The sequence below is a fragment of the Glycine soja genome, chromosome 16 (genome assembly GCF_004193775.1).
Source record: "Glycine soja cultivar W05 chromosome 16, ASM419377v2, whole genome shotgun sequence".
Lineage (NCBI taxonomy): Eukaryota > Viridiplantae > Streptophyta > Magnoliopsida > Fabales > Fabaceae > Glycine > Glycine soja.
Window position 1 is genome coordinate 646,761 of NC_041017.1, and position 72,089 is coordinate 718,849.

The following is a 72,089-nucleotide window of genomic DNA, read 5'->3' on the forward strand; positions in this document are numbered from 1 at the left end:
TGTTAATTTTTGTTTTATTTTATTATATAGTACATAAGTGAATATTTTTTATTGGTTAACTTTATATATTATTGTTTTTATTTGTATATATTGATAGTATTTGGTTGGTCCTTTTTTAACTTTGTAGGAAAAAAACTATAGTTGTAGAAAATAATTTGTAGGAAAAGCATAAAGTTGTACAATAAAAATTAATAGAAAATTATTGTTTTCATTTTGTAGATTTGTAGAAAAAAAATTATTTAATAATTTAATAAGAAAAGTATAGTTGTAGAAAAAAAATTAATATTAGTGTTCTTGATTTGTTATAGTGTTAATTTTACTCTATAATTTTTTAGTTGATATTTTTGTAGGAAAATATAGTAGGAAAGACTTTGATGTACTTTTGAAGTTTTTAGAAAAAAAATTGATGTACTAAATTTTTTAGGTTGTAGATAAAAAATTATTTTTTAGGTTTTAGATAAAAAATTAATTTTTTAGGTTGTAGAAAAAAAAACTTTTTTAGGATTTAAACAAGAGAAGCCTTTTAGGATGACACCTCCTAGGTGGAGTCTACTAAGATGATGTCTCTTGTTGAATTTATTTAAAAAAGTAATTTAACTAGTGGCATTTCTTGAAGGAATATTTTTGACTTATGGCACAGGTGTCTTATGAGGCCAAAATCACTCAAATTGATAAATATTTTTTTATAATGATAAATCATAATCAACGGCTTTATTTTCCTTCAATTTTTTTTATTATTTACAAACCAATGGTCAAATAATTAAAAACCATAGAATTATTTTTAGCTCCATCAATGGATTTAATTAATATTTGGAAGAGTAATGTTACTGAATTGTGTCTATTCGACCCCAAACTTCACAATTACGTGAGCAACCTGATTGATGTTGATAGTTTAGAATTTCACACGTGGGGTATCATGGGTATCTTGGGCCCATAGCTAGCGTTTTTTTTAATTTCTCTTTTCTCTATGACTTTCGGTTCTTCAGTGTACCAAAAACAAGGGTAAAGATATATACCTGCTTGCATTGATATTTTTTGCATAATGTATAAATATTATTTGAGATTTGATTTAGCCACGCATCCCAATGTGTTTGTGTGGTTTCATCGGGGGGAAATCATGATAAGGTAACATTACCCACAAAAATCATCGTACAAATGAATATTTTTTATGTTGCAAACTAAACTAACGTGATAACTTTTATTGTAATTTAATTTGTGATTATTTCTTTAAATATCTTATTTATCACTTTTATACAATTTTTTCATTAAAATTAAAATACATAAAGTTCATGGAGAAAAAGATATAGAAAAATAAGTTTTTAAATAATTCAAAAACAAAAACATACTAACAACATTAAAATGATAATTCAAAAAATAAATTGGAGAGTAAGTTTTAAAAAAAATCAATATAACACCTTTATTATATATATACTTATAAACATGAATAGCATAAAAATGTAAAAATAAAATCATAATAATATAAATCCAGTTTTAAATAAAATCAAATTACTTTTAGTATATAAATTCAAAAAACAATTAAATTCCATAAAAGAAATTCAAATTTATTCTGCTTTTGAACCATCAATGCATTCTTCAACCTTCAATTATTGATTCGCCTAAAAAATCAGACGACCAACCCAGCTCCTGCCATGCTAGTCATATTTACCATTTTGACAAAATCATTTCACTTGGAATATATCCCAAATGACGTAAAAGTCAGGGCAGGATAGAACTGTAATTTGCAAATAAGTAAATACCCCTATGGGAAGGGAATAATACGTTAGTACAATTTGGCACATAGTACTCTTTTGTAGTTTTGCTGTGACTTGCTTTTCCTTGTTAAAGAACTTTGAATTGAAGAACTCCAAGATTGCAAAAAGCTTTACTCCCTAGATTGCAGAGTGTTGAATGAGATCTTATAAACATCCAAGTGTTTAATAGTGTGTTTGAATATTTATGGTGAAAAATAACCAATTATCAAGTTATGAATAATGAGGTTAGATTAAGGTATATACCCAGCTACCCCATGTTGATTGCTGAAGGCATATCTAAATATTCAATGAAACTAGCAATGAGCTTATGAGGAGATATAAAATTGCCATAATGGTTGGGAAAAGATGAAGGGAGAAAATAGGGATAAAGATAAGGGATTTAAATTTGATATTTCTAATAAAACTAACAAATTAATATTTTGCATATTAAAAAATCAAGTGTTAATGAAAATTTTGAAACCTGGTTATATAAATTTGCATGTCTACCCTAGTCTATTTAGATAAGAGAGGATTTTTTTTTGTTGTTGAAAAGTATTCCTCCCTACTAATCCTAATTAATAGTGGTGGTGGTAATATATGCAAATATTCATTGCACATGTACCCTGCTGGGAACATGCACATAACAAGGTTCAGAACAAACACAAACATCAGAGAACTTATTTGCATTGTCCTTGCTACCACCCATTATAAAGCAGACTGCAGAGCAACTTAATATGCTTTCCAGTCAAACAAACATAGTGTGCAAATCTGAGACATGTTTTTTTTTTTTTTTTTGTTGAACATTTCTTCAAGGGGAAGAAAGAAAAGAAACATATATATAATAAATATATAAATATAAATATCTAGAAAAGCAAAGGCACAAATCCTACTGTGGTCCCCTACATAACGCAATAACATCACACCTTTTGCAAAAGAAAATCACCCCAGCCACAAAACACTGATGATCTTTATCAACAACAAGTCTCTCTCTCTCTCTCTCTTGGCCGTATGCACCAGCTCATAATAATAACTAGAAAAAAAACATCATTCATCTGCCAAGGATAAAGGAGACTACATAAGTACAAATATAATTTTTTTTATAGGTAAGCATGAAATGGAATATATTAAAAAGGGTGTGATAATGAGAGTAGGGAAGAAGAAGCAGGATCATCACCGGTTTGGATTCTGGAGTTGGAAGCAAGATCTAGCCAGGAATCTGTTGTTGTGTTCTTTGGTGGCCACTCCCCAAAGAAACGGTGAAGGGGTCTCTGACCTGTTGTTGTCTCAGCTTCTTTCTCTTTGCTTGGCCTTGTTGATTTGAAGTCTGTCCCTAAAACAAAACAGTGTTGTTGTTGTTGTAGTTGCTGCTCTTGCTGTCTTGGGTTGGTGGTGGCATCATTATTAATGTTCTGAAAGTTGGAGTTTGAATAGGACTTGTAGGAGCTCATTGATAGTTGTTGGTACGAGTCTGTATAGCTCCTAGCTGATCCTGATGCTTCTGGGAAGAAAGCTCTCTCATCCACATCTTCCCTTATTCCATGAACATGCCTGCTATCAAGAATCAACAAGTAGAGAACATCATAACAATTAGCTACAACAATAATAACAAAGTCTTGTGAACATATGAAATTAATCCAATAATTAAAAAAATGATAAAAGGAGACTCTATCTGATATTTATAACAAAACTAATAAAATAACGTTTGGCCGCCGATAAAAAAACAAAGCCTTGTTCTATTAAGTAAAGTCAACTACATGAATCGTACAATGCTATTACCTCGGTTCAAAACTAAACTAGTTTTTAAAAATTAAAACAAGAACACAATAAAAAAAAGTAATACTTTTTATTCTACAACATACCTATAATTCTTTTCATCATGAGAATAAGAGCCAGCAGAGTCCATGAATAGGTGGTGGGTGGTGGCATCTTGGGGTGGAAAATCAGCATCTGGGGGTCTAGAGGAGGTTGATTGGGAGTAGAAGAAGGGATTGAGAGAAGAGTTTTGGTAGGATTGGGAAAAGGGTTGGGACTGATCAATAGGCATAGAAGAGGGCAAATGAGAGAAAGGGAAAGAAGAGGGTGGTGGTGGTGGTGTTATGTTGGGGTTACTGTTATTGGTCAAGGAAAGGTTTCTGGTATAAGATGATGGGATTGTTTGGGAGGTGTTTGTGGCGGTGCTTGTTGCTGAAGAAACTTCCACAGGCTTTCTTGAACGGTTTCTGCCTCTGTGCATGTGTCTTTCACAGTACTTTGAGTCTGGATATGCCTCCTTTGAACATCTCCATTTCTTGCCATCTGTTCTTCTGCACCTCCCTGGCTCTGGGTCTACTTTTCTGCCAAATCCCATTTCAAAACATCCCCACCCAACTGCAGCCAGAGAGAGTTATGACAACAAACCAGGCTCTAAATTTTATTTGTCCCTCATAAAAAAGTAAGACATATATAATAATAACCACTAGAGTATTTTATTAAAAAAAACAGAAAAGTATCCATGGCCTTAGAAAAAAAAATATTAGTAATATGCTAGCTAAACTGAAAAAGCACTTACTTGGATGATGTGGGAAGAGCCTTGAAGAAATTGAAGTGTCTAGACTTCTTTTAATAGAGTAGATGAGATCTGGTGGGATAGGTGTTCCTGTAACCATGTACTTAAAAACAAGAGCTTGTTGCTCAAGCTCTTGCCACTGAGTTTGTGTGAACGGAGACCTATTTCTTGCACCTGCACTTGCACTCATCATTTTGAGACAACAAAAAGAAGAAAGGGTTTGTGTTTGTGTTTTCTCTCTAAAATAGTGGTGAAATGAAGAACAACAAAGATATAAGATTTCAAAGAGTGGAATAAAAGACTAAAAGAGAGTTTAATTTTTTTCTCTAGATGGGGTGATAGTAATTTGGACTTCGGAGGGTCATTTTTTGATATTTTCTTTAATATTTTTTTTTCAAGGGTAGCAGATTCTTTCTCCTGTGCATGGATAATACTAATGGGTCTGAAGAGTCTGATGATGCTTTCTGGCTTTGCTGCCACCTCCTCTCTATTTCTCTAATGTGCTGGATGATGGGTGAGTGAGTGAGTCTGCTCTTATAATGACTGCACCTCTGTTGCTTCTGTTTTTTTCTCTGCAGCTGCCTTTGTTGCTGCCCTTGTCTCTGACATCTTTACAGAAATCCATAAACAAATGTACAAAGGAAAAGGAGGAAAAATTAAATTAAAATGCATGTTAGTTCATGCACCTTGGATTTTGCTCTCTCCACATCACTTCATGGAAAACAGTGCCATGCCATCCGGTTATGTGAAGTGTAAGCTGCCCAGGAATACTACTGGTTGCTATTAGTATATCAATCTCGTCCAATATGATTTACATGTTTAATTAAGTGATTCAAAATATTAATTCTAATTAATTTTTAAATATAAAATAAATTATGTTAAAAAAATATATCTACAATGTGTGTTTATAATTTCTGACAAAAATTAATCCAACTACAAAAACTAGTTCCTACCAATTTCATGATCAATCTCTCTTTTGCAATGGTAAACTTTTTGAATAAGAGAAAGTCTCGTACGTGTTATTTTTAATCTTTTTTTTTTTGGCTTGAAGCATGCGTGGCGTTATGTCATTGATAGATTTGGAGGCCAAGGCTAGAGCTGAATCCTGCTTTTTTTGGCCACGGATTGATGCTTTCTCCTTTTTTCATTTCACCCCCCCAAGCATCTCACTTTCATCAGTGGAATTTGGGTTACAGTCAATTTGGCCTTTAACTCTCTATTGGCCACCGTCTTGTCAATAGGCCATCATAACCCTTTACAGTTTTCTTCCTTATTCATTTCCATAACCACAAAACGTCAAAACCAATATTCATCAAACTTTGTGGTAATTCAAAAAACACAAAACTTCAATGTATTTTTTCATGCTTGAGTTAGAGTTTTAATCAATAATCGGTCAAATGAATGTTTTCTGAGATGAAGCTCCAATAAAGTATTTGAATTGACAGTGAGAAATTCAAAGTCAAGTAACATCATAAAAAGTGAGATTAACTATTTTTTTTTCATGTATCCTATGCAACAATCTTATTTGAATTGAGTAAAATTATTATGAATTATAAAATTTTTCTACTCAGTATTTGATATAATTATATATTAAATATTTAAACTCAAAATATCTGTTACGTGGATTGATTCGCATACTTGACACTAAAATTGGAATTGATTATAAGAAAATTGAATCTTATTCAAACACTCTATATTTTACTTTTTCTCTAATGCAAAAAAATTGAATTTATCTCGACAAAAATAAAGTCATATTAAGCATGTCATAATTATAATTTAGAAAGCAAGAATCAAAATATTTAAGATACTGCATCTGAATTTTTCCTAATTAAAAATCCTCATCAAAAGGATTAAGTGCAATGATTATATAGTAGTTTAGACTTCACACTCCCAACTTTGTGGTAACTAAGCAAACCATATGAAAGTATATATGACAAATTTCCAATCTCAAAAAATATCAGGATGGCAGCAAGGGAAAGGATCAAAGGACTTTTTTTTTTCTTTCACTTTATTAGATTACTATTGAAAATTATATTAACCTTTTGAAGTTCACTAGATACACTTGAGATGAATGATGCTGGTTGGGACAGTGCAAGTAAAAGACTATCGGGTAGAAGGAAGTTCGGAGTTGTTTGCTTGCAATTGAAAGCACTTGACTTTCTCCCTAGGGGTTGGCAGAAGGTGTCAGGAAAGTGCACTCTGAGGGGTTAAAACTGTTCACACTCTGTTGCTCTGCCCCAAAACACATGCTCTCTCCCCCTCCTTTATTTTGACACACCTAACTGAGCCTTTCATTCATTAACCCAAAAATTTCCTGAATTACATTTCCATTGAGCTCATCTCTTTCCATTTTTGTGATTTGTGGAGTGTTTGCTGGCTGACTGGGTGCAGGCTTCAAAATAATCGCCTCTTTCCCTTTGACTGGATATGGATTCAGACTAGTCTATCTATCTATATGCACTTCAACCTTACATGTGTAATTTTATTTGTTTAGCATCATCATGTATTTTGTATCAACTTCTTTCTGAGGAAAATGACTCCTCTTCCCAACACAACTCCCATTGCTCATGATTATCCCTATAACTCCTTAGTGAATGTTTGGTTCAGCCTCACAAACAAAAAACATGAATCCATTACGTGAAAATCTGAAGCTATATAGACTAGCTTTTATATTAACATGAAATTTCAAATGGATTTTGTCAGACTTGATATCAAACCAACCATGCTGTTAATATTAGCTCATGGTGGTTTTTTTTCAGAGCTACCTGAAATTTATGTGATAAAGCTTGGATCTTTCTTACAATAGTAAACCTAATATATCATTTGCATACTTATATTTTATAATTTAAATAGAAAAGTAAAATTGTTTTTAAAATATAATATAATTATATTTTGATAACATTATTTTAAACTGTGTTTTATAACCACAATTGAACTTGTAACATCAATTTTCTTTATGATCTACTTAATTGCATCACAATTACATTAGCTGTTAGGGATATAAGTGGGTCAGATTTGATCTATTTTGCAACCCAACCTAATAAAATAAAATTGGGTTGGATTGAGTCACTTTTATTTTTTTGTAAACAACCCAAATCGAATCAAGTGATTAAGGTTGAGTTAAATAGTTGGATCGACCAATTAAAATATCAAAATATTCTGGAAATTAAAAAAATATGAAAATCTAAAAAAACAAACAAATAATATAACAGGAAAGATGAAATAAAAATACATTTCATCATTCATAGTTAAAACTAAAAAGAAATTAAAATTAAAATGAGACTAGCACTATATTAATTATAGTAATTTCATAACTTGTATTTAGAACCCAACAAGTACATGTAGTATTTTATCACAATTAAAAATTAAGTACTGAATCAGTTCAAGACATTTGAAGTAAAGGCATTCGACTATTGTGAAAACTAGTTAAACATGTACAATCTGACCACAATCAAAATGACAATGTACACTTTATAAGAAGTTTAGAATGAACTACAAATAGACCGCTTCAACTCAAGCATAATGATAAATTAGTCGTGTAAGCAAAGGCTCTAATGCATGCCCAAATTAGAAACCATACTTTTAAATTATCATAATTCATATTAATAGTAATATCTACATTGGTTGCATAAAAAAAATATCTGCATTGGGTTGAGTTAGAATAATTGAATTTGAAACTCATTAAATCAATACTTAACTTAATTATAATTGAATAAGTTAAAATCAACCCAGCTCATGTTGTTCATCCAACTTAAGTTATTTTTTATTTGTCAATGAAGAGTTTCAAACTCACTTTGAAGAGTAAACTTGTAGTGGTGTGATGTTTGGTTGGTTAATGTTGTATCAATATTGAATTCTTTTCAATGAGAAAAATAAACATTTAGCAGATCCTTTGGTGGTGAGACCCATTATAGCCGGCATTTGAGGAAAGAAAAAGTATCCTCCATTCTTTGACCTTATCTTCAAAGCCCAAAGGTGCAACTTTCAGATTTCGCAAAGAGATTTTTTTTTAAAAAAAAAAAATCATAGAAATATGTATCTGAAACAAAGAATTCATGTTTCTCTCAAAATCAATTATATTTTTGAAATCCAAAGTGTAACAAACATTTCCAGTTCATTTTAATTACCACAACAGGAAACGTGAGTCATTCAATTAGTCGCCCCACGTGGCATAAATACATACAAATATATTGAACATACGAGTCTTTGACGCTGGACAGTTATAGCAAAAAATCTAATATGAGAAAGGGGAAAACTAAGTACGTGGTATAAAACTCTTACCATATTTTAAGGCAAAATGAAATAAAAATCTTACCAATGACAATCAAAAAAGGGGAAAATAATATTTTGTAAATTTCCCTTGAAACTCTATCTTTTATTTGGTACTGTCACTAATTTGGAATTTTTCTAAAAGGCAAAAATGTATCAGATCATCATATGGCCATGATCTCATTCTTAATTTTCTTTTTTTTTCTTTCTTGCTATCCGGTTTTTATTATAAAAGTTATGTTGTACAACATATTTCACTTACTTTTTAATTTTTTTACTACTTAAAACTTATTTGATTGTTTGGTAAATAGATTTTTAAAAATAATTTTTCATTAATTTGTAGTATTTTTTTAAAAGGTTTCTTGAAGTAGTATTTTTAAAAATGGTAATTTCTAACTTTTTATATTTTCTTTTATTTTTATCATGGATATATTTATTCATTTTTCTTGTTATATTTTTTGAATAAATCATGATATTATTATTTTTATGTTATTTTATATTTTTTAACTATTTCAACAGATAATTTTATCGAATACTTTTAATTTAATAAACTAGTTAGAAGCTAGAAAGTTAACAGAAAGTTGAAAGTTGAAAAACTAACTCATTAAATTAGAAATATTCAATAAAACTGACTGTTGAAATAGTTAAAAAATGTAAAATGACATATAAATAATAAAGTCATGATTTATTTTTAAAAAAATATAACAAAAAAAAATGAATAAATATATCAATCATAAAAGTGAAAGAAAATAAATAAAAAAAAAAAGCCGCATGCTAGAAGCTAATCTTTTAAAAAACTACTTCAATTAATGTTTTAAAAAAATATTAAAAGCTATTGAGAAATTACTAAAAAAGTTTGTTTATCCAACAATCAAATGAATTTTTCAATTAATAAAAAAATTAAAAGTTAGATGAAATATTTTATCAAACATAATCTAAATTTATCTTAAATTAATATTTTTTAAACTATTCTGGTGAACAAACTAATTAATATTAATGATTTATATTTTTCTCACCGTAAATATTTTAAGAAACAACTTTGCTATAATTCATCAACAGTCTTAAGTTATCAATATTTATGTGGTGCCAGTAAACCATAACTAAATGAATATCAATGTAAGCTACCAATATGGAAGAGTTACTTGTCTGTATAAACTCAACAAATTCATTTATGACCTAATTAACTACGATTTTGAAAACGGTGTACGATGGATAGGGTATTAATCCTCGCTCAGCCATCTTATTAGATAAAAATCTGTTAATCTTTGAGACAAGTACAAATCTGTTTTATGCTTTTTTAAGCTTATATTTTAACAAACATGCATATAGAGAGTGAGAAAAATGGATATGTAAAAAGTTTTTACAAAATCATTTAATTATAATTTATTATGTATCATAAATTTTTTGTTAATTTTTAAAATTAATTCACATGTGTAAAATATGTTTGTATGGTCATTGTATAAATGGTAAAACTTTGAAAAAGTATTTATACCAAAAATAAATTTGTTGATACTTTCAGTTTTTGAAATAGAAAAATCATAGGAAAAAAATTATACATTAAAAGTGTAAAAAGTTTTATATCCTATTCAATCACAATCCAATCATATATAATAAAATTATTAATTTTTATAAAAATCATATTAATGATAATTTATAATTAAATAATAATATAAAATCATTTTACATGATTAATATATAAACATTAAACTCAGAAGCATTAAATATGAAATTACGGGTACTCATCATATGAACACAATAACCTTGCTATATGGCCAGGTTTAAAGCCAAACCTGCAGAGCAGAACTGAACTATAACGGAGGTGGGGATAAACTGCACCTGACTCAATTCTGACTTTTACCCAAGCTCGGTCATGGAGTACGCCGTAGTGATGGTATTTTATATTTCGTAAAAATATAAATTCCAAAATGAGATGCGCAGGAGGAGGAATAATAATAATAATATGAAAAAATAAGGTAAAAATCAGATGAAGTAAAAAATAAATAAACATTTATAATTACTACATTGACATCACAAAATCTATTCCAAAACAGTAATTAATAAGAATTGCAGTAATTGATTTTACACAAATTCGATGCTGCTGCTTACTCCATTTTTTCATTTTTTCTTCATCCACCGCCCACTTTCATTTGGTTTGTAGTGTGTATGCTAGTGGTTTTGAGTAACAGGAAAAGATCATAAACGTGATCGATTCTAAAAATATCATTACATCACATAGCCCTAAATAATCTCGTTGTGTTTCCTATTTCCATAATAAATTCATATTTTTACTTTTCTGTAGCTCAGCGATGTACCTAGGACATTATATTTAGGTGTGTCAGAAGTCATCCTCAAAATATTACTACTTTACTAGTATTATTTATATATTTAGATTACATGACCGTAACCTTCATATTAGAGTTAATTCCAAATTTGGAACTCTTTTTAAGGACGGAACTCTTTATATTACTAAAGTTTTAATACATTGGTACTAAAAACCATATATATGAATCATAAAAGAAATATCAATCATATTGATCTTTAAATATGAAATATATTAATATTACGTAGCTACATTTTTTTATTTCTAAGGTTTATTAGTGATCAGATTTTTATATGACGAGTACACTATCAAAATTTCCACGACTACTCGACTAGGGTAGGAGTTAGTTTACCTTTTTCAATCAAAACCAGGAGATGTATCATAGTATATTGAAGATTGTAGTTCCAATTAGGTTCACACCGTAATCATCAAATGTCAAAACAACATATTCCTCTATATTATATTTTAAAAAGAAAATAAGGAACCATGAGGGATCAAAATTAAAACACATGCATGTAAAATCATTTGAACCTATAACAAAACAGATCACATCTATTCCTAAAAACGCTTCTCGAATTAAAAAAAGAAAGAGAGTCTCACCAAACTAAACCATTTATCGTAATATCATGTGATATAAGTTGATTCACAAAAATTATCCTCATGAATCATGATAAACTTGAGATATAAAAAAAGACATAGAATGACTAATATTTAATTATATATATGATTTGCCCATCTATTTCTAAGTCTTCAAGGCACCACTTTAACCAACTTAAAAGCTTGGATAGCAAGCATGGAGTCACACTCGATTCAAAGTTTTTTCCACCCTCTAGCAAAAGCTATCTCTATAGCTATCATCACCCCCAACCGATTCAGCATGAAGTGCGAAAGAGATACCCATGTTGGAAGATAAATCATCCATAAAAATGCCTCCACATCCAGCTCGATCTAGACTTGTTACTATTGTATTTGTAACGATGTTATTACTTCTTCCCAGCTCTAGGAATATAATTCTACTTAAATTTACTGTTGTGACGATAAGATGATGAACTATTGAAATCTATTTATTTATAATTTAAACAAGTTAAAATGCGTTATATGTAGTGTTGAAATTTTAAATTTTTTTAGTATGAAACATTTTGTCTTTCATTTTTTTTAATGGACAAATATTTGTTATTAGTTTTTATTAATAGAAAGGATTAAATTCGTAATTTTTTTCTTTCATTTTTTCTTATCTACTCAACCGATCTTATATCTCCACATTTTGTTTATTTTACGCTTAACTTTGGTCATATCTGGATCTCCAATCTATGTTTTCTTCTGTTTTTAACCGTATCTCTATTTAGTTTCCTGATTCACAATACTTCAACTACCAAATTAATGAATATCCATAACCTAATTCTTAGTTTTTTAGTAATATAAATATACTAATAATAAATCAACTACTCTTTTATCACTTTCTTCTTCTCCTATATACCTTGTGGATCACCATTTTTGAATAAACAATATTTTTTTAAAAATAAAAAGGATAAACAATATATTGACTACATCATTTAATGCAATATTTTTACTAACGAAATGTAATTTTTTATTTATGAAAAGTTGAGTTTTTGTTGCTTGTATAATAATATTAACCATCCATATTACATTTCATTGTTACCCCTTATCTAATTCTTTTCATTTTTTAACCTATTTTTTTATTTGTTTTTCCTCAATCACAATAGTTTAATTACCAAATAAATAAGTGTCTCTGCACAATAGTTTAATTACCAAATAAATAAGTGTCTCTGTGTAACTTCATTCTTTTTTATAAATGAGTTAATTAATATATAAGTACCAATTAATTATACACCATTGAGTACCTATTTTTATAAGTTGATCAAGCTACTTATTTTTTTCTTCTTCCCCAGCCACTCAATTCAAATTTGGATTAAATTGATTGAGATAAAATACATTTTTTAATCTGATATTTTTAATTATATTTATTTTGATCTTTTCTTAAAAAATAATTTTAATCCTTTATATTTTAAATTGAGACAATAGTTGTTCCAATATAATAATATTTTGTATTTTATTTTATTTTAAGATACAATCGAGTCTCAAAATCCAAAAATGACTATTATAATTGAAAACATAGAGATTAAAAGTTTACTTTAGCTAATTAATTGAATCTCACCATCAAATGAAAGTTATATTTTTTTGGAAATTTCATTACTATCTAAGCGCATATTATTTGTTAATAAAATGAAAATTTTACATAAAAATAGGGAACCCAAAACTTATATAAGTTGTTGACATGACGTTTATCTAAAAAAATTAAATGAAGTAAAAAAATAAAAGTGTATTAATATGAATTGGATTCATAATTATTTATTGGTATACAAGACAATAAACCACTAACATATTTGCTTTGTTTAGTTAATTATATTAACATTATTTTCTATGTATTAATATGAATTGGATTTATAATCTTTAAAAATATTTATTTATCAGTTATTTTTAACTTAAATATTAGAAATTGATATTTTTCTTATTTATGACTTGCAGATATGAAAATGAGGGATTAAAAGAAAAAAAAATTAGAAAATATTAAGAATATAAGAAAGGAAGATTTTTTGGCATCAGACCCAAGTCCATTCTAGCAACGATAGAAAAGGGAGTCAAGTCCAAGTCCACTCCAGCAGCTATAAAAAGGGAGTCAAGCAAGGCAGAAAAGACACACCGAGTCTCAGAACACTCTAATACACACCTAAAGTCTCATAACTCTTCTTTAGGGAATTCTTTATTCTCTTTCATCATTTTCTATTCCTTTTTTCCATTTCTTCTCCTCCATCAGTTTCTATATCCCTTTTCTAGTGTAAGACCCCTTATGACTATGAGAGACTAAACCCTTAGTTAGGGTCTGACAGGCCTAAAAAGTTAAAAAATGTATTATACCCTGCATATTTACCAATGCAAACAAGTGTTTTTTTTTTCTACTATCCTTTCTTATTTTTAATTTCATGCATTATTCATCCTTACATCATCTTTGGGGGTTAGCATGTCTTATTTTTAGAAATTAGTCGCTCAACAGAGGGTAATTTCTAATAGAACTAAAAAGAAGGGATATCTTAATAAAATCATTACTAGACATAGAGTGATTGCATTATGCTCATGCATCAAAGCAAACATCTAGAATTAGAACTTCATGCATTTTATCTATTGACTCTTTGCAAAGACATTTGGCAGATAAATAGGTAAAATAGACTTATCATCGTGAGACATCAGGGGCAAGTATTCTAATAGATGTGGATAGGATAAGTTCACTTGATTGAAGAAAAATAACAAATAATACATCTTAGATAAATAAAACATGCTAGGTCCTTATATTCTCATCCCATTGAATTTCCTATTCTTTTATTTTTTATTAATAGTTATTATTTTATACTCGGTTCTTTTAAATTTATCTTTTATACCTCATCTTATCTTTTTCTCTTATAAATTGGAAATTATTCAACACAATGTACAAAATAAAGTCTATGTGAAAATTGACACTCGGACTTCCGAGTCTTTATTACTTAGACATTTGGTACACTTGTCAACGAGTTAACAGTATCATTAGTAAAGACTTATTTTTTTCTCCAAATTATCAAAATTTATAAATATTTAATATATAAATCTTTTTAATTTTTTTTATCATTTAATATGTTTTTATTTTGAATAGGTTACATATTTTTTTTTAATTACCCATTTCATAAATTAATATGTAAATTATTTACATAATATTTTTGTAAATTGATTTTTATATACAAATTATTTTTACTCTAATGAAAAAGATTTTTATATTAAATATTTTTTAATTTATAAATTTTGATAATTTGAAAAAATTTAATAACCCTTGAGTAATAATATATTGAAAATAATGTTAATTTAGTAAACTAAATGAAATAAATGTGCTAGTGATTTATTGTATTTATGAATAAAAGGTCATGAATTTAATTTTTATTAAGATATTTTTATTTTTTTACTTTATTTAATCTTTTTTTCATATAAGTGTCATGTGTACAATTTACAAGTTTCATGCAAATATCAATATGTCACATAAGAAATCAATTTTTTTTTATATTACAATTGCAGGAGAATCAAAATTAATATTTAACTAAAAAAAAGCAGCTATCGACCGTAATTTCGATACTTAATCAGTTAACCACAATCAACTTCCAGGTTGCCAAATCAACTTTTTTTTTTTTTTAACTAAGCTGCCATCTTTTCTTAACCGCATTAAGTTTTTTTCTTTTTCTTTTTACACTGCATTAAGTTGGCATCTTGTAAATCAGTTTTTTCATTTCAATTTTTTTAATGTCTTTAATTCGTGTCTTCTAAGTATCTATTACTAGGAAGAAATTAGATATTTAAAATTATAAGTTTGGGCCAGGAACCCGAGATGAATATTAGTTGTCCATTGTAAGTTACAGCCGAAATCCCTCCCTCTTACCCTCTACATGCAAACAGCATATGAAAAATATTCAGCATGTATTTTTCAAACGTACCGTATCATTGATTCATGGTAAAAAGTTCGACTTATTTTTACGGTAAAATAACTTAATGTGCTTTAGACTGTTAGTCTGTTACGATAAAAAGAATGATGATTGAATTAAGCTTTTAGTGCTTTGAAAATTTGTGATTTTATCTTTTTTAATTTTCTTTTAAATGAGTTTTCCATGAAATAGTTTTGTTTTTCTGTTTTTTTATACCAAATCGTTTAATTTCTTTAGTTAATCCCTCCACCCCCCTCGCCCATATTGGTGCATCTAATTACAATCCTGACAGGGATGATGACCTTCAAAAGTCCAAACTCAAACCAGCGTTTTCTTCTACAAACATTAGGCTTGTTTCATGCTTATCTAGAAAAGCCTAGACTGACAAAAAAGGACTAATCATTCGATAGTCATTTAGTAGAATTGTCTTTCTGCCCATATAGTTTTGGTTTCTATAGGAAGTCAACTTTTCCGTCCCTATTTTTTTAAGCAATAGGAACAATGTATGCATGGTAACTTGTTTGCGGTTTCACTGTCTTCCAATTTTCACCATAGCTTTTGTACTTTTTCATAGTCCATATTTGCGTTCCAGTGAAATACCACACTGTTCTTTCCTCTTTCGTTTACCCTTTTGATAAGAATTCGAGGGACAGCAAGGAAAACTGTTAGAAACAGTGTAACCTCGGAATCTGTTGGAAGACAGATAGATAATATACGCTTCAGTGTGAGGCAGATCATCCATCATTTATTTTGCTTTGTTAGATTTATGGCCAAGTCATTGTCCAATAAAAGTCCAAAGGAATCAAAGGGAAAAAAATCTCGTTCACAGTGGCAGATTGGAGTGAATAGTGAAAAAGAAACTTCAGTAAACATCTGAGATTCTTCATTCCATGTATCAGAAGAAGATCTTAATCTTGCAGTGCTTTGTTAACTTCTACCTTGTCTTCAAGTTACCCTTCATATCAAATTAATAACAATTTTTGGACCTTATTAACAATTGAAAAAAAAAACTTAGGTAATGCAAGAAAGTTTAAAATAATTTTATACTATCATCTAATAATAAATTATTTTATAATAAGTTAATTTGTTAATTTTTATGATAATTATCTTAACAATTAACTGTAATGTTTGTTGATTATTAATTTTCAGTCATAAATCATTGTCTGTGTAATCAAATGTGATTATTTATGATTGGATAACTTGCGTAATTATTAAATTTAAAACTGAACATGCTACTTTGATCTTAATATTATTCCAATATTTTCCATAGCTGCTTTGTAGTTAATTGGAATGTAAAACCTTAGCCCATGCCAAAAGCTAACACTAAAAAGGACAAACCGGCAATGCAGACTATTTTTTTGCCCTTCAGTTACGCCATAAGGTCTTCTATACCGGCCAAATGATAGTGATAAGAAATCTTAGCAAGAAGAGCTTTTCTCTTTTCCACACATTTACATGGTTCCTATTGAAAGAACAGCAAAGCTTTTAGCTGTCAAATGTCTGTGTTCATGAGCTTCCTTTCCTTCCCACATGACTTTGGACCACATTGTATGAAGTTTCATTTTCTGCTCCTGCTATAGTCTTGCGTTAGCTGTCTCAAAATAACATTAAATTCTCCAAAATTAGGAAAAATAATTATTAGAAAATTAAGTGTGAATGATTAGTTTTACATTAGTTAGAAAAGAGCTTAATGAAAAATATATAAAAAAATAACTCATATAACTTAATTAAGATTTTGGATGGAAATACCGTGCCTGATTTTTTGTTAACTGGGTGCTCCCGGACTCAACCAAGGCACCGACCCAATAATAATTGCTTCGTCTTTGAACTTTTGATAATTAACTGCTTGATATGACACTTGTGGCTGTTATCTCCACATGATGTAGATTGATTGATAATAGTTACTAGCAATGACTTGCAAAGTAGTTAACGGTTTTCGGTAGGACAGAAATTTGATTAATATGAACTTTTATCCAACCTAAATAAATTTCCTAGCTATCTGATGTTTTATGATGTATATCCACAGTTTTTCCTTTTTTGGAGTTACTTCTGTGGGATTTTTCTCTATCATTAATTATTCATTTACTCTTTATACTTGTATTTTTTATTTATTTTAGTAAAAACAGTTTCTTTTGTCGCTACACATGTTTTTTTTTTTTTTTAATTTTTGCAAATATAATTTCTTTTAGTCCTTAGAGCAAAAATCAAAGGAACTAAAAATGACATGTATAGAGAGTAGAGAGTAAAAGAGAATGCTTAAGTTAAAGATGAAATGGAATAATTTTTATACTTACATTAACCAACCGAATAATTAAACCTTATTTTCCTTGTGAGATTCAAACTAAGAAAGACTTTCCACTTTGGAAAGTTTTTTGTACACACACTATGTAACAAGTGAGCATATATAGTGTCCACTAGATAACCTCTTGAGGAAATTTCCTATCTGATTATTGTCATTACAGTATGAGCCCCCAAGTGCCAATAATAAATTAGGGCCATCTTTACTCGCCAATATGGTTTTAATTATGAAAACAGCTTTTCATTTTCTTTGTCTGATGCCACAGTGGGGGGGGGGGACCTTATCAGCTGCAATGTTCTAAAGAATCCATAAAGTGTTACTCTGGCTCTCATTTTGCCTTTGTCGTTATTAGCTGAATGGGCATATATGTTCAAACCTCCAACTTGCAACAAACCTCAATATATATATATATAACACCATATTGTGTAGAGTATCCTACCATTCATTCCCATTTTTCACACCACCAAGCCAACAGAAGATGTTTCTCCACATTGTTTTCCTCCTTTCCCTTCTCTCATCCACTTCCCATGCCACTGTCCAAGACTTCTGTGTGGCAGACCTTAAGGGTGCAGACACCCCTTCAGGCTACCCCTGCAAGCCACCTGCAAATGTAACTTCAGATGACTTTGTGTACACAGGCTTAGCTGAAGCTGCAAATGTCACAAACATAATCAATGCTGCTGTGACCCCAGCTTTTGTTGCTCAATTCCCAGGTCTCAATGGCCTTGACCTCTCTGCAGCAAGATTAGACCTTGGTCCTGGTGGTGTTATCCCACTCCACACTCACCCTGGTGCCAATGAACTACTCATTGTTCTCCAAGGTCACATCCTTGCTGGATTCATATCTTCAGGTAACATAGTTTATCAGAAGGTGCTAAAAAAGGGAGAGCTCATGGTTTTCCCACAAGGGTTGTTGCACTTCCAAATTGCTGTTGGTAAGAGAAAGGCCCTTGCTTTTCCTGTCTTCAGCAGTGCTTTTCCTGGCCTTCAAATCCTTGACTTTGCACTCTTTGCCAGCAATTTCTCCACTCCTTTGGTGACACAGACCACTTTCCTTGACCCTGCCATAGTGAAGAAGCTTAAGGGTGTTCTTGGGGGAAGTGGCTAGAGTACTACTTATTTGTGTTCATGGATAGTTTTTTATTATTTTGCTCAATTTATTATTATTCCTTGTGTTTGTTTCAATTCGTTAGACTTGTGCAGGTCTCATGGTCATTGAATTATTATGCTCGTGTCAATGTAGAGCAATTAATAAATTTGCATGCTTTATTTGTCTTCCATCATTTCTCTGTTCAAAACTAAAATTGTGTTGAGATTTGAGTATTGCTATGTTAAGAAGGGTTGTTTGCCAATGTCGCTAAAGAATCTTATCCACATTTTCCCTGGTTGTTACATGTCGGGCTAAAGATGATATTTGTCCTTTACTATCACGCATGTTTTAATTAATTACAGTTGTCCACACGGCTCGTAATATGTTTTTTTTTGCCTGTTTGCCAATGTAGTAGTATTATTTATATAAATAGTTCTTTTTTATTATTGTTTCTATTATAGTATTTCTTTGGAACTTAAATCTGAGACCTTATTCATTGTAAAAAACCGGCTCGGGTGAGAATTGCATAAGTCTCATAAAGTTTACATTGTTATACCTCTAGTTGATGTGAAGTTGCAACTTATTCCCTCACGCTAACAAGGGACATATGGAGTGTGGACAAATGAAGATAGCCCAATAAAAACACTTTCTCATGTTTAGGAATAGAGATATCTAAAATGTAGACAAATATGGCGATATGATGACAGCTCTAAAATAGATTTTGATATCAAATTGAGATAAAACATTTTTTTTATATTATTGAGCAATTTACAAACTTATTCATTTATTTGTCGTATTCACAAAATTTGAATCAATCTCTAAAGTTTAAGGATTATTATAAAATTATGTAAGAAAAATAAATAACTTGATAAAATAACCAAATGAAAATGGAGTAAAATAGGGAAGCAAAAACACAACAAAATAGAATTACGATATTTCAATATATCTTAACGTGGAAATGTAAATGTTTAAAAATATTAATCATAAACCTCTTTTAAAAATTTATTAAACTTATCTTGATTATTCGTGTGTGTTTGATTTTGTTGTTAAATAATATATTGTTTTTAATTGAATTAAATGAAAAATCTGAATAAATTAATAAAATTATTTATATATTTTTTATATAATCCAAAAAAAAAATTTCCTTCAAATTTACCCGATACTATCTACTCATCATCTAAAATTAATTATTTTATCTATCTAATTTTTTCACATATAATATTATCTTTCTAATCAATGTAGTTATATATTTTTTATTCATGATATGGCATTTGATATATATATATATATATATATATATATATATATATATATATATATATATATATATATATATATATATATTAATTTTTAAGTTGTCCCTCTCGAACCAACAAATTTCAGGCTCCGCCCATGGCTATAATCTTTTCCCTTTTAAGCATATAGGCAGAAAAAACATGCATGCATTCGTCTGTTGATAAATATACTTTCTTTTTTCAATGCAGAATATATTTCTATTTATTGAAAAGAAAATAAGAAAAAAACGAAGTAATATGGAGATAGTGAAAATCAAAATAGTATCCCTTGGTGGTTGATCGCCGACAACGATGTCATAATAAGCATATCGTGCATAATCTAATATATATTTTTATTGAAATTGTATTGAGCTGTAATCTTTTCCCTTCCAAGTATATAGGCAGAAAAAAAATGCATTCGTTTGTTCCTATAATATAGTTGTAAATTAATTGTATATTCCGAAGATGTCACTAAAAATCTCTTAGCTACCTTTTCATCATCCAACAACGTGAATATACTATTTTCTTATTACATTACAACTGCTTTAACGCTAAGTTTTCTACTTAATGTGTCAATAATTGTTTTAAAACTGATAGGTGACAATTATTCTATGGTAATATCTGATGTTTTTTCTTTCTTATTTTAGATATATTTGTAAAAAAAAAACGGAACTATAACACAAAATTTTATTACCAGAGCATGTAACACAATAATTTTATTTAAGGATAGGATTATTCATGATATAGAGCAAATGTGTAGAAGAGCTTCTGAGACATTTTATTCATGATATAGAGCAAAAAGTGTAACACAAAATTCAAATATTGATAAAATCTTATCCTTAAAATAGAAAATTTTATTCATGATATAGAGAAAAAAATGTAAGACAAAATTTAAATATTGATAAAATCCTATCCTTAAAACAAGAAATAAATCCTAAAATAATCTAAACAAATTTATAATATTTGACATCTAAAATAATATCTAAATATTTGACATTAATTATTTAACAACTGGTGTAGAAAGCCGTTGAAAAATAGTTACACTAGTGTGTTGAAGTTGTCTAACTTATCTAAGTAAAAATTAAATTAAATAATTTTAAACTAAATGATTAGTATAATTAATACATGTAATTAACCATCTTAAAGCACATAAAATAATTGTCCCAACTATATAAGATGGAGTTGGTCAATTCCATTTATACTAAAATTATAATATATATATATATATATATATATATATATATATATATATATATATATATATAACTAATTAATTAGTACTACTTTTATTGTGCACCTGTATTCTAAAAATATAATAAAATATGATTTTTTTCATTATTCATAATATCTTCTCTTATTTTTTATTTTGAACAGAAATAATTATTAATCATATTTTATTTATCTAAATTAAACTTTGAATTAATCAGATCCTTTTTACCGAAGAATGAAGAAAAAAAAATAATATCCTCTCTCACTTGAAAGTTGAATATGATAAACCCACTAGTTAATTTTGCTTGGCGGTTGACGTTACACTTACCTTATTCTCGTTCTCATATCATAAATAAATGATTTAAGGGTACAGCAAGGCCATAGGCCATGTATCTTCAGCATGTAGCTTTATTATAAATTGCTATCCAATTCCTCATTACCTTCACACCAAATCCATTATCATCCAAGTTCCAAGATGAAGATGATTTACGTTCTTTTCCTCTTTGCTCTTCTCTCTTTCACTTCTCATGCTGCTGTCAATGATTTCTGTGTAGCAGACCTAAAAGGTCCAGATAGCCCTTCAGGCTATCAGTGCAAGCCACCTAACACAGTCACAGTGGATGACTTTGTGTTCTCTGGCGTGTAGCTGGAAACACCACAAACACTTTCAATGCTGCATTAACCTCAGCATTCGTTGCTGATTTTCCAGGTGTGAATGGTCTTGGTGTATCTGCAGCACGGTTAGACATAGCAAAAGGTGGATCCATCCCAATGCACACACACCTTGCTGCCACTGAACTTCTGATAATGGTGCAAGGACAAATCAGTGCTGGTTTTATGACACCAACTGCACTTTATACCAAGACACTAAAACCGGGTGATATTATGGTTTTCCCACAAGGACAGTTGCATTTTCAGGTGAATTCTGGGAACGGAAAAACCACTGCTTTTCTTGCATTCAGCGGTGCAAACCCTGAAGCACAACTACTTGACCTTCTGTTATTTGGCAACAGCTTGCCTTCTGAGTTGGTTGCACAAACTACCTTCCTTGAGGTTGAACAAGTGAAGAAGGTTAAGGCTCGTTTTGGTGGAAGAGGGTAGGGTTGCTTATGAATCAACTACCTTCCTTGATGTTGAACTAGTGTTTGTTCTAATAATAATCGTCAACAATAAATTTGGGTGAATGGGTGTTTTATTTTCATTTTATGTTTGATCCCAAACTTTATGATTTGAGGGTTTGAAGTTTGACCATATGTACGAATAATGTTAAGAGTATTATATATTGATTTGAAGAAATCAAGATGTTCGGTTGATTTCTTTATTGTAATAAAAAATAACATTTCAAGCAAGATAATGAATTTTTTTAAAAAAAAATCAAGAAATAAATCAAGATAATTTCTTTATTGCTTTTTGTGCTTATCCTTTCTTTTAATTTAATGAACATAAAGAATAATTCCTTTATTAATCTCTTGGAACAACTTGATCTCTTTTAAAATATACTATTTCGGGCTTCATGATATCATTTAGAATTGTCCTGCTATTAATTAATAATGTTGTATCGATCACCTTATTTTAGGTTATATATTTAGATTAAAGGAAGGGAGAGGGGAGGAGAAGGAAAGAGGGGAGAGAAATTTTGATTACACATTCTATTTGGTTAAGAAGAGAGGAGAGATCATTAAAGAAAAAGAGCAGGGTGAGAGGTTTTAACAGAAGAGATGGAAAATAACCAATTTGTTGTTAGGTTCACAAATGAAGGAGGGATTTTAAAATTTTAATTTAATTGATATTCTTATAACTTTTTGTGTTAAAATATAAGTAGAAATATTTTAGTTAATACACTTCAAATATTTTAAATCTCTTTTATTTTTTTTCTAAAAATTGAATCAAATAATAAAATTTTATAAAAATATATCCATACCTTCTCTTTTCCTCCATTTTCTTCCAACCAAACATATATAGGATGAATTGAAAAGGAAAACAGAAAAAAAAAGAAAAAAAATATGATATGTCATGTGACTGATGAGTTGACCATCAATGATCAAAACAACTCCAATTTGGTAATATGTTTCAGAATAGCTATTGACCTCTGCCATTGTCGTTGCTGACTCAAGCTATTGCTCCCTTTCCGTCATCCTCCGAAACGCTAACTACGCGTCGTCGTCGTGAACATCACCGACACCGAAGGATACAGGTAGGCTTGAGAGTTGTTTGGACTGCAATTATTTGGATTATATATGTTGATGCAGAGGAATGTCGTCTTGTTTAATGGTGCTACTTTGGAGGCTGAAAACGTGATGGATCTTATTAAGTTGAAGTTCCGACAACGGTTGTCTTGTAAGATAAAAAAAAGTTGATACTAGCTCCTTTCATGATTGGATTATGCTACCAATGATTTGTTTGAAGGGATTATAAACTTCAAAATTTGGGTACGAATTGGAAAGGGTTCTAGGTATCTGACTTGGTAACTACAAGCTGCACAATATGTTCTTTGATATTTATGCAGACTTCATGAAGATTGATATGTAAAGGATCAACTACTATGCTTGTCGATGCAGGGTGGCAGCGGAGTAGGGAATGTATTTAGATTGGACGTTTTGATTATTTTAATTAAAATACATTTGGGTTCATAAAAAAAAAATTATAACAGTCAAGTTAAATTTTATCGATCCACTCATTGATTTGGATGGAGGGACCATAGTTATTTGATTTTATAAAATTGGAAGACTAAATATTTCAATTTTAAAACAGTAAGACTAAAATTATAAATTAACAAAATTATATTTTAGTATATATATATATTATTTAAATGAATAAACAAATGGACCTATCAGGTTTAATAGACTTTCTTATAAATTTAAGTTTAGTCTTTTTATTAACCATTAACTTGCTACAACAAGACTAATTTTGATCTCTTTAGGGATCGCCCTTGGGTTAGAGGTACAACGACACAAAATTCATGAAAAGGAGTCCAAATTTTGTTATCAAATTATATGGTTATGTAATATTTTTTCTATGTTATTTTATAATTAAATTGAAATTATTGTTTTATTTTACATCTTTTTTTCAAATTAAGATGTGACATATAATAAAAAAATATTATCATGTTAGTTAGTTTTTTTTTTTTTTTTTATGGATTACCTTCATAAAGTTTCATATTAAATAAATTTTCAGCTTATTGTGACATATTAACATGTAATGGATCTATGATAATAGATTTAAAATATTTTTTTTAGCAAAATAAGAAACAAAAACAAAAACTCAACTTATAAAGAAAATAAACTAAATATATGTACATTAATAAAGAACAAAAATATATGTAAGTTTTGATATTGAATGATATGTTATCGATAATAGATAATAGTAGCTGACTAGAGCATTTTCTTTTAGAGACAAAATATAAAATTAATCTTTTAAAAATATATGTAAGTAAATTAAATTATTAAAAAAAAATACAATAAATTTATGAGGTTTATCTAAATTTGATAAAATCTAAGAGGATGGGATGAATTTAAAGAGTAAATTGTCTCTTTTAAATTTGAACCGATCATGCCTTCTATGGGAATGATACCAATAAGAGTTAACTTTGTTTCTGACTTGTCCAATTATCATATTATCTTACATATAAATATCTATGTTATGCAATTTATTTAGAATAAATTGAATGATATATGACAACATAATAATAAATTGAATAAAAAATATGATATGGTAAACCTTTTTGGTGGAAAAAAGTCAACCTTCTTGGTTATGGTAGCACGGGAGATTTTTTACTCTATGAATTAATAAGGTTGTATGTCCATATTTTAGGGTGGATTGGGAAGGAAACTAGCAAAAATAAGAAGAAGAAAACATAAGGAGAAAATAATAAATGTAATAAGTGATTGGTCAACAATTCAAGTCAATAGTCAAAACAATTCTAATTTGATGGCTAGCTAGTAATACTCATTTTTGTAATTAATTTCTAAGAGTATCTAGCTACTTTAGTGAATCAACTTTCAACATAATTACTCTTACCTTAATTAAAGGATTTACATTCTAGCTTTAACAAACCCTTTGTCTCTTCTTCTCCCTATAAATATCTAGTCAATCCTGCATTCACTCATATGTTCTAAATCCATTAATTCCCCCTAGACGAAGACTATGGTTCTCATTCTTTTCTTTCTCGCTCTTATTTCATCCACATCTCATGCTTCTAATTTTAATGATTTCTGCGTAGCAGACCTCAAGGCTCCAGAGAGCCCTTCTGGCTATCCTTGTTTACCACCTAATACTTTGACGGCAGATAACTTTGTGTTCACTCTTCAACTTCCAAACACCACAAACCCTTTACTCAAAGCAGGAATTAACACTGCATTTGTCAATGACTTTCCTGCTCTCAATGGCCTTGGCGTCTCTGCAGCACGTGTAGTTATTGAAAAAGATGGATTTTTTCCACTGCACACACATTCAGATGCCACTGAACTAATAATCACAGTAGAAGGTGAAATCACTGCTGGATTCGTGACACCTACGAAAGCTTATGTGAAGACGCTGAAATCCGGAGATCTTATGGTTATCCCAAAGGGACTATTGCATTTTGTTGTGAATTCTTGTAAGGGGAAATCTACTGGTTTTGCAGTTTTTAGTAGCTCAAACCCTGATGTCCAATTATTTAATGATATATTTGCCAACAATGTACCTTCTCACATACTTGCACAAACTACCTTCCTTGATGTTGCCCAAGTCAAGAAGCTTAAGGCTCGTTTCGGTGGCAGCGGCTAGGATTATTTTCTAGCGTATTAATTCATGTGTTTGTAACAGTAATCATCATCAACAATAAACGTCATTGTTTGTTTCACCTTTTTTCCATTTTTTGTCCAATCTCAAATCTTAATACTTTTTTATCTACTAAATACTTTTGTTGGTTGTTCACTGTGAACGAAATAACTGCACGAAAATAACAACAGGATACGTGAAAAAGGGAAAGGAAAAACATTAAAAAAATTCATAATAAAATATCACTTTATTTTAATATGTAGCTTTTGGTTGATTGTTTTTTACTTGTTCTAACATGAGTATTTATAAATACATAAAAGACTCAATGAGTGTGTGGTTTAGTTGACGTTGAAGTTATGGTAAAGAATGAGTTTGATTATAAAAGAAATACACTCCCACGAGAGCCGAGGAGGTTTACATGTAATTATAAGCTCCGAATACAAGATTAATCTCATAGCTAAATGATCACATTAACCAATCATTGCAATAAATGTTGCTAATGGTATTAAAAGAAAAGAAAAAACGAATATAATAATGTATTTTTTTAATTATTTGGTTAATAAATAAATAAATTATGAATGAGTGATATTTGTTTCAGTTATTTTAAATAAGATTTTAGTTACGATTTTTATGGATGAAAAATAATATTAAAAGATAATATTTCACTAAAATTGATCAATCAAATTTTATAACAATAATATCAATCACTTGTAAAGTTAACAAATATTTCACACCAATATCATAAATACTAAAAAAATTAAAAAAAAAAAGTTGAAGACAAAATTTTAAATTTGTTTCTTTTATTTCTTTTTTTTTTAATTCACATTACAAAGTTTTCATTTTGTATCTTCATTTTCTTGCTATCCAACCCATGCCAATATAGAGTGAGGGAGTAATGTGTTTAAATTAGAGTTTAGACTATTTCTCCTTGTTGCAGTGGACGAATCAGTGATGCCCATAAAAATTAAAATATTAATATATATATTGTAAATAATTTGCAATGGTTTATAAGTATTTTATAATATGGATATCTTTGAAAAAATTAGTTAAAAATTAATTAGTTGCTAAAAGTTTTAAGATAAGTTATTAAATTATAAGTGTGAGGTAATACTATTTATTAAAGTAGTTAAATGATTATATGATATTTTATATAAAATTTAATTCAATTTTATGGATAAAAATATTTTGAGGTGTTATAATTTTAGTTTTTTAATTAATTTTTTATTTTTAGATAAATTAATTTCATTATATTTTTAATTTCAATTAACACATTTTATCACCCTTTTTAGATAAAAAAAAAGTTTTATTATTTATTTATTTTATTCCACTCATTCCTCTTACACATTTTTTTATATTACACTGTTGATTTTAATCATTGTACTATTTATAATTATTAATTTATTATTTCAACATTATAATTCACGAAATTGAAAATAATAAATGTTAGATTTATTTTATTTTTTATATTATAATATTATATATTTATCAATTTTCATATCATATTAATAATAGATTAAAATATGTTTGTAATTTTTAATAAATATATGAATTTTATGTTTGTTTTCTAATAAATTTTTTTCTCTGTTTTTGCTCTCCAATAAAATAATAATTTTATTTTTGGTCATTAAATTTTTTTAGTCCCTATAAATTAGAAACTTTTTTATTTGCTTCTTGATAAAAAAATCATTCGTTATTAGTCCCTTTGAAAAAGGCAAATAACAAATGAAAAGAAACATTAGAGAATGAATATAAAATTTACTAATTTATTGGGATTAAAAAAGTACCAAGGACCAAAAGTAAAATTGTTATTTTATTAGGGACTCGGTGCAAAAAAAAAGTTATCATGAGACAAATATAAAATTTACTAATTTATTAGGGATTAAAAAAAGTATCAAGGATAAAAAATAAAATTGTTGTTTTATTAGGGACTCAATGCAAAAATAAAATTATTATGAAACAAATACAAAATTCATGTATTTATTAAGGATCGAAAACATATTTTAGCCTTAATAATATGATACATTAACACTAAGTATGTAGGCTAATTAAGAATTTATTTTCATTTATAATAGTTACATTTTTTTGTTGACCATGATATTGATACGTGTGTTGCTAGATGTAGTGACTAATCTTCTGTAGAGTCCGTGAGCACATACAAAATAGTATTTTATTTCATATCTAAGGATCAATCAAAGTTCGAATCACGAACTACTTGTTAAGGAATATAAGTAATTACCACTTGTATCAATCGTTATGACTTATGGGACATGAAGGACTAAAATTACATGAAAAAATATGCACAAAAATTGTAAATAAAAAATTAAAGGGTAATCAAACTTATAATTTAGCCTATTATAAAATATAACAATTTTAAGTTTTTCATTTCTTTTATTCTCTGATTTAATTATACATAATATTAAGATTCATATATTAGATTAATAAATTAAATTACATCTATCTTATTTCATATATCATATGTTAATTAGGTAAAGTTTAAATAAAAAACGTATGCACTAAAGTTTGCAGATAAAAAAATAAAGAGAAATCAAACTTACAATTTAGCCTATGGTAAAATATAACATAATTTAAGTTTTTCATTTTTTTTATTCTATGATTTAATTATACATAATGTTAAGATTCTTATATTAGATAAATAAATTAAATTACGTCGATCTTATTTCATATATCAGATATTAATTTGGTCGAGTTTAAATAAATAGTAATATTATAATTTCAGGTCAAACAAAATAGAGGAAAAAAAACTCGTTCCACACTTTCCCCTAATTGCATTGAAGTTGTGGTCATGCAGTGTTACGCGCCTCTCGTCTATAACATGACTCTCCGAGAGTCATTAATCGCTGATGGAAAAGTTACTGATAAATGTTGAGTGTTATCCTGATCTTCCTTCTAATCATCCACAAAATAAATTCATATCTTATCATCAATTTCTGTCTTTGATGCACATAATTTTCTTTTCGCCTCTTTTTTATAGCCTTTACATTAATATATATATATATATATATATATATATATATATATATATATATATATATATATATATATATATATATATAATCAGATGACACCCGTATAAGTATAATCAACTATTATATCGTTTAATAATTTTTAATTGAATATTTTTTTTAAAAAAAATTTACAGTTGGATTAAATTTTTTTTTTTACATAGATGATATATATAAATTCAAAATTATTTATTACCTCATTCATATATATTAAAATCAACTTAATATAAATATTTTAAAATATATTAAAATATAAATAATTTGATTACTTTTTTATTATTGTTCAATTTTAATAAAATTTAACATATTTTAATAATATGTACATTCAATTTTGAATTAATAAAAAATATATTTTATATCAAATTATAAAATGATTTAATAGTTAATTAAGTTACATCACTACAATTATATATATATATATATATATATATATATATATATATATATATATATATATATATATATATATATATATATATATACTTGTTTTCATTGGTATAAGCGTGATCAAATAAAAAATAACTTATCAATGTAAATATTGTAAATGCTCTTTTGTATTGCTGGTTTTAGGCCATCTGGTAAACATATATAAATACTGTAAATATACACTTGTGTAATATTATATATGTATCATATTAATTAATAATATGTTAAACTAATGGTATTTATCAATTTCTTACTCTATGATATATTATATTTTAACATAAGCCTACAAAAATTAGATTAACAGTTTTCTATTTCTATTAAAAAAAATGTCTACTTTAACAGAGACAAGTTTATTTATTAGCTATTAATATATGTTTCTTTTAGTGTAAGTACGTTGTAGGTGAAGCCAAAGTATGATATGATATATAGATAAATAAACTTTTTTTTTTATACTTTTCATCTAATAAATGGATACTTACGCGCTGAATTTAGCAAAAGAAGTTAATTCCATGTAACGTGGTGAATTATAATTTGAATAACTGTTGGAAGAGATATATACATTTATTAGGCTTCACAATTTTAAATAAAAAGAAGTAATGAAGCTACATTAGATTATTCATCACTGTTCTATGTCACCACATCCTGTATTATTATTCTCAAACGTCGTCACACTATTCCTCGCATCGCGTCAAACCAGCTCTTCCATTGTGCCAAGCGAAAGGGTTTGCTGCCGCTTCGTTTTCTCAAGTGTTGTGAGTTTAGATCTTGGTTCACAATGGATTCGTAGTGAGTTTCCCTTGGTTGTTGTTATTTTATTTTGATTTTGATTTTGTTGCCTGTAATTTTTTGGTTCTCTGAAAAATGTTGTATGAAACAATTTCAGACCCATGAAAAGCATTGATCATATTATTTGTTCTTTGTAAAAAATAAATCTCTGTTGCATGCTGATCTTGAAAGAGTTGTTGTATAATAAATCTTTGTAAAATTATGTTTAATATATTTTTATAATCACCAAGAAGCCTTTCTTACTGTCAAAGTAACACTATTCAGCCACTCCTTTCTTCTTACGTTGTCAAAGTGACGGCATACCTTTGTCATCATTTTGGTCAAGATCCAAAATATGAAAGAGAAAGAGTGTAATTTGAAATTAAGTAGTGGAGAGATAGCGTAAAGCAGAGAACCGGGGAGTCAAAGGAAGAATAAGGTAAAATCTACAGTGGTTACAATTAATAAGATTTTTATTTTGGTAATAATAAGATTTATTATGTATATAAAAATTACTTATGCATCTTTTTATTATTTGAGAATTACTTTAGTTTCTCTGATTTGAATATTTGAACATGACTAAAGGGGAGATTAGTTTAAAATTTGGGTAATTTGTGTATAATTGTATATTCTAGAAACAGAAAGGAGCTTCTTTTATGCTAAAATTTTAAATAATTCTTGAGAAGAAATAAATAAATGAAGAGATTCCTACTGTATCATCAAAACTAATGAAGATGAATGTAACTTTCAATTTTTCAAGCTTTCCTATTTTGGGATCAAAATTTATGTGTGATGTGTCCATAATATTTCATATACAAGCTTGATATATCATTACAACATCAGCCCTTGTTATCAATCTGCATCGCTTTTTATCCAGTATATTTTCATGTTGCTCGCCCCTGAATTAAAGTCTCTGCAGCATTTTAACTCGTTTTGATTCAAAAAAGTAAATAATAATATAAATTATGATATAACCTAGACAAGAAGTACTGTTTTTTACATCTACGCAGATATTCATCAATTTCATATCAAGAGGAGAGGAAAATATGAACAAAGGTGTCAAGTTGTTAGAAAGAAAGATGCAAGCATTTGAGTGAAATCCCAAAACTCAGTAGAAAAGAAATTGTATTTTTTATGATATAAAAGAAAATGCACATCATGAAGCGTTTTGAGGAAGTGATATATCCTGTGATTCCTGTCACTTTTTTAATCAGGCAAAACTAATACAAATTCAAAATGAATTTCACACGACCTTATCCAACTAGTTGCCCAAATGAGAGTCCGACTCTTCTCTCAAAGCCTGGATTTTGGACTTTGAGGTTCCCAAGACCATTTGGGAGGAAGTATTTTATATTCTTGAACTGGCTCCAACTCCTTGCTTTCATCTTCGGCTTTGCCCAGAATGTCCTTAGAGAATGCATCTGGATTAGCCTTGATGCAGCTCTGCAGTGCAACAAATGGATGTACACAGTCCGAGCCCTGCATAATTGGAGCAAATTGCATATTCCAACCCTTAATGAGAATACAGAAATCAAAACTTGATAAATAAAATACTTCAAATTTGCCCACATTGGTTGCTAATAGCTATTGCAGAGTATACACAATTATTCCAGTAATACAAACTTGCATATTACCACAGAACTCTTAATCATACCAACATTAAAATAGTCTCTGTAGCCAGGCTTTGAGGGCACAAGAAAGTGCAACAAATAGTTGAAAAAACACTGTATGTTGTGGTTCACTAATCTCTTATGAAACAGGTTATGTAGAAAGGCTTCAGTTGTCACCTACTAACATCAGTTCACCTTACACTTGTAATCGTAGCTACATCTTGCTTCCGGAAACAAAGCTATGTATCTAATCACTAATAATGACATCAAAGTATGAAGTAAGATATACCTTTTCTTCAGAGGTACTCTTGACGAAACACAGGAATGCCTCTGAGAACTGAGAGCCACTGGAACCGGTTCGCAAGTCAGCAACGCAAGGGCATTCAAGGGCTTTCTGAGTCATTTCCTCCACAGACTGAAAAATCCAAAATTTCCAATTGTTTTCATTCGTTCAACCTGCCAAGTTGAAAGCAAAAGATCAAAGCAATTCAATTCAAACCTCAGTGTTCTGATTTCCATATTCTGCAGCTTCTGTAATAATTAAAAAAAACCAACAAAATATGAGATTTGGATTCAGCCAGACGTTTATACGAACACTTAAAGCGCATGAGAAATGAAACACGAAAAAAGAACCTACGAGGACGGATTCCACGGAAGTGGGATTGGAGGAGTGGTGGGTTGTGGTTTGAGTCTCCGCCACAGCTTCTGCGCTTTCAGTTTGACCCATTCTGAATCGTGATTTCTGAGCCCTCAATTCTGATTCTCTTGCATTCAAACTCTGAACCCAATTCTCAATTGTTGTCTTCTCGCACGAAAAAGAGTATTTCCCTTCCAATTATTCCCTAAAACCTACTTTGGTTACTTTATTTTTTAAAGTCACAACTTCTTATGACATTACATGTATTCATTTTTCTTTTGACTGAACATGTATTCATTTTTTGTAATGCGTTTTTTGTAACTATTTATTTGTAATATTCTCCCATGTTATAATTACAAATTACAAATTAGAAATCATACTTGCAATTAGATATACTATTAACATTCTAAAAAAAACTAACAACTGAAAAAAGAACAACCTATAACAGCTAATAAAAAAATTATATGTTTGATCTCTCAGTTATTTTTTTTTTCTTTTCAACTTACTCTTTTTTATCTCTATTTCTATTTGATTTTCATAATATTTTAATGTTTAAATAACTTTTTTATACTTTATTAAAGGATGATGTGACTAACAAAATACACGTGATTAAGGTTAGATCATTTAAAATTTGTTGATTCTATTATTATATCATTTTCAAGCAAATATCTTTTTCAAAAAGAAATTCTGATACCAAAATTAAACAAAAAAAAGTTAGGCATCAAAACATTAATTAAGCCTAAAATAAAAAAGTTAATTATCCTTATCATTGCATCACACCAATTTTTTGCTTCCTACTTTTTCCTCTTCCTCATCACGATACTCTTTAAACCCATAGGACTTCTTCGACGACACTTGAAAGATTCCGACAACCATCTCAACGGCCATGAGTTGTAATGAGCAACCAAAAGCATCCAATTCTAGCAAGAGAATAGAAAATTATGTCATGAAAAACATCGTCATAGTGCAAGTAGAGGGAGACAAAAGCAACCTCAAAGGTGCTTAAGTGGTGAATCTCATGCTTATGTTGTTAGCATTAAAAGTAAAAGGGGTAAAAACTTGAATGAATTGGAATGAACAAATATACATAAAAGAGACTTTAAATGGGGTGAGTTGATGTGCATATCATGTGGCAATGAGGATGATAATTAACTTTTTTTTACTTGAGGAGTATCACATTGGGAAAAAGGAGAAAGAAGGGAGTGAAAAATTCATGTGGTGCAATGACCACAATAATTAATTTCTTTTTGTTTTGTTTTAAGCTTAAATAATTTTTTGGTACTATAAAATATAGTTTGATTTTGGTATCTAACCTTTATTTTTGTTTGATTTTGATACCTGGTGATTTTTTATTTTTAAAGAAATACCTGTTGGAAATTACCTGATTGTTGAGTCAGTAATTTTTAACTAATTTTAACTTGATGATATCACTTAAAGGAACTAGACCTACATAAAAATAAGTGTAAACAAATGTACCTCATTACATAAGGTGGACTGGATAGGTAAAAAATAAAAAAATAGGATAAATGTCATGAGTTTGATCCCTCTTATTAATAAAAAAAACTAACAATTAACATCTAAGATTTCTTGTTAAAAAAAATGCACTTCATTGCTTAAAGAAAGATATTAGTAGGTGATAAGCTTTTTTATAATTTTCCCTCTCTACTCTTGTAAGTTATAATCTTAAACTTTATCACTTAAGGGCGGATGGGTGGATGCAGCTATTCTCTTGAGACAATGAACAGATGCTTCAACCATTTTAAAACATAAAATCTAAGTAAAGAACAATTATAAGATATGTAATTTAACTAATAATATATATTGAAATTTTATACGATTTTAATATTTATACATTTATTCCATAATAATAATTCTTATTAAATATTAAATTGTCCCATTGATCCAAGGTATTAAATCTTCTTTCGTACGTTTATGTGAATATTAACATTTACTGTATTAACTTGTTTATCTAAGTATTATTTTGTTTCCTCGACTGCATTAGTGTAAAGTTTATCTTACTGTAGTATTTCTTTAACTGGATACTTTATTTTAATTTAGAATGTTACTCATACCACGACATCAGGTTCTTTTTATTTACGCCAAATCGTCTTTTTAGGGAATAATTAATATTTTTATGATAATATCATAATAGTTAAAAACTTTTTGCTACCAAAATACATTCAGAATTCAGATATGGACAGCTACGTGTATGATGGATTACTTAAATTTATTATGTATGTGTATATACTTGCTAAGTTGAAATTTTCATTTTTTTTACATTAAATTCAAAATTTCATATAATCATCAAAATACTCAAATTTATTAACAGGATTTTAGTTCAATATTAGATAATAATATACAAAAATTACACTAAAAGTATATCAAAATTACTCTATTATGATTCCAGTACAAACATAATGTGTAGAATACTAATAGAAGCTTTAATTAATTTCTTACAAAATATTCGTTTCCTTACCCTGCCAAAAAAAATTGATAAAAAAATAAAACAAACCCATTAACCACAAAATACAGCACAAAAAGTTGCGAAGACCTTGCCAGATAGAAACTTTTCATGATATTTCAATTAGTCAAACAGTGTGTGCCGGCCAAAGTTTTGAAAGAACCTATCACAATCCTCAAACCCTCATTGAAATTCCTCAATTAAATCTTAAACAGTAACCAGATTTCAATCTCCAATATAATACAAAAGGAACAAGTTAACCACCCAGCATAAACAAGAGACATTATCGTCTCCTAGTTGCCTAGGCAACAAATATTAAACCTCAATAAAACATCACATCTTCCAAACGAACAACACACAAACTATTAGAAAATTCCTTCATTTGTCACCACTAAGAAGCATCACTACACCATGCCTTATTTTAAAATTCTTAGGGAAAAACCAATGAAATTGAGTTTCTGGTTGATATGTTCTACCCTCCTCCTCCCATTTGGTCAATGATCCAACACTACTAAGCCCTTCAAAGTTCAAACCCTTTTGAATCTTTGCTCAATATCTCACAACACTTGCTTCCATTTACAATGATCATGGAACCAAATCCAACATCAGATCACAGTCTAGACTGGTTTGAAGGTTCTGTGTCTTACTTTCCACCACTCTTAGATTATCCATACGACTCTGGTGACATCCAAGACTATCAGTTGTGGGAACAAGACATAACCAGCCACTACCAAACTGATACCAATACCAGTTCTTCCCCTAATGCTACCAACATTTCTACAACCACAACACCCCTTGAGACTTGTGACTCTAATAACAACCTACCACTTTCTGATTTGCCAAAGAAAAGAAATGCCACTGATGAGTCTAGTCCCAAACCACCACAAAACCACAAGCACAAGAAAATCAAGAGCAAACCAATAAACAATGAAGCCTATACCGGACACGCAGAAGGGACAACAACAACAACAGTTAGAAAATCTGGTGGGAACAAGAAAGGGGGAGCTAAGGCCAATGGAAATAACTGCAACAACAAGGATGGTAGATGGGCAGAACAGTTGCTGAACCCTTGTGCTGCAGCCATAACAGGTGGAAACCTGAACCGTGTGCAACACCTCTCGTATGTTCTCCATGAGTTAGCATCACCTACTGGCGATGCTAACCACAGGCTTGCAGCACATGGTCTTAAAGCACTGACACAACATCTATCATCTTCTCCCTCTTCAGGGTCTATAACTTTTGCTTCCAGCGAGCCGCGGTTCTTCCAAAAGACACTCCTCAAGTTCTATGAGGTTAGCCCTTGGTTTTCCTTCCCTAACAACATAGCAAATGCTTCCATCCTTCAAGTTCTTGGCGAAGACACTGATAATAATTCACGCACCCTTCACATCCTTGACATTGGAGTCTCTCATGGAATGCAATGGCCAACTTTTCTTGAGGCCTTGAGTCGCAGACCTGGTGGACCTCCTCCGTTGGTTCGCCTCACCGTGGTCACTGCTTCTTCCTCCACTGAAAATGACACACCATTTTGTATTGGTCCTCCTGGTGATAACTTCTCTTCTAGACTCCTTGGTTTTGCTCAGTCAATGAATGTTAACTTGCAGATAAACAAACTAGATAACTGTCCATTGCATACTCTGAATGCTCAAAGTGTTGACACCTCCCCGGATGAAATCTTTGTTGTGTGTGCACAGTTTAGGTTGCATCAGTTGAATCACAATGCCCCTGATGAAAGGAGTGAGTTTCTGAAGGTGTTGAGAAACATGGAGCCCAAAGGGGTGATACTAAGTGACAACAACATGGGATGTTGTTGCAATTGTTGTGGGGATTTCACCACTGGATTCTCTCGGAGGGTGGAGTACTTGTGGAGGTTTTTGGACTCAACAAGCTCCGCGTTCAAGGGCCGGGAGAGCGACGAGAGGAGAGTGATGGAAGGTGAGGCTGCGAAGGCATTGACAAACCAGCGCGAGACGAATGAAGGGAAGGAGAAATGGTGTGAGAGAATGAAAGAAGCAGGGTTTGTGGGGGAAGTATTTGGAGAGGATGCAATAGATGGAGGTAGAGCTTTGCTGAGGAAGTATGATGGTAATTGGGAGATGAAAGTGGAAGATGACAATACAAGTGTTGGACTATGGTGGAAGGGGCAAAGTGTTTCTTTCTGTTCTTTGTGGAAGCTGGATGGGAATTATAAGACCTCAACATTTACATCATGATCAACCATATCCAACAAGTTCTAGTGAGGGAGGGATTGTCCACTGCTGGTTAACATTAAACAAATTTGTTTGGAGGGGAAAGGCAGCATAGGTATTCAAAGTTCTTAAAATTCTCCACCATGTCAAATTCTTGATTATACAGCTTTTTGTAACATAAAGAGAGGTGCAAATTATTTCGTCAGTTGTTTGTGTGCTTTGTAATGATTCATAACTGGTAAGAAGATAGTGCTGTTTCAGAGTTTAGTATCTGTTGTTTTTTTAGTTACAAATCTGAATTTAGATCAAGATCATAAGCCAACAAACATTGCACATGGGGTATATGAAAAAACTTTTATTAGAGTTCATTTGAGCATACTAAAATAATTTATAATTTTCTCTAGTTCTTTTTAGTTTATTTTAATAAACTTTTTTCATTATTAGTTAAATTTAAGAAACAATCTTTTTATTTTAATATGTTCCGTGGTTAAATTTATCACATAAACTAAAAAAAATTTAACTGAGTAAATAGTTATTTTTGTCCCTGAATATCCCTTAAAGATGAAAATACAAAATTCAGTCCCCGAAAATGTAAAAAGTGCGACAAATATATCTGGCTGTTAACTTTCGTTCCTCACCATTAATAAAATCGTTTACGTGATATAGAAGGACAAATTTGTCATTAAAATGATTGTCAACGTGGTCATCTCTAATTGTCAGAATAAGGACATATTTGTCATATAATATTTATTTTACTTTTCATTTTCCCACTTCGCTGACAAATACATCTCTAAAAGATGAAAATACAAAATTTAGTCCCTTAAAGTGTAAAAAGTGTGACAAATATATCCAAACATTAATAGTAGATTGTGACTAATTATTATAATTTGCAAAATTTTATAATGATTGCGACAAATTTTTTTTAACAATTTCGTAAATTAATTTCAGTCTAAAAGAAAAAAGAATATTAGTTTTAGAAACTATAAATAATTTTTTTACACTCTCATGCTTGATGAAAAGATCAAGTAAAAAAAAATACTTATTATAAAACATTATAGTTAAATTAGATCTATAAATAATTTTTAGAGAAAATTACAATTGTAATGATACTTTTAATTTGTAAAAAACACTCACCTCCTTTGGAGTAATTTTTTTTAAGGTTGTGATTTTTTAAATGATCAGTCAATAAAAAATAAAAAATAAAAAATAATTATGTATGATTTTTAAAAAAATAAAAATTAACAAACTTTTATTATAATTTGTAATTTGATGTCATTGTATATACTAATAGACATTCATATTTTATCATGAAAAATTTATTAAAAAAAATTAAATAAATATTGTTTGATTAAACAAAAACAATAATTTTTTTTATCGTTTTATAGTAAAAAAATTCTTTTTTTTTCTTGTGTTGATAGCATTTGTTCAAGAGTTAACAATCAAATGATTAATTTTTTTTTAGTTGAAGAAAAGTAAGAAGAATTCGCCAAAGTAATAAAAATTCGCTTTCATTGATAATATTTTATGCATATCTCAACGGTTGATGAAACTTAAAAATTATATAACGAAAGTAGACACACTCTTCCAAAATTTTATCGCAATCATTATAAATTTTTCAAAATTATAATAATTATCATAATTTATTATTAATGTTCGGATATATTTGTCACACTTTTTACACTTTCTGGATTAAATTTTGCATTTTTATTTTTCAGGGACGCATTTGTCAGTGGAGTAGAAAGACGAAAAGTCAAAAAAATATTATATGACAAATATGTCTTTATGCTGCTAATTAGATATGAACAAGTTGACAATCATTCCAGTAACAAATTTGTCTTTTTGTGCCACGTAGACTATCTCATTAACAGTGATAGACGAAAATTAACGACCGGATATATTTGTTGCACTTTTTATACTTTCGGAGACTAAACTTTATATTTTCATCCTTGAGAGACGAGTTTGTCAGCGAATTACTCATCTAAGGACAAAAGTGACTATTTACCCAAATTTAAATTGAAAAAAAATTATTTTCACTTTTAATCATAAATATATCATCACATTTTTATTTTATTTTTCAAAACTTATATGAGAAATAAAGTTTTTTTTCCTGTTTTTATACATGCATTTGAAAATAAGAATTAAAATAAATGACATTTTTCATAATTAAAATTAAAAAAAAAACATTTTCTCAAATCAATAAACCCTAATATTTGCCAATGAAAGAGCATGAGTCTCACCAAACAAACCATACCTTGTTATTACCTAATAGCATCAGTTTTTACTTTTTAACGTGGGATTTACAAGTTTACTCGTGAGATTACCTTTTAAGACGCGGAAGCAATACAAGACTTTTAGTCTAGAAGCAACATCACATGCAAACTGCACAAGAACATATCAGTGTTCATTCTATAGGTGTTAGGCAAAATTAAATGTTTATGTACACAGCCACTGGGATAATTGGAAAATCCTACAAGGTTCCCCAAAAGACCTTGCAGAGTGACAAGTGAGGAGACTACGAATTAACCTCGACCAACCTATCTAAACCAAGTTCAAATATCTACACCAGATAAAGTAATAAGTTCACAGGAAACAAGAGCAGAGGCAAGTTTTCCCTAAAACTCCATATTCCAGATCTTATAGAAATAGTAAAAAACAAACACTCTTCTCAATAGCAGTCATAAAAGTTTCCTGCCGCAGAGTGAACAGAAAAATCAGTCTGTGTCTGTTCAAGATTCATAAGTCCGCACTGAATCTCGAATCTCCTGACGACAAACAGGACATTTGGGTGCAACTTCACGTTCAACTGATATGGCACACCCTTGGCAACACACAAGATGCCCACAGGGAATGAAGACAGAACGCCTTCTCCTCATCAGACATATCACACATAATTGTCCATCTGGAACATCTTCAATCTCATCATCCACCTGAGGTTCAGCATCACTCACCGCTTGCCTTTGTTGCTGGAGCTGCCTCTGTACCTTCCACCGTTTCCACTTAATCCAGTTCCTGAAAACCGACAGAAGTTTAATTGCCTTCAATTCAACTTTATGTCTCTAACCACCCAAAAAATAATATTGTACCTCAAAACTGCATAGCCAAGTACCCCAACTGACATCGAACCAAGTGAAATACCACCCCAAAACAGTATTTTCGCCTTGATGGAAAGATCTACTATCATCTGATCTTTACTCAAGTCAGACCTACAAAAGAGACGACAATTGTCATAAGCAGCACTTCCACAAGCTGAATCGTTCATTAATATTTATCGAGATATATGCACTCAAAGATTCAACTAGGAGGAGGTAACTTAATTAGTTGAGCAGGATGCGTGAGCTGTTCTAAATCCCCTAGTTAGTCTTCAATTTTTAAGGATTCTTTATAAATCCCCTGTTCTAAATCCCCTGTTCTAAATCAATAATTCATTATTACTCTTATTAATGCACCACCAAAAACAAAATCATAGACTTGTCATATAGGATTCTTTATCAAAAGCAATTTATACTTCACAAATGGCACCTCTGCTTGTTGAGAAGAAAATTCAAGCAAGTTTTATCAAAACCACATATTCATGAATCCCAACTCCCCATTCATGGTCACCATTAATTAATTAATTAATTATAAAATCGAAATAGCCATAATCATTCTACCAGTAAGAAGTCATTTCCACTAGAATGTATCCTACTGAATAACAAAAGTTTAAAAAAGGAATAGCCTTATGCTACCTTCAAATAAAATAATCCCCACTACTATACCGAATGTTTAACAATTCCAAATGGTAGGGATTTTTTCATGAACAACAATATAATAGCTTATTTCAATGAAAATAAACTTACAAAAAATATGGTATATCTTTGCAGGACTTAATTTCAGCAATTCCATTTTTTAAACTGCAATGGCCAACAGCAGTGATATCCTTCCCCAATGGAAGAATTTTCTCTTCATCTAGTAGTCCAACCTGCAGAAAAGAAACAAATGATAACATTTTCAGCAAATGTAATATGCCAAAGATCACACAAGACAGCCGGAGATGCAAAACACCAAAATAGATTAATTAAACAGTGAAATAGTACAAATATTGAGCTTGAAAATAACTCAACATTATGCTATATCACTGCAAATTAGCAATGAGAATATCAACTCACCGGATATTCATGCCCAAAAAGTGCTTGCAAGAAAGTATAAGGAGAAGCATTTATTGGTTGCAATTTATGATAAACGGTTGTCAGAGGTAATGAATGTCTTGATCCATCCATGTTGACAACAACATACTCAGCATTTGGCCGCCGTCCAACATCAATTAGAACAAAAGGCACCTACAACAAAAATGTTAATAGAATATCTAGAAAATATTTCATAATATCATTATTGTATCTTAAAATATTTTACAGTATCTTACATGATCCCTTCCAGTGGGATAAGACATTTGTTGTTATTGCTGTTGCTACATGATCCTTTGGGAATGATTTTCATATTTCAGAATATTTAATGATTTTTTCCTTATTTTATTAAGATTAGGAGTCTAGTACCATTGTAAATAGAACTTACTGCTTGTTATTTTGTAAAACACCATTACATACAATTAATCAGCATTATATTTATAATTCTGAGCTTGATCTCTCTTTTCCTCCTTCTCTACCTTTTCCTATAATGTCAACATGTATGATATGTCCTCTTAGGTATCAAAAGTTAAAAGAAATTAAGATCAAAGGTGAATAAAGAATAGAGAAACCAAAAGACACATCATAACCCTTCCATACAGAATAGTTAACAGCAACAAATAGTGCCACGATGATGCTGTCACAGAGCATCATGATCATGGCCACTGGCTGCTACAAGAAACTCATAGCATTGTGTTTTTGTGTCACATGAATACTGGCAAAAATCACAGCCGAATTGCAGCCAAATTGCAGATTCACTAGTATTATATCAAGCGGTTGCTATTCCCTGTTCAGTGTTCTCACCTCAGACCCTCCACTTTCCAGTCAAATCCTAGTAGCTTGCACATGTTCCGGCCAAGATCATTCCTTTGCTGCTTCCTCCACACTATAACTTTCTTCCTATCATTCTATCTTCTTTTTTTCCTGTTTATTTTTTCTTGTTTTTCTATCTTCTACTTCAACTATCCTTCAGTTTTAATTTTCTTATTTATTCTTTAGGTATCTTTCCATCTCTTTTTATATTGTCAGTCTATCTTCTGATGAAATCCACATACAGACAGCTTTTATTTCATCTTTCTATTTTTTTAACTGTTGACTTCTAATTTTCCAATCTAAAGCGCTTGGACGATTTAATATATTAAAATAAATTCATATCCTGTTTTTTGTAGGGGCAGGGAGTGGTGACAGGAAATTAACATTACTGTCTCTTTACACCTCCAACCTCTGCATTGCAGCTCAAAAAAGAGTGGAAGAGTAACATGGCCTTTGTTAACTGCTGCAATTTAACTATGAAACATCTCTTATAAAAATAACTATAATTATGTGATTTCAAGCAATGATGACACGTCTTTGAGATATAACATTTGAGTATCTACTGTGTACATTAGAAATTGTTTGTATTGGATTAATTATGTTCAGTATAGCAGCCACTCCACAATCTACAGTAGCATTTTTTTAGTTTCTATTCTATGCCACTATCCAGGATCGACAACTATCTAAAAGAAATATATCAAATCCGTCTAATACTACTAATGAACTCATGTTCTAGCCATTGCAACTGAAAATAGATCCTGTTCAAAACGCTGGGCTGTTTTTACTTTTTACCAACCTAGCTTATGCTCAGCTGAAGCATATCCATGGTGCACAATCTTATGCAGCAAGAGATTGCATTATATATTATTAAATATGCAGCAAGAAATCTTATGCAGGAACCTTTGTTGTCAAATATGGAGATTCCTTTATCCTACACAATTATATATATCAGTCTCAAATTTGACCGCATGAAATACAAATCAATTGAGAGGATCATGGCAGAATTTTTTTTATACATTATGAACCTAACAAAGTTATGCATCCATTACCTTCCTAAAAGATGTAGAGTCTTGCTGCCTCAAAGATCTTGCACATATGGCTCGAAGGTCAGAAGTCCATCCCAATAAGCCTTTCCAGTCATTGTATATACACTTTATAACAGTCGATACACAATAAATAAATAATTTAGTCTTCTAATTCACAACTAAGTTGCATGATATTTAAGCTGGATCTAAAAGTTTTCTACAACAATCAAAAAGATATTACTCCTCTTAGACATAAAAGCAACAAATTCTAAAGCCAAATGGGTAGCTAAAATATCACTGGAAAAAAATTAATTACTTAAATTTCTACAATGCTAGTCACCTGCCCATTTTCTTCAAGACCATCATAATTACTCAAGAACAAGAGCAGGCATATCAATACTCAATAATCAATAAGTAATAACACCTTATGGCCAAAACATCAAAATATACGCCTGTCCATAAAATGAAAGGGGTATATTTTGATGTTTTGCTCCACTAAAGTGAGGCAAATGTACTTTAGAAGATGAAGTGCACTCATAACTACTTACTATTATCATGGTTAAATTTTAACAAATTTGAAGTTTTTTTTTTGTTATAACTATTATGAAGCACAAACACCTCTCTTGTTCAAAGTATTGTTGTGTCGGACACGTTTCCGATACCAACACACCCGAACACTTGTGGTCGGACACTTCTTATTAGGTGTTTAATTTAAAATTATTATTTTTTGTTTAAACACTTAAAGCCGTAACCTTTACACAATTAATACACTTGAAAAAAATATAGAAAGTTGGTTTAAAAAGATGAATATACCATCAATTTAGATATTTTGTTATATATTAGGTGTTTCATAATACGTATGCATATATTGTATCACAATTTCAACCATGAATTTATTCTCTCCTTTTTTTTTTGCTAACAACCGTGAATTTATTCTCTAAAGTTAACAAAAAAATTAGACATATAATGGTTAAATTCAACAATTAACAAAAAAAATAGACATGTTACCGTTTGAGTTCTTTGAAGAATGACACCTTTATCGCCGGACTCGCGAGAAACCAATACGCCGGGTTTCAAAGTTTTCCAGGTGCCGTCGACGGCGGACTTGGCGTCGACAGTGCCACGGATAATTACGATTTCGCCGGCGTCGGCATCGGAGGGTGGCTCGGCGAGGAGGGAGCGGAGGTCGGAGACGGAGATGGAGGGTGCGCGGCGGAGCTTGCGGAGGGAGGCGGAGGTGGCGGTGAATTTGAAGAGGGTGCGGACGGCGGCGAAGGCCAAGGCAACGCCCAAAACGGCACCGTCGAAGGAAAGGGCGAGCTTGGAGAGAAGGGACAACACGGCTTGCTCCTGATGAGACATTAGATTGATCAATGATTCATTCAAACACTGATCACTGTTTCCGTTTCCACAATATTATTATCGACGAAATCCACCACGTCTTCTAGAACAACCTATGTTTCAGCAACTCCTCTTAATTGATGATAAAAAAAAATTCCTCTTAATTAAACATTTTTAAAATATATATTTATAATTAACTAAAAATTATTTTTCTTAATTATATCAAAAAAATATTTTTGTTTACATAAGGCTTCAGTTTGAAAATAATTTATATTATTATTTGAATTATTTACTCTGGGGCAAAAATATGTTTTTATGTCTAATAAATATTTGAATATAATATTTACTTTCTAATAAATAACAAATTTACATTGATTCCCTAAATATAATAATATTTTTGTTTTCGATCCATGACATTTCTTTTAATTTTCGATGTTTGTTTTTCGATAATTGAAAAGTACTATAACAAATGAAAAAAAAATTGACATATTTTAGCATTTACTCTTATATTAGGAAATGTAATTATAATAAGTTTTAATTAAAGATTTTAGGAATGATTAGTACCGACCTAAGAGACAGAAACATGTAGAATGAGTGGGTAATTAAGCAAATTTACTTGAGTATCTTAAATTGAATTAATTTTAAAATAAAAAGATGTTTTTTTTGTCCAATTAAAAAGATGCATGTTGCTATTGTATTTCTTCATAAAAATGAGGGAAAGTATTATTGCAAACCCCTAATTTATAGAATGAAATATATATTAGAATCTTTGATTATAATGCAGTTTATATATTTAAATATTTATTTGTTATAAATTCTAATTATAAAAAAAAAACCAAAAACCAAATCGATTCTTTTTGGATTTATTTGAATTTTTTTTTTCAAATCAATAGGTTTGGTTCTGTTGTTTCTAAAATTAAACTAAATTGAATCAAACGCAACACAAGTGATATTATGTGTATGAAAGTTATACAATATATATCATTTTCTTTTTTAGACAATTTTTTTAAGATATGTTTGATTTAAAATAAATAAAAAAATTGACAGATTTTAATTATAGAATGATTGACATATTAATAAGTTTCAAGTTTCATACATTCTTATTAATAATTTTTTAAAGTAATTTAATTTAAAAAATAAAAAAAAAATTATATAAATTTTAATAAAATAATATTTTAGTAAAAATTGTAAAATATATTTTATAAAATTTGATTCGGGTGACATTTTAATGAATAATCCAACCAAATCGAGCCACAAATATTCCTAATAATTTCCATGATTAAAAAGACCCAAAAACAAAAGGAGGTCTCCCGAAAATTTTGCTCCCGTTTTTCTGAGCCGTGACTAGCATGCTTTCTTTATCTCTTTTTGATTAAGCTTGATCTAATGATAAATAATAAACGAATGTTCCTCTTTCTGACAACATTGTAAAAAAGTAACGCAAATTATTGCTGTTAATGTGTTGCAGGACACTTTGATTACAGCTACTCCCCATTCTCAAAGCTGGAAATCACTGCTTTCTCCAACCTAAAAATCACTGCTACATCTATAGTTCCTTCCTCAACACAAAACAAACAATATATTTTTTGGTACTAATGATATTAGTATGAAATATGATTAATTATTATCAAATTAATCTCCTAAAAAACTTAATTAATCACTTTTATAGAATCTTTTCATCTAATTATGTAAGACTTGAATTCAAAATTTTATATGAAAAAACCAAATTTTATACCAGAGTTGAAGACGTGTTGGTAACAAAACAAATTGTAGGAATACACAAAAAGAGCAAGGAAATATACCTTGCTTCCATACCCCTGAATCTCCTTTCTCTACCATCCTTTTCCGACCAATATTCTTTAATCATCCAATCTCAATAGATTCATTAGCCCGTTATAAATTCTAGCCTCTTAAGTTAAAATTTTGATCATACACAACACAAAAACAAACTCTTAATTAATAATAGCTTGACCTCCACAAAAATTACCAGCACCACCACCACCTATGCTTATGGTTCCTCCTCCTCTTCTCAAAGATCACTGGGCATGCCAATTCAAAGAGTGATAGAATTGGAAGCTCTGGTGGGTTTGTTCTGCCTATAAGAACAACCTCTTCATCATCATCATCACCAAGAACTTCTTCATTTGTACAATTTCCTGAGCCTTCGAGGGTGCTCAGAATTGGAAGCTCTTCTCGTTATGCTTATGCTTGTTCTTTATTCGCAGGCCTCGGTTCAAAAATTCTTTTGGAGATAGAGAAAGGGATCATCATGACTATATATGTCCTTTTTTTTTGTCTCTATGTTAATGTTGCATTTATATATGGTATTATATTCATTAACGTAATAATATGATGACAAGAAGCTGAGAGTTATATCCGTAGCATCAGTTTTATTTTAAGTTCTGATTTGGACATTTTTTATTAGCAAAGATTTTTGGACACCAAAAATGTATTTGACACTGAGAATGAGAGAGATAAAAGAGGGGGTGAGGGAGTATATGATAAATAATGTAAAGTAATAGGAAGAATGTGGTAGAGAAAAATAAAGAGTTTAAAAAACTGAAATGTTTAAATAAAAATTACTCTTTAAAAACTTAAATGAACTCATCACAAAATCATATGCAATTGAATCTGGAAGCTTTCAGATTGCAGTTTTGGGGCTCTCACGAGTCACGATCTCGAACAACTTGAGGAATTGTATTATGTAATACAGTATGTACTATGTAGTACCAGCCAGTGTCCAGTATTAATTATTTAAATTATTTAGTATTATTTATTCTTAACAATGAAATCAGCAGGCCCAACCAAGGCCCTAATCGTAGAATTGGAATAATCTGGGCCAACTCTACCAAACGGATTTTTCATTGTTGGGTCCGTGAAGTGCTTTGCTACAATTTAATCATTTAAATTAAATGGTTTAACGCATCAAAATCGGGTATAAATGAGTTTAGATTTAACTTGTACAAAATAAAACTTTACTCATTTATTTAAACAAGCCTAATTGAAAGTTTGAATTTGACATGTTACGTAAAAATAAAGCTTAAAAACTTAACTTATTTTTCTCATATGTAACTTAATTATTCTTGTTTTTATGACATTTTATCAATTTAATATTCAATAAACGTTTTAATATTAGAAAATAATCTATAAATAGAAATATATGCTCAACATGATGTATGCGAAATTTAAAAATTCTATATTATTAACTTTTCATAGTACAGTAAAAATTCATAACTTCTTGACTATTACAAAAGATAAATCTCAAAATTAATTTTTAACGTACTCAACAAATTTTTACATGTTTTCATGATGAATACATAAATAACTAGTAAAACCCAAATCATCAATTTAAATAAAAGGGTTTAATCAAAAGCAATTAATATTGTGTTTATAAAGCTTAGGTTTGATTAATTTAAATAATCAGGCTCAATATTTTGAATTTATCTATTTAACTAAACAAATAAACTTGATAAACATTTAACGAGTCAATCTCATAAAAAAAATTATGAATAACTCAGTTCATTTACATCCATACATCAAATACTACTCGTTTTTCCTACATTAATTGGAATTAAACTTAGATTTAAAAAAAAATGTGATGTTGGCAATGTTAATTGCCAAGGAGGAGTGGACCAAAAAACATCCCAAGGACGCAAAGATTGTGAAGTCACATTTGAAATATAAAGGCGTGGATGATAATGAACCTCGAGTTAGATTATTCCGTTTTCTAGAGCTTTGGTATAGCTACGTCATTGATGTGCTAAAAATAAATATTCACAAGTGCATTAAGACTTAAGAGCATTAGGATGGCAACTCTACAGTTAACTGATTATATTAATTAAGGTTACTTTCAATGCACAGTTAAGTGAAGCTTCTTCCAATCACTCCCCAAAGAATTGTACTCCTATTTAGCATCATTTATTAATAATAATGTTCTGGTTTGAAATATTTAATTTCATTTCATGCCAGAATAAGAATGTTCTGATACGACATGTATTTTCTGTCCAAAAAAAATATGGCATTTATTCCTTGATCATTTAATATGAATTTGAAATTTTAGTCATTTATATATCTTTTATAGTTAATTTATTGTAACTGACAAAGTTTTATCATAATTTTTCCTGTTTGACATTTGTATGTTGATTTAAAGTGTAGATTTGTTGTTGGAAGTATTTTTTTCAAATAAAATGTCAAAACACTTACGTCAGTTGGCACCCCCTCTCTATAAAGAACCGCGTGTACTGTTGATTAAGTTAAATGTTGAAACAAGTTGCTAAAGTATGCAAGTGCTAAGCTTTTATGAGAGGTTGACTTGTTTATTTAAACTATAACTTGTGTGCAAGTACATCCCAGCAAGTAAGCAACACACTTCAATTTGCTAAACCGATCAATAAAAATGATTCAATTTGGTTTTGGTTGATTTAAATAAATAAATAAATAAATAAACAAACAAACCATGCACAACTCTATTGTTGTTCAAGAGTATAGCGTGACCCAACTGAAAAAGAGACAACAGAGAAATCAAATTATTTTCCTATTTCACTTACTCAATAGTAATATGGAGGAATTAGGTTACAAAAATAAAAAAAGAAAATAATCAGTCTTAATTAAAAAGATTAATTTAATAGTTTAAATATAAAAAATAATATACAGTAACTAGTTACCTTGACCTTCTATAGTTCTATTGTAGGAAAAATGACATGGTGCACCGGTAGAGCAGGGAATTCACAGGATACTCTCCACTCTCCAGAGTAGCAACTTGAGGCTTTAAATCCCTGATATTGCAAGTGAAGTCTATCTGATAGTTACAATTTACTTCTACCTTAATCAGTAAACCTTTATGATTGACATACTAGTGACAAAAATCTATAAACTTGCTTATGTTGTTTAGTTCGTGATCTTTAGTGTACTTTGTAGAGTTCATTAGGCTATTAATAAATTTGCCTTTTAAAATGGAATCACTAAAATAAAATCTGACAAAATATAGCTCAATTTTAAAAGCATAACTTATGAAAGATTCAACTCAATTCGTCTAAAGAAATTAAACCTGAATTGTGTACTATTGCGATTAAAGCTGGTCCAATTTGAATTCAATACGAAAGAAATTTCCAAAACTAATTGAACTGTTGTACATGTGCGTTTGGAACTTGTCTTAACATTACATTACGCAAAATTAACCGTTAGTGTAGCTGCCGCTCTCTACGCTATCAACAACGTGTTTTCTTTTATAATTTGACTTCTTTCATTATGAAAGAGAGAAAGGATGTACTACTGCTTACTACTAATAACCTAATATTAGGTGATTGATGCCTTCGTTTGTCCCGTTAGCTATTATCAAGAGGATTCAAGGATTTTATAATGCATATTTGATTTAAAGTTGAAAATGTTGTGACAAACGTCTTAATGTAAATTCAATTGATAAAACAAAATGAACATAAAAGTAAAAATCTTGATCCGTTGATAAAATTATTTTTGCATCAAACATAATTTTACAACTGCAAACTAAACATTCTCCTAAGTTGTAACACTTTTGGGAAATTGGGTTTTGAACTATAAATTTTAGCTCTTCTAAATGGAAAATAAAAAAAAATCCTAATCAATACCTAAATCTGTAAGAAGGAATGAATATTACAGAAGTTTAAAAATCAAGTTGGAATGCATTGGAATCATGGTAAAGACGTATTTATACTCTAATAAATAATGGTAAAAAAACAAAATAAAATTTCAAGACAATCTAATTCATACAATCCAATTTTATAATCTTTCATTCTCTTATTCCCACTACTTTCCTCGAACCGAAATAGCAGTGATTAGTATAACCCAATAAAATATTTATGCTAAATTTAACTCCTCAATTAGCAATTTTAACACTGCACTTCCACATTATAATAAAGTCATTCTCCATTTACATGACTAGAATATGCTTAACAAACTTCAGAAATACAGTAAAACTCACTCGTTTCAAAAATCTCAACAGATTTTATTGCTCTTTGCTAACAAGTTCCTTGGAAACACAACTCTACCATAAACCACAAATAGAATAAACACCTTATGTTGATAATTCGTCCCTCTGGGATCATCTCACATTATATTTATAGATAAAACTATTTGACGAAGGCAAGACTAAATAAAACCAGAACTCTAGAATCATAGTGGGTGGGATGTAATTAATTTATCAGGACCATTGGATCAACTACATAAAATCAATCATTCAGCACATAATTGAATCAAGTTAGCCAAGTTCAAAGTAGTAACACAGTTGTTCTGTACAAATATTTTCTATATACATAACTTGTCACTAAATAATTTCATGTTGGAATGCAAGTGAAATCCAAAAGCACGGGTCAACTCCTTGAGCCAACCATGGTGCTTGCAGCGGTTCCCATGCTCGACACAGTTAGCCCACGATCGTACATACGCTGGATTTCTTCCCTGTATTCTGTAAGAGACTTGTCAGGTATGGCTGGCGTAAGTTCAATCACATCTCCCATCTTCAACTTGCTATTGGGGTCACTAACAGGTTTGTGATTCAGCCTTGGCCTCAACTCTTCCTTCAATGGGAACCTATATGTTGTCAACCTAGAGCTTGCTCTCCCAGATCTTTTCAACAAATCCAATACTGTTGAGTTTGCGCTAAATTCTTGGACAGACATCTGCACATGCATTCAAACACAAGCAGAATTAATACAAACGTTCAAATGCGATAAGATGCTAATGACATTAAGCAACTTTGGTTGCACAAAATGACGGTGCATGCATGCTCTATTTTCCACAATTTTAACACACTATACCGTTGCACACCACAATTAAAAAATAAAAAATCAATTCCAAAGTATGGTGAGAGTGAGATAGTGACACTAGACATGGTCAAGTTTTTTCCCACTTGGAGAGAATCCATTCCCCCCCCCAGAGCATTTAAGAAACGGCCACTCTGTCCAGTTAGTTAAATTAAATTCCTTCACGAGTTTTAAGATTCAGTATGGGTTGAAGACTTGAAAACGTGAAACTCAATATTGCATAAATTACTAGCACAAACCTTATCATTCTCAATCATGATAACAAACACAGGCCCATTCTGACCACAATCAGGCTTGTAAGAATATGGGCAATCATCAGCATGGGAAGGGAACTTGCATGGGGGATTGACTGAATCAGCATATCCAACAGATGAACAATCTCTACTCATTGCTTCGCACTGCCAGGTGACAACCCATCGAGCCCACTCAACCATCTGAAGCACAAATGAAGAATGCTGACAATCATCTTCCTTGTATCTCCAATGAGCAGCAAATCCAAATTCTGCTTGTAAATGCATATCTTTGGTCCGAATTTGTACTTCAAGGGGAACCTTGCCTTCACCCATCACAACAGTATGCAGAGATTGATATCTGTGAATTATGAAAACAAAATCAGATGATATAGATATGGCCACTTGAGAGTGTACACCACTACAACTGAGCCACAACATACCCATTGAACTTGGGACGACATATGTAATCTTTCAGCTTTCCAGGCACCTCAGACCATAATCGATGAACAACTGTCAAAGCTTTGTAACAGTCTTCTTCCTTGTCAACAATCAAGCGCAGCCCATAAATGTCATGGATATCATCTATGGTTAGTTTCTTCCTGCATAGACACATGAATAATTGAGAAATTGAAGTGTACAAATAGTACAGTTCGGCATGTCAGGTAAAAAAACCCAAATGGAAGATAAGAAACAGAAGTTAAAAAAAAAAAAAATAGCAACTAGAAGGAATGGTATAGCATACTTTAACATTTTGCAATAAACGCTATATAAGCTCTTATGCCGCCCAGAAATGACATTATAAGAAATGCCTTCATCTTTAAGTGCTTCCTCTAATCTCTCTATTGCAGAAGTAATCATTGCATCATCATACGATTCCACAAGCTTGGATGAAAGCTCCTCATGGTGGCTTGGGTTGAGATGCTTAAAACATAAATTTTCCAATTGTTCCTTCCAAGTAGAAATTCCCAAGCGATTGGCCAAAGGTGCAAAAATCTCCAAAGTCTCCTTAGCAAACCTCTGCCGCTTGGCCACTGGCAATGCATCTAGTGTCATCATATTATGCAACCGATCTGCCAATTTAATGAGGACAGCTCTTGCATCTGCCATGCCAAGGAACATAGTATGCAACCGGTCTGCTTCAACTGACTTGCTAGCTGTATTATTTTCTCGAGCCAGCTTGCTTAAGTGACTCAATTTAGAAACCTAAAATGCCATATAACAATTAGTTAGAATATTGGAAGGACCAAAGGGAAAAACTATTCAAAAAATCAGAAATGCATACGTGAAGACATCAATGGTTATTATAGTTAAGGATTCCTATAAAAATGCAAATCAAATTTCAGCAACCAAAGCACAAGAGATAATAAAGCATTAAAGCTGTTATAGAAAGCTAAGTAAATATAAATTACAGCACAAATCTATTGAATTAGTATTGTCATTGCTTCCATATGTTAATAACAATAAACATCAAGTTTGTAGAACCTCAATACAGAAAAACTGTTCTCAATTTAGAGACAAGACAACAACTTCCAAAAACCACTTAATGAGGGAAAGGAAGATGAAGAAAGAGCAAACATAAGATGAATAGCCTACAGCTCCAAAAAGCAGATTTTTACAAGATCCTTTTCTTGCATCTTACACTTTAACTTAGCAACCACAGGCTACTGTGGTTATGCTTTAGCAAGAAAAGAAAAGAACTCTCCCTCCAAATTATATCTATGCAAAGGATGAGCGTTATTACTTATTAAGTTATTATTATGCTGTCACTTATAAGACAACATCCTAACTACATCAACAAAACTGCTTTGTACATTATGACCTGAGACCATTATGGTGAGTTGAACCCAAGCAAGTCAACCAAAACTACTTTGTACATCTAAACCCATCCAAAACATTCAACAACGCACACATGAGCGCGCACACACACACACACAACTATATTTTCTCCAAGGTCAATGCTCATTAAATTTTGAAAAAGTTCCAGCAGCCAAATTACACTTGGCCATAGCATCTAACACTAGATCTGAAGTGTAAATTTCAGTTAATAACTTCAATATTTGAAGACTCATTCAAACGTTAATCATTAAAGTGAAAATCGCAAGCATCAATTTCCAATATCTTTAACCACACACATTCATCAACCAACAACAGAAAAAGTTCCTCACCCCTTCAACCAAATCAGCAACACCAGCGCCAAACATCCCAACTATATAATCATAAGTCAGAAAAGCATCATCCAGCGAGTCATGCAAGAGCCCCGCCGCCACAACAGTGGAATTGGCACCAATCAAAGCCAGCAACACGGCAGTCTCCAAACAATGCTGCAAGTAAGGATCCCCACTAGCCCGCATCTGAAAATAAAAAAAGAAAAAACCCACATCAAGATCACACCTTTGACCTTGCAAATCCAAAGAAACACACACGAAATAAGGTTAGTTTCATAATTCTATCTACCTGCCCTCTGTGTGCTTTCTCGGCTTCACAAAAGGCCTTAATGACAAACTCCTCACAGAAGATCTTGTGCCTCATTTGCGCCCCAAGAAGCAATTTTTTAGCATAGGGCTCAAAGTGAAACCCACCCTCCACGAAATTATCCTCCAAATTGAAGGTCAACTCATCAATCATAGCAGAAGAATCACCAGCATCTAAGTCATAGTCCAAACATGAAGACCCCAACGCATTCCTCACAAACCCATCAAACAAACCACTGGTCCCACCCCTGAAGCTTCTAATACGGCTCGAAGAACCCGTGGAACTTCTACCACTACTACTACACGAAACAGGACCATGAAACACCGACACGGGACTCTGATCCCTCTTCCACGAAGAACCTGCGAATTTGCTCGGAGAATACGAGAAGGAACTGCTCAGTTCCTTCATCTCGTCCTCCTCGCCGGAGAAGTTCGACGACAGCGGAGGCGCGTGCTTCACCGCCGGCGCAGGCGAAGAGAACAGGCATGAGAGACCACCCATCACCGGCTTCTGCGACGTCGACGGCGGCGCCGTCGACCCCGCCGGCGAAGAAGATCGCGACCCCAATTCGAAGTCGTAGCTAGCGTGGGCGTTGATCTGGTGCGGCGTGGAACACACGCTGCTTGGTGGACTCGCGTACAAGGCTATCGTAGAAACCGCCATGAGAAAGAAAAAGAGGTCACGAAATCACAAATTAGGGTTTTCGATTTTCGGATTTTTCAATCCCAGACTCGAACGAAACGGAATAATAAATGGTGAAGTCACGGTTTTTCTAATACCCTTTTGGAAATCTAAGAGAAACAGAATTAGAATTTTTTTTAGGGGGGCACCCAAATTGAGGAAAAGGGAAAACTCAACTCAAACAGAGGAAAAGTATATTTCCCTATGTCTGTACAGAGAGAATAAAAAAGAATTGGAAATGAAAATTGATTGATTGAAGAATTGAAGAATTGGGGGATTTAATTTCTTTTTTTTTTTCTTTGTGTTGGAAAGGGTGCTGTATATTATATACAGAAATTTTTTTTATGAAGGGGGTTGAAGAAAAGAAGCCTAAACAGTAAGAATTTACAAAAGGGGACCCTGGAATTGAATTTGAAGGTGAGAGAGTCAAATACGCTTTGAAAATGGAGGCAGGAGAGAGAAAGAGAAAATAGGAAGGAGAGAGAGACGTTCGTTCTTCGGAGATTTTCGTAGAGTTCGTCTTTCTGTGTTGTTTATGTGAGGGGAAATGGTTCAGCGACCAGGGAAGGGAGGAGGGTGAAATGACGGTTTTGTCCTCGGAAGATTATGGGAATGGCAAGGGGGTGTTTAAGATAAGTTTTTGTTTAATGTTGTCAGGGATTTGGTTTTAGTTCGTTCATTAACGTAAATAACGTAAAGTAGAGAGAGACTGTTTGTTGCAAAAGATATTTTGTTTTTCTTTTTATGCCCAAATTGGCATTGGTTGCGTTGCGGCCAACGTTGAATCTAGACGGCTATTGTGTTGAGAGAAACTCACGCCATAAATAGCGTGAAAAGTCTTTATTTATATCGGAATAAAATATCTTGAGAAAATTTTTAATAATCTAATATTTAGTTCTTCAAAATTATGTGTTATTACCAATATGTGATATACATTAAATATATGATAATAAATTCGATCAATTTTATATGTATATGAAAAAAATTATTTTTTTTCTAATTATAAGATTATTTTAGAAATTTATTTATTTCTTTTTATAAAATTTTTTTTCTAATTCATAAATACATTAATTATTTTTTCTTAGATATCTTATCATTATTTAAATATTCTTTATTCAAATATTAATGAGAAGCAACTAAGTTGATAAAGAGATAAAAAAAAAGTAACTTAAAATGACAATATAAATATTTGACAAATATAATACAAAAATATTATATTCAATAAAGCATTTAAACTAATTTTTAACTTTTTTATTAGCTTAAAATTTTATTTGAGTGTTTGATAAATAATTTTATTTTAGTAGTTTTTTAGACTATGTTCGACAACATATTTTAGTTAGTTACAGACTTTATTTGATTGTTTACTAAACAAGCTTTTTTGATAACTTCTAATGCTTTATAAGTAGCATTTTTTTAAAACACTAATTTCTAATTTCTAATTTCTAATTTCTAGTTTTTTTATATTTTCTTTCACCTTTATTTTTAATATATTTATTCATTTTTCTTGTTACTTTTTTAAATAAATTATGATTTAATTATTTTTCTTTCATTGTACACCTTTCAAGTACTTCAACGGTTAGTTTTATGGAACACTTCTAATTTAAATAAGCTAATTTTTTAGTTTTTTCACTTCTGGCTATATTGAGCATAGCCTAAGTTAAGTTATATTCGGCAAGCCTTTTAAGCTCCCTTCTAGCTATTTTTCCTAACTAAAAACCTTGTTTAATTATTTGGTAAAGAATCTTTTTTAGTAGTTGCTATCATATTTTTTTTAAATGCTACTTGGGCCATGTTCAGCAAAACGAGTTAAAAACTGAAAAACTAACTTATTAAATTATAATTATTTGATAAAATTAGTTGTTGAAATAGTTGAAAAGTGTAAAATAATAAAAAAAATTAAAAAATCGTGATTTATTTGAAAAAATATAACAAGAAAAATGAATAAATATATTGAATATAAAAATCAAAGGAAATATAAAAAGTTAGAAACTACCTTTTTAGAAAATATTACTTTAAGTAGTGTTTCAAAAATGCTAAAAGTTACTAAAAAAAATTTACTTACTGAACAATCAAATAAACTTTTCAACTAGTAAAAAATGTTAAAAACTAGCTTAAATGTCTTGTCAAGCATAATCTTAAAGTAGCATTTTTTAAAATGATTGCTTCTAACTTTTAGTTCTTTATATTTTCTCTCACTTTTTATCCTCAATATATTTTTTCATTTTTCTTATCCTTTTTAAATAAATAATATTTTATTATTTTTCTGTCATTTTATATTTTTCAACTACTTTAATAACTAGTTTTATCAAACACTTATACTATAATGAACTAGTTTTTCAGCTAGTTTTGCAAGAGATAGTCTTAGGCTGAATGTTGAAAAAGTTAGTTAAAAGTTGAAAAAATAATTTCTTAAATTATAAGTGTTCAATAAATTAGTTAATGAAGTAGCTTAAAAGTGTAAAATGATAAAAAAAATAATTAAATGATGATTTATTTAAAAAAGATAACAAAAAAATGAATAAATATATCGAATATAAAAGTGAAAAAAATATAAAAAATTAGAAGTTAGAAGTTGGTTACTAAAAAAATTATTTACCAAATAACCAAATGAGTTTTTCAATTAGTAAAAAAAGTTAAAAACTAGCTAAAATATATGGTGCAACATAATCTTATTAGTTTCTAACATTTTTTGAAACATCATTTGAAGTAGTATTTTTTAAAATGCAAGCTTTTAATTTTTTTTATATTTTCTTCACTTTTTATCCTTAATATATTTATCAAATTTCTATATTACTTTTTTTTAAAAATAAATTATAGATTATTAATTTTAAAAAAAATCATGGTTTTAAAAAATATATTTACAAAAAACTTATAATTAATAAGTTAGTTTTTCAGTTTCAAACTATCAATTTTTTTTTTAATTTTTAACTAGTTTTTTAGATAATTTTATCAAATGTAACCCAACTAAACTAACTACTTTTATTAAGAAGCGTAAATTGGTTAAAATAATTTTATAATTAAGGACGGAGGAACATATTGAAAACCGTTAATCCCTTAAATAAATCTTAATCACTTAAAAATTAATTTTTAGTTTTTAGACGGAGGAATATTTTTGTTAAGAGAGAAAATTATGTATTTACTCATTAAATCCGCATCATCACTTCGATTTTTCAAAAAAATTATTAGCAGATCCGTCTCTCAAAAAGTTAATGTGTATGTATATCTTTTTTCTAAACCTAAATTCCCTCGCTACGAAAATTCTTAATCTTGAGAAAAATGTATCTTTGAATTTGTGTTTAGATTGTGTTTGTTCTAAAATACCACTATAAAAAATTGTTCATGCAAAAGTCAAATTTGAGAATAATATCACATTTTTATTTTTGTTCAAGTTTTGAGGGAAAAAAATAGGTACTGTTGATTTTTAAGAATGAAAAATATTTATGTTTGTGTCTTATTTCTATGATTTAAAAAATGATAAAATATGGATACTTATATTTTCATGGAAATAGAATTACCATTACTTTTATCTTTAGTTCATTCTCGTATACTTATTTTTTATTTTTAAATTTTTAAATTATTTTAATTTTTTAAAATTATTAAATATCGAACAACATGTTCATAAGATACTAGCTTTTATACAATATTCTTAAAAAAAATTATTCCTGAAAATACAATATTAACATTGAAACAAATGTCCTCTTAGAAATGAAGCATTTCCCTGTTTGGAGTATTTTTTTTTTCTATTACTATTTTATTTGTAATACACATAATTTAAAAATAATTAATATGTGCTAAATAATGTAACACATATTTTTATCTATATTCAAATACAACAAGCGGCAATTAATCTGCTTATCTGTGCAATAGATGGATCCTAACTTTAAATCGCCAATTAAATAATGGTTCTGGTTGTATTCAATCACGTGCAATTGTGAAAACATATTGCGATCCAAGAAAGGAATAAATATAAAATGTTATTGTTGGGTGTGATAAAATGAAAAAAAAAATATTATTGTTGGCATTGGAAAATAAAATGATCGCAAGAAGGTGCAAGTGGGGACAATTTCAAGTCAATAGAATGGATTACGCAATTGATAATACATACATCCAATCAATTGCAACTTTCTTATCTTCTAGCACCCAAGTTCCTTATATAATATTTTTTATATGTTCGTACTTATCCTCTTTCTCCTAGTCTTTAATTGTTTAATTACATATAACAGTGCCAATCCTAATCTATAAAAATAAAATAGTTACAGAAATATATTTTTTTTATATGTACATAAATTTTTATACTATTTAGGAAAATTTGGTACATTTTCACGTTTTCAACTTTTTCGTGCTTAATATTTTTTTTATGTGATTCAACAAGTTCCTAGTATATGTGTCCACCATATTTGTAGCTTAATTGATGCTGATTTAAAACTTACAAATAATTTGAATGCTTACTTTTCTTCAAACTAGATTTCCTTCCTCTCTTTTAATATATAAAAAATAAAAGAAATTCCTCATGTACAATGTGCAATGTGTAATATATATATATATATATATATATATATATATATATATATATATATATATATATATATATATATATATATATAACTTGCATGATTGGATCTCCATCTGTTGACTTTTGGTGTGTGTCAATCCGTCAAACTATCAGCAAATAAAGAGTGAGGTATTAAGAGGCAATAATCAACAAAACATCTTACGCATCCTAGTTGCTACTATAACAATGATTCAGACATAAGACGTCAAAATGAAAATGTCGGAAAAATAAATTATAGTAGCAATATCATAGTTTAAACGATTTGTTTGTCTCCTCCGGACAACTATTTTTCAACTTTCTTGGATATCTCATATACTGTAGTTTATTTATCTCATAAAGTCTTTAGGAATCTTCTTCTAGATGAACTAATTTATGCTACTTAAAAAATATAATTAATTTAATTAATGATATTGAATTTGTTAATTAATAATATTATAATTTTGAAATTATTGTTTTTTATCTCTCTTTATTGATTTTTATTAATATTGTGAGAGAAAATAATTAAGTAAAAGTATATATTATAGGTAAAAAATAATAATTAGTATATCGAAAAATTATGAAAGGGTCTTATAAAAAAAAAAAATTTGAAAAAATCAAGACGGAGGAAGTATGCGATGGGAAAAATTAAAAATCTTATAATCAACAATAATGTTTCAATTAGGCACATCCAATGATTTTCTGAAAGATACAACAATTTACAAACTTAAAACTTAAAAGATAGTATTCAAATGATTTATTTTTTTCAAAAACATTATTTGATCTCATGCATACTAGTTAATAATTTCATGGGCTTAAGAGAATGGAGTAGTGGTTGACTTGTTTATCACACATGGGGAAATATAACGTACCACCATGATAACAATGAAAGGGGCTAGTGGCTATAAGTTGAAAGTTAGTTAGTGCAAGTGTAAGATTTGTCTAGATGCTCACAGTGAAGGCTAATGTTAAAAGGCCTCTCTAATAGGGACAAGCTCACAATTAAAATTTTACTATTATCCAGATACCATTGACGATTTTAAATTTGTTGATTTTGGGGTAAATATTATCAATGACCATGAAAACTAAATAACGTGTTAAAACTTTTAATAATTGCATATTTATATATAAATATTTGTGTATATGTTTATATTAACACTTCTTGACCATAATAAACTGTACAACTTTAAGTAAATTTTACTTTTAATATTACGCGATTCAAATTTGTAAATCTTCACCCTGGAAAAAGGTTGCACGTAACAATCACTATAAAGTCAATACGCTAGCTACTTTAATAATTTTATTTGAGAAAATATCTGATTAAAAAATGTGTAATACATAATTCACCGACGCGTTATTACTTACTTGTACAATATACATTCTAGAAACGTAGTATAATGCAACAATAAAGTCTGATTTGTCGTTAGTAATTTCACCAAGTGGTTTGCATAAACTTACATGATTTTATTTATGGAATAAAGTATGAGTAATAGAGAAATATGGTTATATAAGCGCAGATGCGATGAATTATAGTCTCAATATTTAGTTTTTATATAAAAGATTAAAATTTGAATATTAACCTTATGTATTAGAATTGAATTCCCATTTGATAGTTATATGCAGAGGAGGGGCAATAGTGGAAATTGGTTGGTGTAGAAGGAAAGTGTTGCGTGGAGAAGATGTGTTGTGAATAGTGATGAGATTGAGAGGACCACTTGGGTTTGTTTTGTTTAACTAAAACCAAGCTTAGGCACCCAAGTGGGCAAGTGTGTGTTTTTTTATGTTAGATTAAGTTTGGTGGTGGACACGTGGTCTTCACTGACGGCATTGCCTTAATTGAATCTTCTTTGCAATGCCCACTACTCACCCTCTTCTCTTCTAACTACAAGATCAGAAATTTCCCGTACGTTTTTTCATGGTCAAACGCACCGCTAAATGACAAAATTAGACGTTTTATGAGAACAAAATAACATCAAGAGTTCTATGCCAAATTTATAACTCTCTCTTAGGGTGTGTTAACTTAATTTTTTCCCAAATATATACGTACTGTAGATTAGGTCCTTAATTTGGTTGGATCCAGAATATTCCGAGTTTTTTTTTTAGGATCTCGACTTTCTCTTCCCATAAATTTTTTATACTACATCACTTTGCAGGTTATATCTCAAAATGCATGAGTTTTAAGCTTCATTGAAAAGTCAAGATTTGCCACCCGACTTTTGAATGATGTTTTCTTTTTAATTTAAATTTTGTTTTTCTTTTTATATTTATACTTTAATTTAAATTATTAAAAATATCTTAAATATCATATTATATAAAAAAATTAATTGTTTTTAAAAATAATTTTTATTTGTTTAAGAAAATGATGTTATTAAGTATAATTATTTTTCTTATATTATTTAATTTATAGAAGACTTAGTTAATAATAGACTTTGATAATATTTAATTTATATAAGACTTTTGAAGAAACTAAAACTCTCAAATAACAATTGAAAATAATAAAATGAATTTGAAACATAACGAACATAACATAATAAAATAACAATAACGCAATGTAATAACAATAATAATTTCATGAAAATGACAAAAGTAATCTTAGTTTAAAAGGTGTTATACAACGAACATGTCTTCTTTCAATAGTTGAATTATTAATTTGTTAAAAATAGTTAAAATTTATATTGGACAAAAACGTTGTCAGTAGTTAAATTCTATTAACATCTTTAACACTTCTTTATTGGTTATCAACTCTATTATTTGATACTCAATTAATTTTTTTGAATATTTTGTATAATCTGGTCGTCGAAAAAATAATTGTTTGACCAACTTTGATTCATGAATTCCATAAGAAGGAAACCCTATATGTGCAACTTGCTTAATGACATCCTTGAGTTTTTCCATACTACATCTCAAAGTAATTTGAAATCTTATTAAGAGATTTGTTTCAGTGAAGGAGTAATCCAAAAAATCGTCTTGTCATGATATCTTCCACTTATCATCATGAGTAAGAGTGATCGTGGATTGAAGTAGGTTGAGTATGTCATTTATCTATTCTTAGACAAATATTATTGTTTAAATATTTTATTTATAATATAACGTAATGTTTTTTTATAAATAAATTATTAAACAAAAAGTATTATCATTTTTCAAAAAAAAATTTAAAATTATATTCAGTAAAATAATAATACAAGTTTTAATTTTTTTACTAATACAAAAATAATATTAAAAAAAGTTAGATTTAAAAAAAAATTAAAATGTTAACTAAAAAGAAGTTTTGTATAAATTAAATATTATCAAACAAAGTATATTATTAACTAAGTCTTGTATAAATTAATAACATCATTTTCTTAAACAAATAAAAATTATTTTTAAAATCAATTAAAAATATTTTTTATATGTTATAATATTTAAATTAAAACATAAATTTAAAAATAAAATAAAATTTAAATTAAAAAAAATCACCCTTCAAAAGTCGGGATGACAAATCCCGACTTCTCAATAAAACTTAAAACTCATGCATTTTAAGATATAACCTCAAAGTGGTGTGTAGTTTAAGAATTTTATGGAAAGAAAAGGTTTAAATAGGTAAAAAAACTGAATATTCCTCACAATTGAAAAGTTAAGATGTAATGATTTAAATTGTTTTAGTATTCTTTTTATTATTATTATAGGTAATTATTATGTGTTTTGCTTCAGGAGGAAGGGAGCCTTAACAAAAACGTGCAAGCCATACACAAGGGTGTGTGACACGGTGAACGTTACACTTTGCACTCACGCTACGCATGCACTTATTATTATTACTATTAGTTGATCGAAGAAGATGGTGACTGTTGTGTTGAGTGTTCCACCACTCTTTATAATTTGTGCAAGTGTAAACTAGCACCAGTTAAAGACAAAGTAATGGACAGCTGCGCTTAAAACTTTGACAAATCCCTCTCAAGAAAAAAAAAACTTTGACAAATCATGTTCCTATTTGATTTCTAAAGGTTACTTCTTCTTAAGTCGTAACGGGTTACGCAGGTTCATTTTTATGTCGTTGCTAGAACCTTGTAATTAAGAACTTGCATTAATTAAACGTGCGTGGTCTGCAGAACTGGTCCCGGTATTTTATCAAGCGGCCGAAAGAAAAATTGTACAATGCAAGTTTATTGTAAAATGCAGAAGTAATCATGTATTTGTGATTATTTTTTTTTGGAGATTATTTATGATTAAACTTTAGTAAATTAAGATCATTTGTATAGTTTCAAGTTTAAAGTAGATCTGATAAATTGTAGATGCACTTTTACATTCATAATTTATACAAATAATCTCGTTACAGATCGATGAGTATTTTTTTTTTTTATTAATCCACGTTATAGATGAGTCTTATCATAAAAACAGTACGTCAATAGATTATTGTATGAGTTCGCGATCGAAAATATAACATATGCTAATAACTAAACATATACTAGGATTAAAGTATTGTTTTAATTATTTAGTATAGTTAAGTAGTATTGTCTTTAACTAATATTTGTAATTTTGTTGTTTCTTTAACTTTTCAAAGGATGACACCAGAATTTTAAATTATGATATCTTTTCTCATTCTAAATGATACTTCAGTTATATTCATTTCATCATTAAATTATATAAGTGACTACTGTATTTTTCATCTACTTATAAACACACTATATTGTTTTTGTAAACATACATGTTATATCAAATTAGTCATTTAACTTTACTTTTTTATATTAAATTGATCCTTAAAATAACATTAAATAATTCTTTGAATAATATAAATAGTTATATTAATTATCATTGTATGATTATTTTGATGTAATGCAAAAAAAAAAAAAAAAAATCTATCTATTTCAATGTATAGTTCTAAAGTTCTTTTAGTATGATTGTTATATAATACCTTCCAAAAAAGTTGATTGTTACATTGACATTATTTTCAGAACTTATTTGACAATGTTAATTTTTTAATAAATATAAATACTAGTATTAGAGCCTCTTCAAAACACAAGCATACTGATTTATTATAGACTATCACAAACTGAAATTATTATATGATACAATTTAAGAAAAACTAATTTTACATTTTATTATAAATTTAGAATTTATAATTACATTGTCTCTTACAAAAACATTCAAAGAGATATACACATTCAAATCTGGTTATAACTATTATATTATTTTTTCCAAATAACTTTACATGTGTGATTTGCACAAATCATTTTGTATTCTAATCAATTTGCAACGGCACGTTTAGTGTTTCCATGTTTAGCATTTGCCTATGGTTGAGGCTGTTAAGTCTGCAATCACAGCTTAAACAACATAAATTAAAATCTAACTTAACATGATCAGGTACATGAGTCTAAATCATCATCAAAATATTTGTTAATCGAAAGACAACAGGCAAACAAAAGAAAACAGTTCTAACTACATAACTTCATTTCTTCAGGTAAAAACTACTAACTTGCCATCAAATTTTCTCAACCTTAATCTTTTTCTTCAGAACTTTGAGTGACAAATGCATCTCTGGTTAACTCTGGACAGGTTCAACATCCCTACCAAAACCAAGTGCCTTTCCTTTGATGCTGGAAGTTTCAATAGTTTAGTCTTTCTTTTCAAAATAGCCACCTCCCAGTTGATATTATTTGCACCTTCCAAATTAGTTTGTAATAAGCCCAAATTTAGAAACATTTGAAATTCTGTCAATGGTTTGATTTACGGGTGTGTTTAAGGCTTGGTTTATGCCAAAAATGATTTGTTATGGGATGCCTGAATCCAAGAAGCAAATAATTGGATGTCTGTCTGAGCCTTATTTTCTTTTGGGTGCAGGATCATGCTATTGTCATTACTCTAGAGTTCTGTGTAACCAACAAACTAAAGGTCTCTCTAGAAACACAGGACGTTTGCAGCTTATTGTTGCAAATACTTGATATGGCCTTGCATTTGAAATTTTCTGTTCTATAAATTTGTGACATAAAACCTGATTTAGGACGTGTGGGGATTTTTTCAAAGGAAACCAAATCTTTATTTAGTGGTAATATTATTTTTCATCCATCTGTAGCACTTGTGTCTGATTCCATTGCCTTTTTGTTATTTTTTCAATATTTTTGTCTTCTAAAGAAGTGCTAACTAACATTTTTTTTATGGCTTGTGCAACATTGGAGGGTCATGGTACAGAATTTCATAGTGCCAATCTTCTTTCACTATGTAACTAGGTATTATCCTGTATACGCCTGTTTATTAGAATAGTTTTGTGTTTGAATGACATTTTTTAAGTAAGTTTAAATATTCTATTTATTAAAATATACGCTAATGTGGATAACATCAATCTATTTAATAGAATATTAATATAAATAAACTGTGAATTATTAATAACACAAAAATGTTACATGTTTTATAAATCCGGGCGGCACGAAATCTAGTTAATGGGTTGTCATGTCAATCTTTGAAGTTTGAAGTATTAAAATCGATTTGCAGTTTTGCATTATATATTGGTTCTCCATAATAGGTTATGCATCTGTTGAGAAATTAAACTTCACAAGTTCATTGCACAAATCAGTTTTGTTTTGTTTTTATTTTTTTTCTTACTTTCTTTTTCTTCTTCTTTTTGACATATGGGGGTGTGCATTAATGGCTCAAAGCCGAAGTTCAAAGGCGATTTTAAATAGGGAAAAACCTTTAATTTATTTTTTGAGAGGGGGAAAAACCTTAATAAACCAAGCAACACCATATAACTAATTTCAGAGGCTGCTAGTTTCATTTTATAATTTCTTTTTGAAGAAAGTCACTTTTAAAAATTTTCATATATTTGTTTAAGTTTTTTTTACAAAAAAAGTATAATTTTTTAAAGTTTTTTTAAAAAATATAAATTTGAAAAAGAAAAGAAAACAGATTTATAATTATCTTGAGAGCCTTTTTTGAAGTATTTTCTAAAAAAGATAATATTATAACCAAACAAAATACAATTTTTTAAAAAATTTCATAGTTTCTAAAATATATGTTTTAAAATAAAATAAAATAAAATAATTTTTTTCTAATTATAACCAACAAAATATAATTTCTACTTTTCATACAAGTTTTAAAACAAACTATTATTTTTATATAAAAAAAACTAGAATCAATGGGTTCTTAATAAGTTAGCGTGCCCAGTGTATGCTATGTCTCTTTTTTGTTTTTGGACTTCATATAATTAAGGAACGGGCTACAAAAGCCCAAAAATAACAATAGACACCTAAGAAGTGGCCCAACAGTACAAAAAGAGACAGCAATTCAAACAACAGCCGAAGTCTAAAGCTACGGACAAAGTAAATAACAAGATTTGAAAAAACCCAAATACTTTACTGTCTAATACGCCTAAAATATACTCTTATTACTTTATATTTTAGACTATATTCAATTTGGTCCTTTTAAGTTTTAAATAATTTAATTTAATCTTTTATGTTTTTGAAGTGAATCAAAATAGTATTTTTGAAACAATGATCATTTTTAATTTTGAAAAATAATTTTAGATCCTATTGTGATTGATTCAAGACGTAAAGCTTGTCTCATTTCCATGTTACCATGAATATGAAATCTATTGAATTCAATTGACATTTGAATGAAAAAAAATGATAAATATCTTAAAAATTATGTGAAAAGTGAATTCAACAACCAATCAAAAAATTGAAAAAATCTAATGTAACATTCTTTTTTTTTTTTATCCTAACACTCATTTTTCACCATGTGTTGGTCCCTTTTTATATGAATATTTTCGGCTTCCATAATTACCATGTAAGTAAATATAGTGCAACAAATTTTACGTCTCAAATTAGTTAAAAAAGAGTTTAAAATTACCTTCCAAAATAAATAAAAATTATTGTTTTAGAATGACCATTTTGAATTTCCTTAAAAACATAAAAAACTAAATTCAACTTTAAAACATAAAAGGCTCAGTTTATTTTAGCCATTTAGATCTGAACCAAAAAGTTAAACCACAAAATTAATCCCAAAAATCCAAAAAACAATATACTCTTTTGTAGTTTGTTTTGGTTTTTGGCTCTTGTTAAGTTAAAATCATCTTTTAGAGAAGTGAGTTTCTATAAATTAATCTTAACTTATAAAAAAACTTAATTTATTTTACCTTTTTGTGTTCTTATCCTATAAATTTTTATTAGATATTTTACTCAAACAAAACCTACCTTAATGAAGTCAACATGGGAAACAGACCCAAATGTCTGTCCATTGGACATTTCTTTTATTGGGACCTGGACTTCTCAGGTTATTGGAGGTCCAAAAACTTGGAAGGAATTGCTAGGGACACCTAGTGTTTTGCTGGTACACCACCCAGCAGAAGATGTGCAATTCCAATTTTACCCTTTTGTAAGCTTGATATGGATTGCCAATCCGTATGGGCCTACGGATGGACCTATAGAATCAAACTTGTGTCTTCCGCATTATTAATTGAACACACAAATTAACTGAGCTAATAGACACATTATGTTATAAATAAATAATGTCGCTATATATAATTTATATAAATTATTAGATAAAAAATAATCATCACAAATAGATGATTTTTATTTCCAATTTTTTACATATGTAAATACTTATTAAACCTATGATTTTTATTTATAATTTTTATATATAAAAAATTAATTATTAGATAAAAATAATCATCACAAAATTTATTATGTAAATTAACATGTACGTTAAATATAAATTAAAAATTTTAGTGTTATATATAGCGACACTATTTATTTATAACATAATGTGTTTATTAGCTCAGTTTGTTTGAGTGTTCTATTAATAACATGAAAGACACAAGTTCAGTCCTTGCTTGAACCATTAATTTTAAATTGAATCGTAAATTATATTTTTGAAAAAAAAATCATATGGATCACGTACGGCAATCCGTAGGCCCGATACAGATTGACAATCCATATCAGGCTTACAAAAGGGTAAAATTGGAATTGCACATCTTCTGCTCGGCGTACCAGCAAAATCCTGGGTGTCCCTAGCAAACTTGTACCCCTTGATGTAAAAGAGAAGTTTGGGGCTGGCAATTGTGTTCTCTCTTAAATCTTAATGGTTACTTGTAAAAAAAAAATTGACAGAAACTTGTAAAAGTTATACACCGAAAGGAGAATTATTTACTAAACAAATTGGAATATAAGAATGAATATTTGTTTGTAAAATTTTGTAAGAATGATCCGTGGGTCCAAATAGAAAGAATTGTTAATATTATTAATGAATAATGTTAATAGAGTTAAAATATGAGAAATTAATTTATATATAAATATTTATAAATATAAACATGTACGCTGTTAAAATTAACATTAGCATTTGTAAAAAGTATGTATTTGATTTTTTTAATTAAAAAAAGTGTTTCTTTTTTAAATACGAAAATGAGAATAAATACTTATCATAGCTTACAGAAAAGGCATTTTCCCATTTCCGACATGCTTCTGTTTACTTTTCGCTCCCCCCCCCCCCCCCCCCAAAAAAAAAAAAAAAAGCGTTTGTGCCAGTTAGAATTCAAACAAGTATATAGAAGCGTGTTTTCTAGTGGGTTAGTCTTAATTTGGACCTAGTCTCCACTCGTGGTTCCATGCAAAAACATGGTTTCATATTTTCACTTTATTTTACTGTACAAAACATAAGTGGAATGGTTTCATTGGGGGGATCCTACTCAAATGTGTATTTTAATTTTTTGTAATGATTAAATAAATTTTAAAATCAATTTAAAAGTATTTTCAACTTTTTTAAAAGATAAAAAACAATTTAAAAACTCAAGAAAAAGTTGTATCATAAAAAATAAATAGAAATACATGTCTAACAACTGCCATTTGAAAACACCGTTTAACTCCTACATTGCCGAGAAAACTTTCCATACAAGGATCCTATGGATCCACCATAAGCTTCCTCAAGCTTCAATATTCATTACTGGTCACCACACTGCACAGGTTTTACAATGTCATATACTCAGTGGCTTCTTAACCCTTCTTCTCTATGCTTTGACTATTTTCCTGTGTCATAATTCAACTTACTAGCTTGGTGATTTTTCAATCTGTATTATTTACTCGGTATGAGGGTTAAGCTGTATGAATTATCTAGTTATGTGGATTCTGATTTTTTGGTCATGATGAACAACATATATAGTTTTTATTCATGGATGAGGCAAGTAATATATAGTATCTTCCTATATTCTTCTTTGTTGAGGTATAATGTAAGATTCTGGCATTTTGTGGCCCTGGATCTCAGGTATATACTTGTTAGTTGGTGTGTTTGGGCTAGTTTCTTAGGCATGAGGCAAGCGGTTTTTTTTTTCTTTTCATATCAATAAATTGTTAATTGTTAGTTTTTTACTTTTCTCTTATTCTTTTTTCCTTTTACCACTCAACTAACCTTATAATTCCAATGACTCAAACGTTTATTTACCAGCTATATAGGTTTGAAACATTAATTTGATTTTGTTTCTTTGTCAATATGGTGGTTTATTAAAATCACTTTTTACTTATAAAAATATAGTTGCATGAAACATTTGCTCTAATACAATTGTTGAAAAATACACACATTTTTTCATGCCCAATGACAAGAGAACACATGATAAAACAAAAAAAAAAACATAATGTGACATAATATGACTCAATCTTTCATGCCTATATCCACAATCATATTAATTAGTTAATTTTTCTAGACAAATTTAATAAATCTTTCATTCACATTATCTTTTCTCACTTTTAGGGTGTTGGGCTAATTTTTAAAATAGGTAATTCTTCTCATTTCAAGAATCATTATTTATATGTCTAACATCTCAAAAGAGAAAATAAATTCCTAAAATAAATATAATATTTTTAAATATAAAGAACATCTTAAATATTGAATAACATCCTAAAGATTTAAAATCAGAAATTTAAATTGTTGTTATTTATACTAAAATACTAAAATACCCATCCTGTTGACATTTATACTAAAATACTCATTAAAATTAGATCTATTTTAGAAACGGAGTGGGAAGTTTGTATTCATCATGTTTCGTGGCACTATAATGTGGTTGCAAATGGATCAAACTTACAAATTTGAGCTTCCTTCGTTGTGGGTTGATGAAAATATAAAAGGAACTTCAAGTTGAAATTAATTAAACACACCAGATTTAAGTTAAGAAAATTATGTGCAAATATCGCTATATAAAATGGAACTTCACTCAGCTAGCCGTATCTAAAATCAAACTACAAATTCACATATTTTAATTCAATTCATCGCACAAATTGTGTTACATTTAGTTTCATGAATTGAGTTGATAAGGACAAAATACTAAATTTATAATTTATGAGTTATCTTTTGGTCTTGGATCAAATAAAAGTGTCTTTTAACCCATTGAGTTAGTAACTAATCTTACTTATAATTCACTGTTTACACACAAAGACGTACTATCAAATATAATCTTTTTCTTTAAATAAATTATTCTTTTACCTGTAAATACAACAAAATTACAATGTGTCAACCCTGTTAGTTACCATTTATGAATTATTTACGGGTTAAAAAGATCCCAATTCGTATAAATCCGATTAAGTTGACAGACATTTATTTTTTATGGAAGTATAGTCATGATTTAGGGCCAAAGGACCACTTTTCCAAAAAGAAAAGTAAGGAACTTACTTACCCGGGTGCACCTTGCACAAGAGCCATGCATGACTTTCCATATCCCAAACCAAGCGAGACGCAAAGGCTACGTACAACCAACCCTTATTCCTTCATTTCCCACACAATATTTCAACAAACCTTTTCCCTTGCATCCTAGACTCTTCTTGATGGTCCTTCGCTTCAACGCACAACAATGGCAACTGTTTTGAAGTCAAGCTACAAGAACCAATATTGGTTTAAAGTGGCATATATATATGACTTGTTATGTTACTTTTGGAAGCTAATGTTTGTTTTAGTTAAAATGTGCTAAATAACATGTATATATACTTGAAGATTTCTACTCCACCCAACCCACTCATGTGCCATTTTCGTTGGGTATTTTTGTTGGTTTTTCTTTTCGTTGTTTTAACAATTAGTACACTACTTTAATACAAGTTGGGTGCAAAAATATTCTAAATTCACGAACATAACCACCGGCGGACGCCGCCATTTTGAACAACAGTTTTGATTGAGTTTAGGATTTTTTGGGGTAGGTGATTCAGTTTAGGATTCATCATATATAACTAATCGTATAATTGAATAATATCCACCAAAACAAAATATAATTCAATAATAATACTCGACATATTATATTATTCACGTCATTCTCTTTAGATAGTGTATGGGACAATGTTTACATGCAACTTCATCAACACCTAAACAGCCTAAATTTTAGACATCCTTAATTTTTTTTAATCTAGGATATCCTCGACTAAAAATTAGATTATATCTTTTGAGACACTAAACAGCATTTCATATAGTACATCAAAATATTTAATTTTTTTTATAGATATTCGTAAAAGTATCAACAATAGAGACTAGAGAACAATATCTCATTAAATATGAGTCTAGCTTAAAAAATATCAACAATAGATAAAATTAAGTAATTAATGTGTGAATTTATGGTAATTTAAACAGGTATAGATTCTCTAGTATACTCCCTCTATCATATACATACGCATTATTTAATATATTAAATTTAAAATATTATATTTATACAATAAACAAATTGAGTAGATGGCAAATTATAGTTTTTATACATATAGTGTAATCTTGTTTCAAAACTCTATGTCCTAGCTATTGTCCTAATTTTTCCATATAACGTCTTAGTTTATATTCGTCTAATTTCAGAAGCAAATCGATAGTTTTAAAATATAACCCCCTAATATTTTTATTAATTAACACTCTGTATTTTGTTAATTTTTCATAATTACTTTTGTTTTAATTAAAATAGTATTTTTAGTTTATTG

General features: G+C 29.5%; 7 protein-coding genes and 1 pseudogene across 9 annotated transcripts; 4 read left to right on the top strand and 4 right to left on the bottom strand.

Moving 5' to 3' along the window:
• Window positions 1-2,419: 2,419 nt before the first annotated feature.
• On the bottom strand, window positions 2,420-4,800 carry LOC114390057 (growth-regulating factor 5-like). Of its 3 annotated transcripts, XM_028350736.1 has the most exons (4): window positions 4,300-4,798; window positions 3,611-4,118; window positions 2,926-3,302; window positions 2,420-2,803 (listed from the first exon to the last, which is right to left on the bottom strand). In XM_028350736.1, the coding sequence occupies exons 1-4, from the start codon at window positions 4,487-4,489 to the stop codon at window positions 2,796-2,798; spliced, it is 1,083 nt and encodes a 360-aa protein (XP_028206537.1). In that variant the 5' UTR covers window positions 4,490-4,798; the 3' UTR covers window positions 2,420-2,795. The 3 variants fall into 3 exon arrangements, with proteins under 3 accessions (XP_028206537.1, XP_028206535.1, XP_028206536.1); XM_028350734.1 differs by lacking the exon at window positions 2,420-2,803 and having other exon boundaries at window positions 2,810-3,302; window positions 4,300-4,800; XM_028350735.1 differs by lacking the exon at window positions 2,420-2,803 and having other exon boundaries at window positions 2,810-3,299.
• Window positions 4,801-18,121: 13,321 nt separating this feature from the next.
• Window positions 18,122-19,063, top strand: LOC114389204 (auxin-binding protein ABP19a-like). Its single transcript, XM_028349833.1, has one exon. The coding sequence runs from the start codon at window positions 18,180-18,182 to the stop codon at window positions 18,807-18,809; it is 630 nt and encodes a 209-aa protein (XP_028205634.1). The 5' UTR covers window positions 18,122-18,179; the 3' UTR covers window positions 18,810-19,063.
• A 2,686-nt stretch (window positions 19,064-21,749) lies between these two features.
• Window positions 21,750-22,375, top strand: LOC114389310 (annotated as a pseudogene).
• Window positions 22,376-24,982: 2,607 nt separating this feature from the next.
• Window positions 24,983-26,125, top strand: LOC114391045 (germin-like protein subfamily 3 member 1). Its single transcript, XM_028352047.1, has 2 exons — window positions 24,983-25,027; window positions 25,409-26,125. Exons 1-2 carry the CDS (start codon window positions 24,983-24,985, stop codon window positions 26,036-26,038), a joined length of 675 nt encoding a protein of 224 aa, XP_028207848.1. The 3' UTR covers window positions 26,039-26,125.
• A 5,229-nt stretch (window positions 26,126-31,354) lies between these two features.
• On the bottom strand, window positions 31,355-32,770 carry LOC114390306 (mitochondrial intermembrane space import and assembly protein 40 homolog). The gene is made up of 4 exons (XM_028351011.1): window positions 32,490-32,770; window positions 32,356-32,387; window positions 32,146-32,271; window positions 31,355-31,725 (listed from the first exon to the last, which is right to left on the bottom strand). Exons 1-4 carry the CDS (start codon window positions 32,581-32,583, stop codon window positions 31,540-31,542), a joined length of 438 nt encoding a protein of 145 aa, XP_028206812.1. The 5' UTR covers window positions 32,584-32,770; the 3' UTR covers window positions 31,355-31,539.
• A 2,444-nt stretch (window positions 32,771-35,214) lies between these two features.
• On the top strand, window positions 35,215-37,413 carry LOC114389584 (nodulation-signaling pathway 1 protein-like). Its single transcript, XM_028350282.1, has one exon. It carries the CDS (start codon window positions 35,536-35,538, stop codon window positions 37,165-37,167), a length of 1,632 nt encoding a protein of 543 aa, XP_028206083.1. The 5' UTR covers window positions 35,215-35,535; the 3' UTR covers window positions 37,168-37,413.
• A 2,110-nt stretch (window positions 37,414-39,523) lies between these two features.
• LOC114388939 (E3 ubiquitin-protein ligase SPL2-like) lies at window positions 39,524-44,602 on the bottom strand. Its single transcript, XM_028349488.1, has 6 exons — window positions 44,150-44,602; window positions 43,166-43,267; window positions 41,289-41,459; window positions 40,980-41,101; window positions 40,227-40,346; window positions 39,524-40,152 (listed from the first exon to the last, which is right to left on the bottom strand). The coding sequence occupies exons 1-6, from the start codon at window positions 44,501-44,503 to the stop codon at window positions 39,870-39,872; spliced, it is 1,152 nt and encodes a 383-aa protein (XP_028205289.1). The 5' UTR covers window positions 44,504-44,602; the 3' UTR covers window positions 39,524-39,869.
• A 6,020-nt stretch (window positions 44,603-50,622) lies between these two features.
• Window positions 50,623-55,299, bottom strand: LOC114389148 (probable GTP diphosphokinase RSH2, chloroplastic). Its single transcript, XM_028349766.1, has 6 exons — window positions 53,967-55,299; window positions 53,678-53,863; window positions 52,255-52,715; window positions 51,953-52,111; window positions 51,519-51,870; window positions 50,623-51,135 (listed from the first exon to the last, which is right to left on the bottom strand). The coding sequence occupies exons 1-6, from the start codon at window positions 54,645-54,647 to the stop codon at window positions 50,827-50,829; spliced, it is 2,148 nt and encodes a 715-aa protein (XP_028205567.1). The 5' UTR covers window positions 54,648-55,299; the 3' UTR covers window positions 50,623-50,826.
• Window positions 55,300-72,089: the final 16,790 nt, after the last annotated feature.

Bases quoted from the DNA above. Each gene is read 5' to 3' on its own strand.
- LOC114390057 (XM_028350734.1), bottom strand. From the start codon at position 4,489: ATGATGAGTGCAAGTGCAGGTGCAAGAAATAGGTCTCCGTTCACACAA. The intron at 4,119-4,299 runs GTAAGTGCTTTT...CTCTGGCTGCAG, and splicing joins GCTCTTCCCACATCATCCAA to TTGGGTGGGGATGTTTTGAA. The intron at 3,303-3,610 runs GTATGTTGTAGA...GATTCTTGATAG, and splicing joins CATGATGAAAAGAATTATAG to CAGGCATGTTCATGGAATAA.
- LOC114389204 (XM_028349833.1), top strand. From the start codon at position 18,180: ATGTTTCTCCACATTGTTTTCCTCCTTTCCCTTCTCTCATCCACTTCC.
- LOC114391045 (XM_028352047.1), top strand. From the start codon at position 24,983: ATGGTAAACCTTTTTGGTGGAAAAAAGTCAACCTTCTTGGTTATG. The intron at 25,028-25,408 runs GTAGCACGGGAG...AATTCCCCCTAG, and splicing joins AGTCAACCTTCTTGGTTATG to ACGAAGACTATGGTTCTCAT.
- LOC114390306 (XM_028351011.1), bottom strand. From the start codon at position 32,583: ATGGGTCAAACTGAAAGCGCAGAAGCTGTGGCGGAGACTCAAACCACA. The intron at 32,388-32,489 runs GTTCTTTTTTCG...TAATTATTACAG, and splicing joins CGTGGAATCCGTCCTCGTAG to AAGCTGCAGAATATGGAAAT. The intron at 32,272-32,355 runs GTTTGAATTGAA...TGGATTTTTCAG, and splicing joins ATGGAAATCAGAACACTGAG to TCTGTGGAGGAAATGACTCA.
- LOC114389584 (XM_028350282.1), top strand. From the start codon at position 35,536: ATGATCATGGAACCAAATCCAACATCAGATCACAGTCTAGACTGGTTT.
- LOC114388939 (XM_028349488.1), bottom strand. From the start codon at position 44,503: ATGTCTCATCAGGAGCAAGCCGTGTTGTCCCTTCTCTCCAAGCTCGCC. The intron at 43,268-44,149 runs GTAACATGTCTA...ACTGTTATAAAG, and splicing joins TTCTTCAAAGAACTCAAACG to TGTATATACAATGACTGGAA. The intron at 40,347-40,979 runs GTAAGTTTATTT...TCTCTTTTGTAG, and splicing joins AAAGATATACCATATTTTTT to GTCTGACTTGAGTAAAGATC.
- LOC114389148 (XM_028349766.1), bottom strand. From the start codon at position 54,647: ATGGCGGTTTCTACGATAGCCTTGTACGCGAGTCCACCAAGCAGCGTG. The intron at 53,864-53,966 runs GTAGATAGAATT...TTTTATTTTCAG, and splicing joins AGAAAGCACACAGAGGGCAG to ATGCGGGCTAGTGGGGATCC. The intron at 51,871-51,952 runs GTATGTTGTGGC...CATAATTCACAG, and splicing joins TGTCGTCCCAAGTTCAATGG to ATATCAATCTCTGCATACTG.